The following is a 72089-nucleotide window of genomic DNA, read 5'->3' on the forward strand; positions in this document are numbered from 1 at the left end:
AAGATTCAACCCTAGATGTTACAATGGTGACGACGTGCAGCGGTGGAGATGACGGTGACGGTGGCGGAGATGATGGTGACGATGATCCCAATGAAGTCCAGCTCGATGACGGTGACGATGGCGACGATTTCCCCCTCCGGGAGGGAATTTCCCCGACGGATTTCAGCCTGCCGGAGAGCTCTTTTCTCTCTGGTGTTTTCCGCCCCGCAGAGGCGGCTGTGTCTCTTCGCGATTATTCCCCGTACCTTAGGTTTTCGGGTAGATGAAGTACGCGAAAGAGAGACGGCCGAGGGGGTTGTGGGCCCCCTCCCCACAAGGCGGCGCGGCCAGGGTGGAGCCCGCGCCGGCCTATGGGGGGCCATGGCGGCCCTCCTCGGTCCCTCCTTTTGGCTGGCTCCTTCTTCTGGAGAAACAAGACTTTCGGTGTATTTTCCATCAATTGTTGATCTTCAGAAATATCGTATTCTGACGGTGCTTTTTCTAGCAGAATCCTGACTCCGGTGAGTAATTCTCCAATAATCATGAAACATGCAAAATAGGTGAAATATCATAAGTATCATCTCTAAATATGAAATATATCAATGAATAACAGTAAATTATGATATAAAATAGTGATGCAAAATGGACGTATCATCCTCCTCCACCGATCCCGGAGCGCTGTGACCCTCTTGAGGTGCTCCTCGGTCTTGTATTCTTGTTCCGCGACCGCTTCCATCATATGGTCGGTTTCCATCTTGTCCTGAAGGACTGATGCTGCGACTTTCACTACGTTCTGAGCTTCAGCCAATAGTTCTTTCCTTTTAGTTTCAAAAGCTTCCAAATCTGCAGCCTCTTCCTCCGTTATTGGATTGGTGAGAATCTCCTTGTACATGATATTCTCTCCATCCTTTCCTGCTATCATGGCGAGCTCCTCTTTTGACATCCCTTTACCAAAGTCAAGGCCCCTTTGTTGCTGGGGCTCCGGCGTTGTACAAGTACGAACCCTCAGCGGTGCACCCGGATCGGTCGGGCCCAGAATCGTGGCGTTGGGCAAAGTCTTCTCTGAATCAGTGTCCTCCTCCAACCCAGTCACGGTCGCGAGGACCTGCTTGGGTAGGGCGGATTCGGCTTCAGCTTTCTCCTTGTCCTCCATCTCTTTCATCAGACGATTGTACTCTTCCAGATCCATGGAGAATGCTGTCACACCCCAACTTTCGCAACCTTGTTTAGTTGTCCAGAATACAAAAATTAGGGGGAACAAAAACTTTTTCTAAAGGCTTATTAGGTTAAATTGCCTTGATTTGTTTGCTATAATGAATTGCTTTGATCTGTTGGTAGATGTATTATCTTGTTCTGTTTGTTAAGTTTTGTCTTGAGCTACCTCAAAGAACAACACTCCTAGTGGAAAAACAAGCAACTCACCTAATAAAACACATGTGTGACTTAGGAAAAGTTTTTTCCCTTTTGACCACCTCAAACCTTTCTTCTGTTGGCAACATGAGTGTGCCTACTTAAAATTCTTCTTTGTGTTATAGTCTTGCTCAACCCATCCTTGTTTCAAAACTTGGGATCATCTACCCCTTACTACATCCTTCTCTTATACCCTAGTCAAAACCCCTAAGGCATCACAAAAATTGGCTAAGTCCTAAACCTATTTCCAGGTTCCATTTTGGAGCCCCTGGATTAAGCTATCTCTTACCATCTAAGGCATTGCACTTGATCCTAAACCTACCATATCTTGAGCACTTCCCAACCATGTCCGCCTTGAACCAAATCCCTCTATACTCTCTTATCCTTGTTGGTTTTGTGGCTAAGTCAGGAATCTGTTTTGGTAGGCTTAAAAGATTCAAACTTTGGCAGTTGATCTCTAAGCACTGCCAACTGTTATTAGTGACCTCAATTCATGGATCTCCTCTATGCAACATCCTCTACAACTTCCACGTCTTGCATGACACATCCTCCACTTGCAACTCTTATATTCACTTGATCTTGTAGCCTATCCAAAGTTTAACATTAAGATCACTTCCTTCACTTTTGCCTTATGCTTTTCTTCAATCCAAGTTAAATCTCCACAAAACCAGGTGTGTGGATGAATGCTACATAATGTAGTAGTCATATACCCTTGAGATCATATTCCCAAATTGATGCTTACTTCTTTTAATAAATTGTTCCAAAACCCTATTCCTTTTTCTTCTCTAATTTTAACCTCAACACTGTTTCTAGATTTATTAAAACTCTTCAAACGTTTTCTTCAAATAACAAGAGATATTGTGGATGGTGTATTGTATCATCTCATTTCCTTCAACCCAAAATACTTTTTTTATAAAAGTATTTATTATTTTATTTCTTTAAAATGCATGGTTATGGTACATGTGCCATCCTTGCACCTTTTGATAATATTTGGGAAAAATCTATTTGGCATGATTATGCAAGTAGACCTAATTTGTTTTAAATATCATTTTGTCTCTTTCGAAAAGATTTCAAAGACAATTCCAGTATAAACCCTATCCAAATATTTTGATCAACTCTCTTAGTGTTGAGGACGCCTCCCTCTAAGTTGGGAATCTGAATACCAACTTGTATTCCATCAAGCCCATCTCAATCCTCTATTCTTTACCATCATCACCTTGACCTCTTGAATTGATGATTTATGTCACCATATTCATCCTTGATGTTATGTGATTGGTTCACTCACTATCTCCCTCAACTTTTCCCAACCATCATCTAAACAACAATCAAGACCACCTTTTGGTCAACCATCTCTAACATCATCCTCACCTCCCTTACTTGGGCTATCATCTCTTGTGACCTTCAAATAACTCCACTTTGTGATCCAACTTAGGAAATGGCATACACATTCATCTCTCTCCCTCTCTCTTCATATCTACTTCACCAAAACAACACCACCCCATCCAACGTTTGATCAACTCCCTTATAGTGGTCAATCCCAATCCTTTCAACTTTGAATTCAATTGAAAACTTCTAATCATAAACTATACCTTTGGGTCTATCTTTTCATCTTATGTTTGTCACAACCAAAGTGCTAGCATTTATCCTCATAGTACATATCACTCTCACACTCTTTTTTATCTATATGTATCTCTCCTATTCTAATCCTCATCAAAGTCACCCATTGACATTACCTCCTCAACATCACGCCTTGGTCTATACACATGGGTGTTGTGCATCTCTCTCACTTTGTTCACTTGTGTTTGTCAAGAAGGGAGCCGGCCATGCCTAGCTCTTGGCATGCATGAACTGAATCTCTTCATCTCTCTCATTCCTCCTCACTTCCTTCTTCCACAAACCTTGCCTCCCACCTAACCCAATCAATAAAGGGGCAGCCACCCACCTTAGCCAATCAATGAGGAGGTAGTCACCCCCTCTTCCTCTATAAAAAGGGCCTTGGTCGGCCACTCCTCCCATTTTTCCTCTCATTTTCCACTCCCCACTCCTTCCTCCACTCCCTCCTATCCTTCTCCTACCACTCCACAACGAGATGCTGCTCCCCCAAGTCTCCATGGCCGGCCATAGCCATGGAAAACTCACCAAGCTGCAGCTCCCCTCCTCCCTCGAGCTCCTCCTCTCCCCGGGTCACCATGAGAGCATCCCTCTCTCTCCTTTCCCCAATCCTAGATGGTTTCCTCTCCTCTTCTCTTTTCCTCTCTTGCTAAATTGGATCTTGATGCAGGTGCATGTTGAACCAAGCTTGGAGAAAATTCATCTATCATCAGATCTGAAGTCTTTGACCAAAGTTCGTCCAAAACAATTCAGCAATTTCTTCAATCTTACTGTTTTAGATTCTTTACGAAGTTGTAAAAATCCACCAAAACTCTTGTATAGCTCCGAATTGAGTGATTCAAAGTTCCACGGGTAACCACGGAAAAGATCTACAACTTGGCACCGGTCTCATCCTCAAATGCTTTATAGATTTTCCTGAGTAAATAAAGTTCTGAAAACATGCAGAATCATTGTTTGTTAGATCTAAATCTTTCTACATAACATTTTTGGGAAAAATCAACTGGGGGTGAAAGCCCTCTGCCGTAGCTTCATTTTTCCGTTCGTGCCACTTCAAGTGCCCACCTAAAATTGAAATGGTACACAGATGAAATTTTGGTCAGATCTGACTTTTTCCAATTACACCAGGAGCTTGGGAATGAATTTATGTGTGAAACCAATTGCATTAGAACCATATTTTCAATACCTTTCATCTGCAACTGACCTCATATTTTTAGGATTTTTGTACAATTTTTGGCATACAGATCTTGCTTTATGTACAGTTCAGATTCAAGCAAATTTCTAAATTTGTAGGATTAACCTTTTTGAGTAAATCCAATTGGGTTAGTATTGTTTTAGCACTTGCCATGTAGGAAAAATATTGTTAGTCTCTGTTCATGCATATTTTCTACTGTTAGTAATATGTGTGTGTTACATGAGTTGTTGAATCAAAACTTTTTGTTTAATTAAAATCCTTGAGCACCTCTTTTTATTAGGAGTGGACAACCTTTGTTTTATTCTTGCAAAATAAAACCTCTGCAACTTAACCTTAGTTATATTGTTTTGCTTAATTTTTCCAAATGGTGTGGCATATTGTTTACCTCCTATTTTTGTATAGTGTTCTATTAGCCTAATAAAGTAGGAAAGTGTTTTCCCGCTTTTCCAAAAATGTTTGAAAATAAGACGTGAATGTTTTTGATGCCAAACCAATGCACTTGTATTCTTTGTGGTGTTATATACCAAGGTATATTTGACTTATGCCTTTGTGATAACCAAGAGAGGCAATTGCTAATTTGTGAGGCTCTCATGCCCTTATTAGGTGAATAAACTGGGTTTTCTAAATTAAAACTCTTAAAGTTGTTTTGTGGTATCTATAAGCCCTTAGTATGATAGCCCTTGGTTGAGTGGTTAGCTTCTGATTGTTGCATGTTTGTTTTGTTGGTGCAATGTGTTGATTGTGTTCCTTTTATATTTTCCGGCGATAGATGCGAACAATTCCGGAGAAGAAGAAAAAGTGGAATCGGACGAGGATTTTATTTATATTGTTGGAATTCTTATTGGATGGAGTTGAAGAAGTTCAGGGACAAATAAGCCAACCAAGGCAAGCCATATCTTGATCTCTGAATGTTGAATCACATATTGCGGTTACTTTGTTGTTATTCTAGTCTCTCGATCTATCTTGTGTTGTTTCTACTTATAATGATGTCTATGCATACTTACTCCCAAGTATGTTGAACCCCTTGTTGATGTTATGCATACTTACTCCCAAGTATGTTGAACACCTTGTTGATGTTATGCATACTTACTCCCAAGTATGTTGAACCCCTTGTTGATGTTATGCAGGCTTACCATAAGCATGTATGCCCCCTTGACCACCTATTTTCTACTCTTCTTAATGGTATGATGATTAGCACCATGCCCATGTTGTAGCGTTCTACTCATGTTGACACTATGCATGCTTACCCTAAGCATGTATGACCCTCTCCTTGACACCTCATTTAACCTCTCATTAGTGGTATGATGGCTAGCATCATGCCCTCTTGTTGATTAGTTCACTACAATAAATCCTTAGGTTGGGAACCCCACTAAAGTTTATGTTTTTGGAAAGGCTTTAAAAACCTTGGGAAGATGTGATCTTGCCCAAGTGTGGTTTTTAAGAGAAAGGTATTGTTGTTTAAAGGTAAAGTGACAATGTGGTTGTGGTGGAAGGGCAAAAGTGGTGGTAACTTGGGTTTTTGGAAAAACAACACGTGGTTCTATGTATTCGCCCTGAACAACCAAACAGCGCAACCACACTATCTAAAGTGGGCATGGGCTTAGTCTGTAGTTTGTTGAAATTGGCATGAGACACCTTCACAACTCTCTAGGAGGGTCACGATGACCTCTGACGCCGGGTTGCGCTCTAGAGGAGGCAATACACGGTAGTTGCCTATAGCCGGACAATTACTCTGCTGTGGCGCCGGAGATACGCTCAAAAGGAGGTATGATGTCGGGGTGCCGGGAAGGTTAGGCCCGCAGGGAAGGACTCATGCCAAGGGAGACAGGCGAAAGGCTATGACTGATTATCCGAGACTCACATACTTTCGTATGATGAACCGGGGATGATCCCGGCGGATTTATCATTTCTTGTGGGAAAAGTGCCCACACTCTGCAGAGTTAAAACTATTCGAATAGCCGCGTCCGCGGTCATGGACAGTTGGGATGGCCGTTGCTTAGCTGTGTTGAATTTTGTTTTTGAAATGCTTTACAAAGCAAAAGAGAAAGTTGTTTTCATAGTACGGAAGGGTACGGGAAAGGTTGACGACCATATGGAGATGGTCAGGAAGGAAATAAAAAGGGCTACTCCCATCCTAGTGTTTTATGTTGTAGAACTCTTTTGAAGTATCTTCTTCAACAAAGATATAGAGATGTCGTAGAACCCCTTGAAGTGTTCCCTTCACCCGAGAAGTAGGGATGCTATATCCACAAGAGAAATTGATTCTCTTCTACATGTTATATCCACAAGAGAAATTAGCTCTTCCCTCTTATCATCTTAGATTAGCACTTAACGTCTTGCACTCTTGCAAAGTACCTTCTTGATGGTTTGCGAGTACAATTCCAATGTACTCACGGCTTTGTCTCTGGCTATTTACTTGGCCAGAATTGAAGGAGTTCAACAAATGAAGAAGGATGGATGACGTCTATGCGAGCTAGGAACGTTCTTCCAGTCAGTTGCCTATAGGGTTATGGCAGATGAATTGGGCTCTGCGCTGTTGAAGTGATGATGCTACTCTGATGATTAAGTTTTGCCCTTCGAGGCTATTATGTAAGTCTTGGTCATGTGACCTATTTGTAATTTTCTTATTCCGTTTTGTAATGGATTGTGTAACTTTGATATCAGTTCAGTTATGTATTCACGGCGCACTGATCATGGGATCTTGAACTGTATACATAACAGGGTATTTCGGACAGTTAGTCCGGGGTCCCGACAGATGCATCACCGGATAATGGGCTAAGGTTTTCGAGTATCGAGTCTTCGTTGTCTCCGGCACCTTCTTGCTGGTCCAGAGCATTATTGTCTCTGACATCCTCAACCTGCATAGGTTCAGCCCCATCATGAGGGGGGTGGTTCCTGCGGTTACAGTGAGTTGTGGTTGTTCCTCTAGGGCTCCCAGGATCCGGCTTATAAAGACGCCTGGATCTAGGGTTTACACAAAGAGTCCTAGCTGGAATACAAGGTGCCTAACTACGGAATATACATTGTCGTGCATGTCAAGAATCCACCTAGATATAACTTGTCGGCATGGATCCAGATACTTCATGGGCCTCCATGGATCCGCCTACTTGCATAGGTCGGTTGGGATCTGGCTCATGTTCCTGGGCTGGACTTCATCCATCTTCTATCAACAACAACTGGGCTGCTCGGTGGGCCATAAGCCACCACCACCATCTGTGGGCCACCCGGGTTTGCCGGATCTAGACCATGTCGTTGGCATACCCATAAAGTATACCCACAACACAAGAGTTGGTGATATGGAGAATAGGCTTATGCCTCCACCATCCCTAGTGGATTAGGGAAACCCCTCCTCTTTTAGACACAAATCTATGAGTTGTATCAAGGCACTCTTTATGTGATTGATCTTTCACTTGCATAATTCTAGTAGTGCGGAGTCTGTTCCGATTCGGACCACTACTCCATTGCTATTCTTTAATGCTTGTGTGATCTTCCACTCGGGACTTCTACCTCATGTATTTACTCGAGTCATTCAATCGGGACGGTGGTTCGGCCTCTTGAGAGTAAACCGGATTGTATCGGGTTATTTGCGCGTGTATTCATCATGTTCAGTCTGTCGCATGACAGAGATTTCAACATCAACTTCTGCGTCATTTGTCCGCCCCAATTTGACTTGCCACATCTGGAGGAGCCTTTTTCTGAGGGAAGAAGTGCGGACTACTTTAGGCATGCCCAACGACAAGGCACCAAGTTCAAATGGCTATGTAGGCGTGTTCTTCAAGGCTTGCTGGCCCGTGATCAAGGGGGTATCATGGCAGTGTTTTAGATTTTCTAGGATGGGAGATCATATGGTTTTGATACACTGGTGGAAAAATGGCCTTCCATCCAGTCCCATTAGTCCCCAAATATTTCGAACCGTGACTAATGGGACCTTTAGTCGCGGTTCGGGAGGCGAACCGCGACCAAAGGCCTAGGCCCAGGGCGCTCGCTGGCCAGCTGGTGCACGTGAGGGGCTTTAGTCATGGTTGGCCAGGCCAACCGCGACTAAAGGCCTTCGGGCACCTTTAGTCCCAGTTTGCCAGGCCAACCGCGACTAAAGCCCCTCCCCTATATATACCCATCCAGCAGCCAGCACTTAGCCATTTGGAGCCATTCTCTTCACAAACTTCACAAGTGGGTGTTAAGTTTGCTTTTGGTTCCTCTTATGCACACAAGGTGTTTGATGAAATGCCCCAAGAGCATGAAACAAACATGATATGAAGTGTCGGAGCCACACTTGAGCTTCCTCATTTATTTTTTCCTCCTCGATCGCGGTTAGCAACTTGAACCTTTCATGTGTCATTGATAAAATATGCATGTGTGTAGTTCATTGTTTAATTTCTATTGTTTGTAGCTAGTTAGTTTAACAAATGCATGATGGTTAATTATATATTTTATATTATAATAATGCAGATGAATCGGCAATGGATGTACGGTAACCGACTCTCTGGCGAGTTCACTACGGGTTTGAAAGATTTCCTCGTAGTGGCTAATGCGAACAAGCAGGGGGGTTTTGTTATCTGTCCATGTGTTGCCTGTAAGAATCAGAAGGGTTACTCTTCCTCAAGAGATGTTCACATGCACCTGCTTCGGCAGGGTTTCATGCCAAGCTATAATTGTTGGACCAAGCATGGAGAAAGAGGGGTTATAATGGAAGAAGATGAAGAAGGGGATGATTTCATCGATGACAACTATCTTGATCATTTCGGTGATACTTTCATGGAGGATGCTGAAGGTGGGGAAGGTGAAGGGGAAGGTGAAGAAGAGGCACGTGATGAGCCCGTTGATGATCTTCGTCGGACCATTGCTGATGCACGGAGAAGCTGCGAAACTGAAAAGGAGAGGGAGAATTTGGATCGCATGTTAGAGGATCACAAAAATTCGCTGTACCCCGGATGCGATAATGGTCTGAAAAAGCTGGGCTGCACACTGGATTTGCTGAAATGGAAGGCACATGAAGGTGTAGCTGACTCAGGATTTGAAAACTTGCTGAAAATGATGAAGAATATGTTTCCAAAGAATTACGAGTTGCCCGCCAGTACGTACGAAGCAAAGAAGGTTGTCTGCCCTCTAGGTTTAGAGGTTCTGAAGATACATGCATGCATCAACGACTGCATCCTCTACCGCGGTGAATACGAGAATTTGAATGAATGCCCGGTATGCACTGCATTGCGTTATAAGATCAGAGGCGATGACCCTGGTGATGATGTTGAGGGCCAGAAACCCAGGAAGAGGGTTCCCGCCAAGGTAATGTGGTATGCTCCTATAATACCACGGTTGAAACGTCTGTTCAGGAACAAAGAGCATGCCAAGTTGTTGCGATGGCACAAAGAGGATCGTAAGTCGGATGGGCAGTTGAGACACCCGCAGATGGAACGCAATGGAGAAAGATCGACAGAGAGTTCAAAGATTTTGCAGCTAACGCAAGGAACATAAGATTTGGTCTAAGTACAGATGGCATGAATCCTTTTGGCGAGCAGAGCTCCAGCCATAGCACCTGGCCCGTGACTCTATGCATCTACAACCTTCCTCCTTGGTTGTGCATGAAGCAGAAGTTCATTATGATGCCAGTGCTCATCCAAGGTCCGAAGCAACCCGGCAACGACATAGATGTGTACCTAAGGCCATTAGTTGATGAACTTTTACAGTTGTGGGGCAGACCTGGTGTACGTGTGTGGGATGAGCACAAAGAAGAGGAATTTGACCTACGAGCGTTGCTTTTCGTAACCATCAACGATTGCCCTGCTCTTAGTAACCTTTCTGGACTGTCAAATAAGGGATACAATGCATGCACGGACTGCTTACATGAGACTGAAAGTGTATATTTGCCAAATTGTAAGAAGAACGTGTACCTTGGGCATCGTCGATTTCTTCTGAAAATTCATCCAGTAAAAAAGAAAGGCAAGCATTACAACGGCAAGGCAGATCACCGGCCGAAGCCTGCGGAACGTACTGGTGCTGAGGTATTTGATATGGTCAAGGATTTGAAAGTCATCTTTGGAAAGGGTCCTGGCGGACAATCAGTTCCGCAGGGAGCTGACGGGCGCGCACCCATGTGGAAGAAGAAATCTATATTCTGGGAGCTAGAATATTGGAAAGTCCTAGATGTCCGCTCTGCAATCGACGTGATGCATGTTACGAAGAATATTTGCTTGAACCTCCTAAGCTTCTTGGGCGTCTATGGGAAGACAAATGATACAAAGGAAGCACGGCAGGACCAGCAACGTTTGAAAGACCCTAATGACCGGCATCCGGAATGGTTTCAAGTTCGTGCCAGCTACGCTCTGACCAAAGAAGAGAAGGTCATCTTTTTTGAATGCCTGAGCAGTACGAAGGTCCCGTCTGGATTCTCGTCGAATATAAAGGGAATAATAAACATGGCGGACAAAAAGTTCCAAAACCTGAAGTCTCACGACTGCCACGTGATTATGACGCAATTGCTTCCGATTGCTTTGAGGGGGCTCCTACCGGAAAATGTTCGAGTAGCCATTGTGAAGCTATGTGCATTCCTCAATGCAATCTCTCAGAAGGTAATCAATCCAGAAGATCTACCACGGCTACAGAACGATGTGGTCCAATGTCTTGTCAGTTTCGAGTTGGTGTTCCTGCCATCCTTCTTCAATATTATGACGCACCTCCTGGTTCACCTAGTCGAAGATATTTCCATCCTCGGTCCGGTATTTCTACACAATATGTTCCCCTTTGAGAGGTTCATGGGAGTATTAAAGAAATATGTTCGTAACCGTGCTAGGCCAGAAGGAAGCATTGCCAAGGGCTATGGAAATGAGGAGGTAATTGAGTTCTGTGTTGACTTTGTTCCTGACCTTAAGCCGATTGGTCTTCCTCGATCGCGGCACGAGGGGAGACTAAGTGGAAAAGGCAAGATCGGCAGGAAATCAACGATATGTATGGATGGCCATTCTATGACTGAAGCACACCACACAGTTCTGACCAATTCCAGCTTGGTGGCTCCATACTTTGAGAAACACAAGAATATTTTACACGAGGACAACCCGGGGAAGCCTGAATCCAGGATTACGAAGGCCCACATGGAGACTTTCGGCAGTTGGTTGAGAAAACATTTAATGAATGACGATCATGTTGTAGATCAGCTGTACATGTTGGCCAAGACACCATCTTCGACTATAACGACTTTCCAAGGGTACGAGATAAATGGGAATACATTTTACACGATCGCCCAAGATAAAAAGAGCACCAACCAAAACAGTGGTGTCCGCTTTGATGCAGCAACCGAGAATGGGCAAAAGGTCACATATTATGGTTACATAGAGGAGATATGGGAACTTGACTATGGACCCTCCTTTAAGGTCCCTTTGTTCCGGTGCAAATGGTTCAAGCTAACAGGAGGTGGGGTAAAGGTGGACCAGCAATACGGAATGACAATGGTGGATTTCAACAATCTTGGTTACCTTGACGAACCATTCGTCCTAGCGAAAGATGTCGCTCAGGTTTTCTATGTGAAGGACATGAGTAGCAAACCGAGGAAACGGAAAGATAAGAAAACGATCAGTACATCATGCGACGATCCAAAGCGCCACATTGTTCTTTCAGGGAAAAGAAACATCGTGGGAGTGGAGGGCAAGACAGACATGTTAGAAGATTATAATATGTTTGGTGAAATTCCGCCCTTCAAAGTGAACACCGACCCAAGCATTAAGTTAAATGATGAGGATGCTCCATGGATACGGATCAATCATAAGCAAGCAGGGACACAAGGGAAGAAATGATGTGTAATAATTTATTGTACCAAACTTTGTTGAATGGATCATGTGAATTATATTATCTGTGATGTGTTTGGTGTCCATTTTCGAATGATTCGATTGATTCGAGATACCACTGATGATACATGAAATTTGGAGTGACTAAGTCATACTCCTGCCTAGGCGTATAATGGGAAAAGGACTAGAGGAGCCGTAATTGCATGGGATTTGGTGGATCGAGCATTGCCGAAATTGATTGGTCATGCCATAAATACCACTGATGATACATGAAATTTGGAGTGACTTAGTCATACTCCTGCCTAGGCGTATAATATGCATACTCGTAGTCTTCATAGTCATCGCCGTTGTACTGGTACTCGTCGCCTTCTAAGTTGCCGCCGTTGTCGTCGCTGCTGTCGTCGTCACTGTCGTGGGCAGCGCTCGTGGCTCGAACTGAGGGTAGCGCAGGCGGGGGATATCGCCGGCCGTGATGTAGTCCATGACGCTCTGTAGAGTCCGGCCGTAACACCATAGCCGACGGCCGGCCTCGTGGAAGTTCCCAGGAGGCAGACCGTCCTCCTCATACCTGGCGAGCGCCCTGTCACGCCGATTGATGAAGAAAGCGTCCCAAGTATGCTGGTTATCGGGATGTCAGCGGGGATTCATCCGCTGCACCGGCGTGAGATCGAGGTAGTAGTGGTTCGTGATGGCCGCCCGGCGCGCAGTACCCTGAGGGACGGGAGGGACCGGCACGCCTCCGGCGCTTAGGCTCCAGTCGGCGGGGACGCGGTAGCCCGGTGGGCAAGGGTAGTTCGAGGCGCAAAGCTCCTCCACCTGCTGGTAGGTTAGAGTGGGTGCGGTGGAAGCCATGAGAGAGTGATGAGAGATTGTAGAGATGTGATAATGCTGGCCAAGCCGGGCTACATATATGTAGTGAGAAATGGCGGGAAAATGGGAGCGGGAAGACAGGAGGCGGGAAAAAGTGGTGGGAAGACAGGGAAGAAATGGCGGGAAGAAGAGGAGGAATCCAGAGCTGGTCATCTAACCTTTAGTCCCGGCTGGTGGGTGCAACCGGGACTAAATGTGGTTTTTGTGTCATCTAACAAAACTGTCGGTGGGATATGGACGTTTGGGTAAGCTTTAGTCCCGGCTGGAGGGTGCAACCGTGACTAAAGCTGTCGGTAGGATAAGGACGCGTGGGTAGCGCACGACGCCCTGTCGGAGGAACAAGACAAAGCAGAAGCATCGATACGCGGGAAGATAGAGGCGTGAAGAAATGGCGGGAAGACATAGGCGGGAAAGAACTGGCGGGAAGACGGGCCGGGAAGAACTTGTGGGAAGACAGAGGCGGCCGGGAAGAACTTCTCTGAATTTTTTGATATATTGTTTGTATTTTTAAGATTTTGTTAGATGCTTCCGGGAAAAATAAGATGTTTGGCGTTGATTTCGTCCAATTCCGAGGATATTGCCCGAACAACCTTTCTGGAACCAAAAACAGCAGAAAACAGGAACTGGCACTGTGGCATCTTGTTAATAGGTTAGTTCCGGAAAACGCATAAAAATATTATAAAGTGCGAGCAAAACATGTAAGTATTGTCATAAAACAAGCATGGAACATCAGAAATTATGGATACGTTGGAGACGTATCACATATACACAATTAATTAGTTTTTACTACATGTTTTCAGGAGTGACACATAGGGCGGACGATAGAGCCGACCCGATTAGGGATAACTATAATCCGGAAGCCGAGGCACATCTTTTCGGCATCATAAACGGCAAAATTCTTTATGTGCCGCCCCAAGAAGATGAAGAAGACGCTATCTCTTCTTATCTGAACCTTGGCGGTGAAGATGAAGGTCGTCAGCGAGGTGATGACGAAGGAACGGGCACTGTTGATGGAGGTGAACCGTCGACAAACACCTCCGGCGATGTTGATAAGCAATCACCACCTCCGGCGAGGTATATATATACATTGAGCCTCAGCTGGTGATACAAATTTACCGATTTCAATAAATATGTGTATTAACTCGACTCTCTTTCTTATTTTAGCCCTCGGCCAGCGGATCATCGAAAAAATCGGTGAAGACAAAGCGTGGCAAAACCAAGACGCTGAAACAAGGAGTAATATATACCATTGATGTTATCAGTCCAAAAGGCAAGCCGCTGGAGCCCGAAGAGGCGTACACCAAGTTCATCAACCAATGCGGAGTCGTTGTTAGAGACAGCGTCCCGATCACCGTCCAGGAATGGCATGAGCCAGTGAAGGCACGTGTTGGTTCCAGTTTCATCAGCAAGAGAAAGAAAAAGGAATGCTGGAGAACGCTTATGGAGCATTTCGTTCTACCTCCGGAATACCGCAAAAAAGATGAATTCAGTAACGACGATCCGGAGGGACGTAAGAGGAGGAGGCTGGTCAAAGAGTTCGCTCTTCAGAAGATGGCCACAACATTCCGGACATACAAGAAAAATTTAGCGGCTCAATATGTCGAGAAGGGGAAGACTCCGGATTTCACCGGACAGTATGAGAAGCTGAAAGATGATTGGCCCGAATTTGTGAGGCAAAAGAACTCGGAGGAATTCAAGGCCATATCGGATAAAAATAAGGCAAATGCGGCTAAGAAGCAGTACAATCATATTATGGGGCCAGGAGGATACCGCCTTTCGAAGCCTAAGTGGCAGAAGATGGAGGATGACCTGAGGGCGTGAGGAATCCCTCTAGGTACTGAGGGATGGGACCCTAGGGCCAAAAGCTGGTGGTACGGGCATGGGGGAACGCTAGACCCGGTGACAGGGGAGTGTACCCACCGAGACACAAAGTTTAAACCCACCCAAGCCCTTATTGATGCAATGAGGGATGCTCAAGAGGGGAAGATCAAGACCAGCTGACAAAAGCCCTCGGGAATCCTGAACACGGAGGACGTGTACGAGGCAAAGGCGTCATTTCGTGGGAAGAAGGGTTTTCCCAGGAAAATGACCCCTACAGTTACAGAAGCCGTAAGAGAAAGGCGGATCGGCAAAAAGATTAGCTGGTGCGGTTGGCATAGGAATTCAATGAGATGAAGAAAACCATGGATGTACTAGTACAAGAAAGAGAGGCAGCTCGGACGCATGAAGATCATCCACCGGATGTCGGAAGCCAGCAGCGGAGAAGCAGCGTGGCTTCCACGGAGGCCCCACCGGCTAGTGCACATGCACCGACGATCGAAATTACTGCACCGGAGCCTCCTCGCTACCCCGCGGACGATGTAAAGGAGATGAAAGAATGTCATCTGTATTATCCAATGGGGAACATGTCCATGAAGGTAGTCATCGGCAGTGCTTTACCATGTGAACCTGGAGCACTCCACCACAACAAGCCCATTCAAGATGGCTATGCTCGTGTCACGGTGGAGGACATAGTACAAGGGTTTGAGGACCTGGAGATTGACATTGCTACACCTGAAGGGGAGAGAAGACTTGGAGATGTCAAGCGCCATTTCATTCTATGGCAAAAGAAGTTTATCAAGTTTCCAGGCAAGGCGCCAATGCCAACAAGTCCACCCCCCCTAAGGTGGTGGTGGTGGTGGCGGTGGTGGTGGTGGTGGTGGTGCTTCACCTACACCTCCTTCACGTCAGCCGACGCCGCCCCCCAATTCACCTCCGACGGGTAAGCAGCCGCCGCCCCCCAGTCCGCCCCGGGCGGGTAAGCAGACGCCGTCCCCCAATCCACCTCCGGCGAAGAAGCAGAAGTAGTCCTGGACTATTAACCCGGACCCTTATGTACCTAAGACCACAAAGGTACCGGAGCCATCACTGAAGCCTCTCCCCACGAGGCCTTGGGAACGTAGTGCCGAGGAAGTCGACGCGGCCGCGGCTGCTCACCATAAGAAATGGAGGGCGGAATGCCAGGCGAAAAGAGAGCCCGAGCCCAAGCCAGTATATTCTGACAAGGAAAAGAAGTGGGCTAAGTCATTTTTGAGCACACCGTCCCAAGCCGCGAAGAATCTGCCTGACGACTATGCACGTGAACTTCGTAGGCAGGCACTCATGTTGAAGGAGAAGAAAGAGCTGGCGGAGAAGCAGGAGAAGAAAGCCTTGAAGGAGGCCGAGAAAGAATTAGCAAGTAAAAAAGCGGGAAACGAGTTGCCCAGCTCGGGGAACAAAGTAAACAATCGATCGCCCCGCTCATAGTGAAAGCCGCCGGTCCGGATGCTGAACTAATGGACCCCACAATCATAGCAGCTGCGGCAGAAAAGGGAATGACCGTAACGGGTGCCAAAGAACAAGCGGCCCTGATCGGTATGACTCTTCGTGCAGTGTTAGGCCTTGATGAGGCGCCAGTGAGGGAGGTAGTAATTACATATGTGACGAATGGGCCTCTCGTCGAGCCTGCGCAAGAAGAGGATCTACCTCCACAAATGAAAAGTCTGCTGAAATGGTACAAGGGTTACATAAAAAATAAAAACGCCAAAGAATATATTTATACGGAAGTTAGACATGAGCATCACTTCAAACATTACTATGTAACAATTCATCTGAGTGAATTGTTCCAGCTTTTCAATCTGCGCGAGCTCGACAAATCTATCATCAGTTGCTACGTTCTGTAAGTGATTTATTTCTACCCCATCTCGTTCATATTACATGCACTATATATATGTCCTAACTATATTGTTGTGTACGCTATTATGCAGAATGAAGATTAAGGAATGCAGAGTAAGGAACATCCATGATGTTGGGTTCATTGACCCACACATCGTTAATGGATATGTGTTAGAAAAATTCCCCGCCGACGTGGAGGAAGACCTGTGGCAGTTTCTTACAAAGCAGGAACTCAAAAGTGATATTCTATTTCCTTACCATTTTGGGTGAGTGTTTCTGTCTTGAGCACATTCTCTTTTGTTTACTCCATGCAAGGTATGTGGCCGGCTAATCGATGAGTTATGCATGATTGTGCATGTATCGTGTCCGCAGGTTCCATCAATTTCACACCTCCACATGTCTCGTCCACGACTCTCTGACTCTGGATGCAAAGCTTTGGGGCGACATGAGAAGAATGTTGCAGAAGTAATTATTTTCATTCATTTGCGCTCTATATCGATCGGCCTATTTCGTTCATTTCCTAATATCAAGTAACTAATAACTCTCTTGTTCATTTAATTTTCTTTGCCTCGTAGGGTTTGGAGACGGTTCGCAGATGAAAGGGTCGGTGAATTCAAAAAAGAGCTAGAATTTAAAAGGTCAGTGGCTGCGACTGGGGATATTCAGCCACCGGGGACCAAACTATGTGGATACTATGTTTGTGAGATGATCCGGAGATACACCTTTGAGCGGGTTCCGTGTGATAACAATGTCAAGAGGAATAACCTCCGGAAGATGCTTAGTCCAGAAGCTCGCTTCCGGCCACTTCAAGAGGAACTAGTTGGATGGTTCACGAGGGAAGTCGTCGATCCTAAAGGAGAACACTATGTAGAGGACGTAGAACTTCATATGCATTAAATTATGTATGGAAACTTGTTCAAAATTGTATATGGTCATCCGATGGTATTGAATATATATTGTATATACCTCTTGAATTCTTTTTGATTCTAATTTCAAATTTGTTTGAAATTGTACATTCATATGCATGTATGTAGTACCGTAGAATATGTGAAACTCCTTCAAAATTAAAATAAAACACAAAAGAAATAAAATAATACAAATTAAAAAGAAACCAGGTTTAGGGGGGGGGGGGGCTAAAACCCTAAACCTGCGGCGGCCTTTAGTCGCGGTTGGCCAGAAGAACCGCGACTAAAGGTCCTCCGCCCCGGCCGTCGCCTGGCGCCCACGTGGACGGGCCTTTAGTCGCGGTTCGTAACCAACCGCGACTAAAGAGGGGGGGCTTTAGTCCCACATGTTTAATACCGGTTGCACAACCGGTATTAATGGACATTGCGAACCGTGACTATTGGCCCTTTTTCCACTAGTGATATGCTAAATAAGGCACTGATGACGTTGCTTTCCAAGAAGGCTAAGCCCCTGAAAATCAATGATTGCAGGCCCATTAGCCTTGTGCCTCGTGCACGGTATTGCCAAATTGGTGACAAAGGTTATGTTTATTTGTCTAGCTCCAGTTCTCCCAACTATTGTCTCCCCAAATCAATGTGTGCCTTCATCAAAGGACGGGTGATCTATGGTAACTTCATGCTTGTACAACAGTTGGCCAAATCATTCCATGCCTCCAACTCCAAGTCTTCGACATTGCTTTTGGCGTTGGACATCGTGATGGCTTTTGACAGTCTCATGGCAGTACATCATCGAGTTGCTTAACCACCTGGGCTTTGGTCGCCACTAGATCGATCTCATATCCTCTTGCTCTCCACTGCATCCACTTGCATCCTAATCAACAGTGTGCTAAGCGACGAGATCTTCCACCATCGAGGGAATCGACATGGTGACCCTCTGTCACCCATGTTGTTCATTCTTGTCATGCAGATCTTCAATCTCATCATCGACACGGCATCACAACTTGGCCTTCTTGGTAAGCTCCAGGGACGTTGGGGCGCACCTCGTACATCACTCTATGCTGGTGACGCTACCGTTCTCATCAAACCTTGCCAGGAGGAGTTTGGGGTGATGCACGAGCTGTTCGCATCCTCGGAGAAGCCACGATCCTTCACACCAACATCGCAAAAAACTCTACCATGTTGATCTACTGTGAACATCTTGAGGGCCATCATTATGCAACATCTGCAATGCCCAATCAAGGTTTTCCTTACCTTGGCATGCCACTGTCAATTTGCCGCCAGTTCAAGAGGAATGATTTCCACCCTTTGCTTGACAACCTCCACCACAAATTCTCAGGTTGGAATGTCGGGCTGGTTTCCAAAGGTGATCGACTCGTTATGGTTAAATCCATGCTCTCAGCGATGCTCATTCACACTATGCTTGCCACTATTATCCCAAGCTACATGCACAACACAATCATCAAGTGCCAGAGATCTTTTTGCGTTGGGCAAGGATGGCAGCAGCGGTGGCAACTGTGTCATTGCCTAGCAAGAGGTGTGCAGGGGTGCCGAGCTTGGAGGCCTCAACGGAAAGAACCTGCAGAAGTCGAGCTGGGCATTGTGTGCCCGCTGGGATTGGTGCAACGCGTCGACACGTCCAAGCCTTGGGAAAACGTGAACATCAAATCTAGCAAGCACACTCTTGCCTTGGTCCATGCAGCTACCAAAATCAGTCTAGGCAATGGTTCTAAGGTGTTCTTTTGGACTGACCCTTGGATCGGTGGACAGAGCGTGGCTGATCATGTCTCCACGGTCCAAGCTATCGTGCGACCTAACATTGCTTGCAGAAGGTTGCTCGATGATGCACTTGCAAGGAACACTTGGATCACCGACATCGTAGGTACACTAAATGTGCAAGGCATTGTTGAGTTTCTGCACCTTGTCGAGATCGTCAATGTACCAACTCTGCTACCTGACACCGAGGACAGTACCTCTTGGAAGTTCACTAATACTCTGCCAAATAGGAAACATATGATGCCATGTTCGAGAAACAACCAGCTCACCACATTGGAAATCTATCTAGGAAGGCTAGGCGCCGGTAAAGTGCAAGGTGTTGTATGGCTAGCGCTGTCACTCGCCACTTCTGGACGGCAGGGCGCAGGGTTCCGGCATGGCCTCCCCGACGACGACACTTGTGCTTTGTGCGATCAGGAATGCGAGTCCATTTCACACTTGATGACTTCAAATGTTAGGTCGACGGAGACTTCAAAGATGCATGTCCTTACAGGCTTACCTGGAGATGATTTCCGAGGTTGGTTTGAAAATGCGTACTCTAACACTAAACCTCATTTTCAAAAGAGGGCGAAGTCAAGCATCATACTCTCTTTGGCGACTTTGAAGATGCCCAATGATTACGTCGTCAATGACACCAACACCCAATCGTCTAGAACTGGTTCACTCTATTCTTGACGAGGCTAGATTGTGGCTGATTGATGGTGCCAAGGAACTAGGTCGCTTACCTCTCCCCGCTCAGCCTCCTGATGCTTAGAGGCCTGACGTCTTCTCGGTGTCTTCTTCTAATATATTATGATGTGTCCGAGAAAAATAAAGTATTACATTTACATTGACATACACAGAGTTGCCTTAAGGAAACCATAGAAAACAGCACACAAGTCCATGAAGTTGTTTTGCAGGCATAACCAAATAGTAGGAGTAAACAACGACACTCTCTTTTCTGGTGACTTTTTTCTCATGGTTTTTCTTTGCCTCCATAGGACAATCAATTTGAACGGATGATAATGGATGCGTCCTTATATAAGCCTTCAAAGTAATTACCTACAATAAGAAAAGGCAAATAAGCTAAGCAAATCATGTGGGTTTAAGATCTGTTAATCTAAGCAAAACCGTTAGTAATCAGCTTTAAAAAAAAACGAGACCAGCCAGAACTAGACCTGGTGGCTTATTTTTATAGAAGAAGCTCACTCCGGTGACATACCAGAAATTCGGACCCTGCTCAACAAGGATGCACCACTGTGACCCTACCACTAGACCTCTACCTAGTTCTCTTAGGAATCAGCTTTTATTACCTGATTTTCTGTTCATCTACTACAATCACGTAACAGTCTTATAACAATGGTCTAGAACTTCTCATCTAGTTCTGGTTTCTAGAATTCTGTTATGAGATAGATACTTACATAATGAACCTTGCAAGCTTGCCATGAAGGTTACATAAGCATATTCCTTTTGTCCTAGCATGGACAACGTATAGTAAAAGCCTGTGTTTCCTGACCTTTTTACATCGTTTGTATGGACAATTTATTAACTTATCCATCAGAAAAGCTGAGAATGACAGGCTAATGATTTCTTAATTCTAAAAAACCCCTTAAAACATCTAATGGGATGAATTCCTTAGAGCATCTCCACCGGCGCCCCCCATATAGTCGCCGGGCAGGGGCGCCAGCACTATCATATGGGGCGCCCCAGCACAACATCCTCCATTTGGGGAGCTGCTCCCACACCGGCGCGCCCCATACGACAGCCCCAATAGATGATTTGAATTGAAAACTCAAACAAAAACATAGAAATTTGAATAAGTTTACGAATTTAAAGTTTGAGCCAACACACGGCCACCAAATTCGAATAGGTTTTCGAATATGAAGTTTGGGCCAACATACGGCCACGAAATCGCCGTTTCCGGCTGCAAAAAGGAACTTCGGCTTCCAAGCCAACTGAGCAGATGAACGGGGTCAGGGGCGGCTCAACCTCGATGACTTCCTCATCGTCGGCGAGCCCCGGCGGCAGCTCCATCGCTGCAACAGGATCCACGGTCGCCGGGGGAGGCATGAACGTCGACGGTGCCGGCGGAGACATGAACGTGGAGGGTGCCGGCGGAGGCATGAACGTGGAGGGTGCCGGGGGAGACGCCAACGCAGCTCGCGCCGCCAGCACCTCTTGGCCGATGCGCCCGCGGTACATCTCGTGCCACGCCCGCGCCAACGGGTCCATCTTCTCCATGTCGGCCATCACGATCTTGGATTCTTGAGACATCTTGGCCAACGAAAGCTGCGTCGCTTCGTTGGTGGCCTTCTTGACAGAGGCGTGAGATTCCATCTTCGCCGCCTCCACCTTCTCCCTCTCCAACTCGATCTTCATATCTTGCTTGTCGAGGATTTCCTTCCACACGACAGCGGCCCTATCTGCCGCTTCTTTGTTCTCCACCGAGAATGAGGTGATCATCTTCTCGAGGGAGGCGCCCATGGTGGCCAATACCGGCGCCGCGCCGCATTCCTCTCGGCCTTGGCCTTCTTTTTGCCAATGGAGCGCCCGATGGAGGCGCCGGCAGGATCCACCGGCCCTTCTACCACGTCCTTGTGTAGAGTGTGGCAGAGGTCGTCCCAGTTATTGCAACCTTGTAGCTTGTTGAAGCAATGCATGAAGATGAAGTCCTTGTCCTCGTTTTTGAACTAGTACATCTCGAGGGTTTGGAGAATCTAACAATACATGATGCAAAATAAGATATGGAATAAGATGGATCATCAAGATATGGAACAATATGGATCATAATAAACAAGATATGGAACAAGATGGATCATTATGAACAAGATTGCGTAGATCATACCCAATCCACCATCGTCTTGCCACTCTCATGCCGCTTCTTAATCTTCTCATAGTAGCCATGGAACTTGCTACACGCCGCCTTGATCATGTTCCAATGGTGGGAGAGGGCGCCCTCGTTCCGGTTCATGTTGATTGTGGCGTAGTCACCATAGTTCTTCTCGTTAAAGCAATCGAGGATGCGCTTGTAGTACTTAGCTCCGGTTTGGTTGGCGTCGGTGATGGGCAAAAGCTCACTTGCTTTCACACCTCGATGAGACATTCATCGTCCAAAGACCTCCACCTCGGACCACGAGTGCCGCAGGAACGCCTGCGCGTCGTAGTCGTGGTCACGCTGGTATCGGCATCGATCAGCTCCTCCTAGACCTCCTCCTCACCTTCGTCCTCCTCGGCCTCTTCTTCATACTCGTCGACAGGGGGTTCGTAGGCTTGGCCGCGTATGAAGCCGTCGAGGATCACGTCCCTGGCGGCAATCTACACAACAAGTTACCTACTTTCAGCCGCCGCCGGTGTCTACGATGCACATTACACATAAAAAAGTAAGGCAACACACCTCGTCCTTGCCCATGGACACGCCAGACGCACTGCCGAACACCTAGTGGGTACTCCTGCCCTCGTCGGGGAAGAGGTTGCGGGGAAGGCCAGTGTCGTCTGTCACGTGGCCGTCGGTGCGGCGCAGGTCAGGCGATGAGTTCAGGTCGACGAGGAAGCAAAAGGTGCTGCTTCCCCTCGCCGCTGAATCCGGCAAAAACGGCGCGTTGGGGTCGAAGGTCATGTCGTTGTCCGCGTACTCGGGGGAGTAGCGGGCGCGGCCTTCCATCTGCGATAGCCGCATCTGCGAGAGTGACGGTCCATCCACGTTGTATCCCGCGTAGTACCCGACGACAACGGTGAGCTCGAGATGTTGCTGAGGCCACCGCCCAAGCTGAGGCACGCTTCCGCAGTGGACGCTGCTTTCGTTGCATCGATAGCGGTGATGCGACGCCTTATGCGGTCGGCCGTTATAAAGGAGCGGCGTTCCATCTCCTTGTCCCACTCCTCCTGCGACATATTTTCCGGCTTCTCCTTCGACGCGACGGTGCGCTACCTCGGCGGCACCTTCGTCGGCGCCTTCGCCGGAGCCTTTCTCTTCGGTGTCATGGCGGCGGCGAGGGTTTTTCGGGTTGGAGGCTGGATGGGAGATGGAGCGGCGGGCGGGAGAAATGAGCGGCGGAGGGGACCGGGTTTTGGTGGGGAAGATGTATAATTTGGGGATGTGTGGCTGACAGATGGCGTGGCCCAAAATTTTCCGCCTCGTGAGGCGTACGATCCGTGCCCTTGGCCAAGGGCCGGCACGGGGTTGCCGGCGCTTCTATTGGGCTCGATAAAGTGCCGGCGCCGTTTGGGACGCACCGGTGTGAGTCCATTTTCGCTCCCGGCCCCAAATCATCGGGGTTTTGGGGCCGCTATGTGGGGGGGGGGGGGGGGGAGTGGAGATGCTCGTAGGCTTATCTAACAACTGTGCACATTAGTGTTGCAAGTGAACTTTAAATGGCTGTGTGTTCAGAGTTCTTACATAGCCCACCACAATTAAAATGAAGAAAACAATCCGGTATGAGTACTAGCTACATATACCAGTATTGTATGTCTCACAGGAAGAAATGAAGTATTTTCATGCAAAAAAAAAAGAGAATAACATACTTTAGTGTCAATAATTCTCTCAACGGAAGAACACATCCATTGCCATCTAATGGGCATAGCAACTTATTTTCAGATATGTACAAGCACATTAGATTTGAACATTTCAGGAGTATAAGGTCTCTACCGATAAGATAAACAAAAGCACGTTGGTGAGAACATAAGGTATATAAGTTAAAGGACGCTACCCCCTCTCCAACAGGTTTGAACTCCAGGAGTGAAAATATTAGAGGAGGTAAGACAAAAATAATGCCAGACTCAGAGTTCATACCATGTGTCTCTTTTGCCACCTAATTGGGTGTCCTCTTCGTCTCTATGGCAGTGTAGACATCGAGATCATCCCCATGAAGTTGTCGGCGCTGCTGTTGAAGCCCTGGCACCCACAGAGAAGAGGTCTCCTTCATATCCTTGGTCAAGCACAGCTGCTGCAAGCTGCCCAATCCTTCAACGCACCTTAAATTTTGACAGTCCTTTGCAAGCAACTCCCTCACCATTGGAAGGTTTGATACCTTCTCTAGGCTTTCACATGACTCGATTACAAGTGTTTCAGAGAGGACCTGGAGGTTCTCCACAACCTTCAAGCTGCCAGTTCTGCTTAATTGGAGCTTCCTTAAGCTGGTGGTCTCCTGTCCAAACTGTTTTGGGAGGGCTCTCAGCTTGGGGCAGTTGATAAGGTACAACTCCTTCAAACGAGGCAGCAGTTGAAGATATAGAGATGAGGCTTCACATCTTTGCATCTCAGCAGCCTTAGCTGCTGCAGTTTCTTCTTCAACATCTACAAAGGACCACTCCTCCAAATTGGGCATATCCTCGATGATTAACCATTCAAGTTTGGGAAAAGCAATTGCCTTCGTGGGTCCCAGATTACCCCCCTTGCAGCCAACAAATTCAGGTCCAATCTTTGTAATTGCGGATGCTCCCACAATTCTCAGATATTTCAACATGGGTAGCTCCCCAATTGGTGGAAGACGCAAACATGACCTGCAATCTACTAGTTTCAGGTGTTTTACGGAAGACAAAATAGTAGCATCAAGCCAGGTGGGATATCTCCGACCAAAGAATCCCCCAATAAATAGATCTTCCACGTTATGTGGAGGGGATAGCTGGTCAAATGTCTTCTCAATATTTCTAACGTCTTCTTCCGAATATTTTGCATTTAATAGCTGAGTGCATCGCAGGCTCAAAACTTTGAGATACCTTTTCTGTTCCAGTATCGCATCCGTGCTACATGGAGCCGCTCTTTCCAATTTAGTGATATAAACCCGCCTTAGCTGCGAAAGATGAGCCAATTCTTCCAACTTCCATCCATTTTGTGTTTTAGAGTTTTCACTTCCACCACCAGCAGGAAGTCCTTCTAAATCATTGAGGAATTTCAGCTTGTATATCCCTTTTGGAACCAGATTTATTGGTGTATCACGAAGACCAAGGCGCCTTAAATTATGCAACTGGGTGACTGCCAAAGGAAGACTGTGGAGATAAGCACACCTTTGCAAGTTCAGTATTTGCAGGTTTTTTAGGGAGCCGATGGTCTCTGGAAGACACGATATGTCGGTACTATCAAGATCAAGTAAACGTAGATGTATCAAACTTCCAATGTAACTTGGGATACTCCGTACATGTGATCCTCCCAAATCAAAAACACGAAGATTTTGAAATTTCTTGATAAATGAATGATCAACCACCAAGGAGACGCCAGAAAGCATTTTAAAAGTCCAGATTTTAAGTTGCTCTTTATCCATGCTAGGTAGCAGCATATCCTTATCGGTTGTGACTGAAATACGTCGCAGTTTACGAATACTTACAGGCCTTAATGATTCAGGGTCTCCAACAAAACATTCTTCTTTTGATAAGTAACAAGCAAGCTCCCTCAAGAGATCATGCATTTTGCATTCACTATGGTCAAAATATGAACCATTAGGTTGTAGGAGATTACGATTGATTAACTCATAGTAGTACTCTTCTGCTGTGTCTTCCAATAATTGACCTTGTTTCTCCTCTACAAAGCCTTCAGCAACCCATAATCTGACAAGATCATCACGGTCAATGGCACGACCTTCAGGATACAAAGCACAATAAAGGAAACACTGCTTCAGGTGATGTGGTAACTCGGCGTAGCTTAGATATAAAACACATTCTATTTCAGTAGGCAGCTTGCTCTGGTTCCAAGCATTTTTGCTCAAAATCTTTTTCCACTCATTCTCTGTTTGATCTCTGCTTGCCAAAACACTAGCAGTCACCTTGATCGCAAGTGGGAGGCAGCCACATTTACGAACAATCTCAATCCCTATGTTTCTCAGACTTTGCAGTTCATTCTCTTCGCGGATGTTCATGCTCTTCCAAAGTAGCTCCCATCCCACCTCTACTGGCATCAGATCAACTCGATGGGTATGTTCTGCACCGATTTTCATAGCAATTGTATCATCTCGTGTTGTAAGCAAAATTATTCCAGCAGCTGCTGCATGTAACGGAGTTCTTAGTAGATCGGTCCATACATTGAACTGCCACAGATCATCTAGAACAAGGAAGAAACTTTTGCCCTTAATTATTTCTGCAAGTTTGCTCTGGAGCTCTGCTATGGTTTCACCTTGCCCTTGCTGAAGTCCCATATTTCTAAGAACCTCTTTTAGAAGAGTAACATCATTGTAATCCCGTGAAACACAAATCCATGCGTGTTTCTCAAAGTTTCCTTTTATTCTGTGATCATTGTATACTTTCTGAACTAGTGTTGTCTTACCAACCCCTCCGGTTCCAACAATAGCTAGCTTGTAAGCTTTATCTTCCTTATATGAGAGTATCAAGTCCACTAGTTTCCTGGTAGAATGCATGATCTCCTTCCCCACAAGGTTGGGTTCAACAAGCTGGGAACTTTTTCTTGGCTTAAACATTGAACCTTGAAGAGAAGGTGCTGCCTCCGATCGTGTTAGGAACTTCTTTCCCAGCTTTGAGATCTTCTCTATCCTTGTATTGAGGTTTTTAATTTCAATGGCAATCTCATGACGCCTCTGCATACTAGGAAAGCAAGATAAAATTGAAATACCACTACACCCAGTTGAGTTTCTTGATGATAAAGGGTGATCTTCCAGTAGCTTGCTTCCTTCAAGTCTAGCCGAGTCAATGATATCATCAGCATCATACACTGCATCCTGCAGCTCACAAAGCCAGTTGTTAACTGCTAACTCTTCCATCCTCCTTTGCTCGGCATCTTGAAGAAAACACTGTATTTGGCTCACTGTTCCTTGAAGTTCTCTGAGTTCTTCTTTTACCCCTAGAATCAGAATTGCCTTCTCTGTAATGATATCTTGCAATTTCTTCACACATGATCCAACCAGAGAACTTATTATGGTTGCCATCAGACAAACATGAAAGGAGATACACCAAAAATGCCAAGCATATGAGAATGGCGACCTTGCTGGCAGGCAATTGCCTGTAACTAGGGAAAAGAGAAATAAAAGGTGAACACACTCGTTGAAAGATATCAGCTTTAGCAGGGAACAAGAACTACCACGTAAGTGACTAGACTAGAGTTAACAAAAGTAGAGAAAGTACCTGAATATCCGTAAATTTATAATTCATTCATCAGAGTGCTGCAGACGGGGAAGCAAACAGTTTCAGCAAATCATATGGCTTGGTGCCTCTCAACAGGATCTGTTCAGTAAGTAGTCCAACAGAACCAGGTACCCTCCATAGAGCATAAGAATTTCGCTACATCTGGAACATCAGCAAATGCATGTCAGACATGTTTCTTCTTTGCAAGGTGAAATCGGACATGAATTAGAAGAATTCAGATAAGACAGATGAAGAAATCTGAAGTCCTCCTTTATAGTGGACACAATCAAGGCTACCACTTACCAAACAGAATTGATACAGAAACAGGCAGAATGTGGAAAACTAAAGAGCAGTACCTACTGAAGCACCATGTTCTGACTGGTTATGCTGGAAGACTGCTTACTGGCACCAATGGTCAACTCATGAGGAGTATTATTCAGCAACAGCATGCAGGTGTAATACAGCTACTAGTCGGCACCTCAAGATTCCATCAGCATATGTGAGACCTGGTGCATGTGCTTGTCTTTTTTCCTAGCTCATCATCTACCCAAGTTGCATCATTTAAAAATACATATGACTACTTCAGCTGAAAATTTAAATGAGCTCATAAGGGAAACAAGCCAACAACTCGATGATATTTTAATGTGCTCATGAGGGTAGGAAGCCAACCAACTCTCTGTTGTGGACTTGTGGCATACTATTCAAGGTAGATAGTCAAGCATCAATAATTAGGCACGACAAAAAAAAAACAATTATGTTTGAAAATGTCTTGATTACCTTTACCTGTATTTACATGCACATTTTCGTACCCTCTATCTTCTAGTGATCAGTCAACGTTGCAATGAAACCAAGAAGCATTTCAGGTAGTGACCAGAACTGCCGGTGTATATGGCACCAAGGTGGTGGAAGTTGGTGCCAGCATGGGTGGCGCTGAACCCAGTGTCCGTCTATGTCGTGCGCATGGCAGAGCTTTGTGCCGATAACCTGTTGAGATTATGGTCAATCACACGCAAAAGGTAGACCCGAAAGACACAAGATGTAGGATAGAGGGGATAGATGTGTGCACAATAGCACTGTACATTTTCTGTATATAGCCTACCAGAGAACTGTTTAAGCAAGATAAAGTCGACAGAATGGTAAATTATTTCTCAATGTATGCTTACAAGTTTCGATTAGCTTCACAGCCTTGGCAGAAAAGAACTTGTAAATGCGATAGTTCTGAAAGTAAACAACACAAACTAGGTGCCCAAGCACCCATGTTATATTTGTCATTTGACCAACTCAAGATTTTCTCTAGCATTCAGAGTAATGTACAGAGGTTACATGGGGCAGCTTGCGCCAGGCTAGACTATTTGAGCTAGATACATATAAGCAGCGGACACAGATGCACTCATTGTTGGCTGTTGTGGCAGTTGTGGCTTGCCAATCACAACAGCAGAAGACTTCCTAGTAGGAGGGTGACCCTGCTGCTGAATAAAGAACTTCCTTTGATACTCAGCCAACAACTCTGGGTGTAGGGCAAAACAACTATCAACTGTGTGCCCAGACTTTTTGCAGAGAGAACATATTTTTCCTTCCGATGGGCAGCAAGAACACAGATGTTGGAGCGGAGCGGTGGATGAGGTAAGGGAGTGAAGACGTGTATCCGGAGCAATCAAAATAGCAAGTGCCTCATCCAAAGAAGAAGATGCGGGACAGCCAAGAAGCTGGGTCCAATTGTTCTCAAACTCCTGAGCCTTCTCACAAACTGAAACATTAAGGGCTGAGTTTCATGATTTTCATTTGCCACACAAGACTCACACCTAGAGCGACTCTTTGGAGTCATTGGCATAAGCTGACTAGTGACGCCAGTGAAGGTTCCATAATACTCCTCTATAGACATGTCATGCTGCTGCAGATTTTGCAAATTTTGCAACAAAGAATATCGAAGTGCCCCACTTGGCTGCAGATACTTCCATAATTCGCGGCACATCCGCCGCGACGGAACAACATAAAAAATTAAGGCACCCATGACCTTAGAATCTGATTTTCTCCCAGTCTTTCTCATGGCCTCATCCTCATCATCAAAACCAGCAGCTCTCACAACAGTTCTAACTGAGAATGACCACTCTCTGCAATTCGGGCCATCAAACTTGATGTCAATAGAAAAGAAAGGCCCCTCCTTGGCCATTGCAGCAAGCAAGAAAACAATTCCTTGCAGCAGCTATGGAACAGAACAGGCAGAACAAGCCACTTGCAGCAGCTTCAACACATACAGAGCTGAGCAAACGGGCAGAACAGAGCTGCTTACAGCAGCTAGAGCATACTCACATCAGAGAAAAACGAGCAGAGCAACTAGAGCAGAACAGATACTCACATCAGAAAAAAAAACGAGCAGAGCAACGGCTTCTTGCAGCTGGCCAACGACCAGGTGCAGCAGCTAACGAGTTCCGACAGCAACAGGATGTAGAGGCGCAGTAGGGCTCCAATCCGATCTGGGCTGGTGTGACCAGTGCAACAGAAGACGGTGGCGGCTGCGCCAAGTCCAACGTGGACTCAGCGGGCAGGGCGACAGCCAACAGGACAGGGCACAAGTATGACTTGGACTCGTGCGGAGATGTGAGCGGCCGCGACGACTTGCCAACGGTGGTGGCGAAGAGGTAGGTCACCACCAGACGAAGCTCTTGTACCATGTCATTTGACCAACTGAAGATTTTCTCAATTGCATTCAAAGTAATGTACAGAGGTTCCATGGGGCAACTTGGGCCAGGCGACACTTTGGGCTAAATACATATACATAGAAGTTAGCCCAAACTGTTACAGACAGAATCATGAAAGTTAGTCAGAACTTCTTCCTTCTTAAGCTCTGAGGGCTTCATAGCTTCTTTTTCTCGTTTTTCAAGTGTTCAACTTGAATCAAGATGAAAGTCCTTCTAAACAAGGTGCTTTTGTAATGTTCAGTCTGAAACAAAAGCATTGATCCATCGTCTCCAAGAATATACGTCTTCACTTCTTCTACAGATCCATCCATGAGGAAAGAATCCAACACTTAATGTTAGGTTTTTTCTGATATCCCTACTATCAAACTGTGCAAGGATACAAAGTAGCTCATTTGTTTATATAACTAGCAATGATCGGCGCGGCGGCACGCCGCACCATGGAAAAGTAGGTGAAATAACATGGATAAACCTTTTAGACTTGATAGGGACATCTCAAACAAAGTGAAGCTAAACCGTCATAATTCCTAAGTACAATGCCAATGTGGGTTGGACAACCATAAAGGTTCTAAGAATAGTGCAGTATCAGCAGCCTACTTGCCTAGGAAAGAACTGCACATGTGGTCTGTAGTTCCCCAGGCATTTACAATGGAGAGGCTGCATCAAGATATCTTTTTTTTTTTTGCACAAAGGGAAGCGCCGTAGGCGCCAATTTATTTCAGCTCATAGACATTGTATCAAGATATCTTCTTCAGCCCTACACGCACAACAAAAATCCTTCAAACAGAGAACCATAACAAACTGCAAGTTGTGTGGTGGGTGGTGTGGTGTCAGTGTTCCCATGTCTTGGAGTTGCCAATGATGGGCACACACGAGAGAATGATGAGCTCCTTGCTTGGCACACTGATGATGAGTGGTTATACTTCTTAGATGCACAGCTTGCTGTTTATTGATGCGCAAAATTCCTTCTCTTCCAACAAGGCCTATAGACAATAATCTGGTCATTAGTTGTAGTACATAAACGAATGGTCATGTCCCTGGATATATCAAGGTTGTTTGCAATGGACTGAATGTATTAGCTGCTAAGCTGTAAAACTGAGAGAGGGATTCAGGCGTTCAGCCACACATGTGTCGTAAAGACACGCGCAAAGTCGTGAATTTTGCCGAGCATTGCTCGTGCTTGGCGTGTGCATAAATATCAGGCCTACTGTGAGAATTTAGATGCATCTCAGATTAAAAAAATAGTTGAATTGCATGAACTGAATAGATGGAAGAGCATATCAGTTCTCACACTTGACAATTCCAGGGAAAGAACATCAAAGTAGTAAGGAAGCAATTGATCCAGGCATAAGTCGAACATTAAAAGAGTAAATGATCAATTCACGTGGGCATATGATGGTAGAAATATTTCCATAGCAACCAAAACATTTGGCAAATAACATAATATTACACCAGGAAGAAACCAAACGAAATAAGCAAAGAAAGCTAGAGCATTTTTACCTGTACCTGGAGCAAGAACCAAAACCCATGTTTTGTATGGAGAATACCAGCGGTCGACTATAGAAGAACACGCCGGGCTGGAGGCAGGAGTTGATCATCCTTCCCTGCAACAACTAAATGGTGCCGTCTGCTTGAAACATAAGATTAATCTAGGACGAAAAGGTGGAAACTGTAAATATTAGTAGTCATATTACAATATGGAATGTTTTAAACCATTTACTTCTTGAAATAGTGGTAGAACCAACAGCTCTACCGGGCCTAGGGCGTAGTTTGTAGGGGAAGGAGGGAGTGGTGTGCGAACGAGGCGGCGGACGCCGGCGGCAGGGCGCCGTCGTGCACGGCTGAGAAGAGGAGGGCGGCGGCTAGGTTTAGGAGACCGACTCCTCAGGGAGTCGGCAATAATGAATATGATTATTGCTTGCCTGTTTGCATCGTTACATCCAGTATATAAAGAGTTAAACCCTAAACTGATAATGGGCTAAGCCCCTAGTTGGGTCCATGGTTGGGCCCTCTCCTAACATAACCAATACCGGTCATAACATCTCTCCCCGCATGTGCAAACAGCTCGTCCTCGAGCTGGTAGTCGGGGTAGTGTTGGCTGAACTCCTCGCGCTTCTCCCAAGTAGCCTCCTCCTCCGGAAGGCCTTCCCACTGCACCAGCAAGTACCAAATGCCGCGACGGAGCTGAGCACGTAACACCTTCGCCGGGCTCGGAAAAAGACGACCATCGGCGATCGGCGGTAACGCTGCTGGCGCTGCCGGTGGCTCCCCACGGTAGGGCTTCAGACCCACGTGAAAGACATCATGGATGCGGGAGCCCTCTGGCAGCTCAAGGCGATATGCAAGTGTGCCCACGCGCTCCAAGATGACGAAGGGGCCAGCGTAGCGAGGTCCAAGCTTGCGCCTTGCACGCGGATCGAGGGACTGGGTGGATCGATGAAGAAGTCGCAATCACACCCAGTCTCCCACCGCATAGGCCACCTCGCGATGATGACCGTCGTAGTAGTGCTTGGCGAGCTGCTGGGCCTGAACGAGACGTTGCCGCACCTCAGCAAGCATCTCGTCGCGGTCGTGGAGAAGCTCCCCCCAGCCTCCATCCGAGCGGTTGCTGGATCAACCGGCAAGATGGGCGGTGGCGGACGACCGTAGACACCTCAAATGGTGTGGCAGGCGGAATGGTAGGAGGTGTTGTAGCAATATTCCACCCAAGCGAGCCAATCCACCCATGCCCGAGGACGATCACCTGTAACACAGCGTAAGTACATGGCGATCACCTTGTTAACCACCTCGGACTGACCGTCCGTCTGAGGATGGAATGCCGTACTGAACCTGAGCTTGACGCCCGCCATCCTGAAAAGGTCACGCCAGACGTGCCCCGTGAACACAGGATCCCGCTCACTGACGATCGACGCGGGGAAACCGTGTAGGCGGATGATGCCGTCGAAGAAGGCACGAGCAACGGACGCGGCGGTGTACGGGTGTCCAAGCGCGATGAAGTGGGCGTACATGGAGAAGCGGTTGACCACCGTGAGGATGACAGACTTGCCGCCCACCTTGAGGAGGCCCTCGATGAAGTCCATGGAGATGTCGGCCCAAACCTGGGAGGGCACCTCCAGTGGCTGCAGCATCCCTGCTGGTCGCAGCGTCCCCGTCTTGTTGTGCTAGCATATCTCGCAAGAACGCACCCAATCCTGGACCAATGCACGATCCCCAGGAATGTGAAAGTCGGCGCGGAGACGGTGAAGGGTCTTCTGGACACCCTCATTGCCGGACGAGTGGGCCAGCAGGAGCACCTGGTGTCGAAGATCGTCGTGGTCGGGCACAAAGATCCGGCGCCCGTGCAAGAGTAGCCCTTCCGCCCAGCGCCATGGCGCCTCCAACTCGCCCGCCTCCAGCTGCTGCCGTAGAAGCTGGGCGCCAGGCGTCGTCGCAGTAGCCTGGCGGATGGTGTCGAAGAGGGCGGAGGAGGGGCCCGAACGGATGCACAACGCCAGCCCCTCGGGTGCGTCGTCCTCGTCAACAGCGTCGCGGCAAGAGAGAGCGTCAGCGACGGTGTTGAGGCACCCCGGCCCATACTCGACGGTGAAATCAAAGCCGAACAGCTTGCTGATCCACTAATGCTGCGGAACGGTCGAAAGCCTCTAATTCGTGCGAATCTGGAACGAGCGCCCCCAAAGGTAGGGACGCCAATGGCGCGCGGCCTGCACCAAGCCAATGAGCTCCTGCTTGTACGCCGCAAGCTTGAGGTGGTGTGCGGCGAAAGGCCTGCTAAAGTAGGCAAGCGGGCCATCGCCCTGGTGAAGCACTGCACCGAACCCCACTCCGGAGGCGTCACAGTCGACGATGAACGGCCGTGCGAAGTCTGGCATCTGGAGAACATGGCCCGTCGTGAGGGCCCCCTTCAGGGCCTCAAACGCGACGGTGGCCTCATCATCCAAGGCGAAGGCGTCGCGGCGCAGAAGTCGCGTGAGAGGTGTCGCGATGATGCCGAAGTCCCGGATGAATTTCCGGTAGTACCAGGCGAGACCCAGGAAGCTGCGGAGAGCACGCGGCGAACGAGGAGGCGGCCACGCAGCGACGGCCGCCACCTTGTCGGCGTCCATGGCCAACCCCTCAGCGGAGATGACGTGGCCAAGGTAGGCGACCGATGTCGTCCCGAACGAGCACTTCGAGCGCTTAAGGTGAAGATGATGCGCGCGAAGCTCTTCGACGATGGCGACGTGCTGTAGGTGCTCCGCCCACGAGGCGCTGTAGATCAAAATATCGTCAAAAAAACGAGCACAAACCGACGTAAATAGGGGCGGAGTACATCGTTCATCAGGGCCTGGAATGTTGCTGGCACGTTGGTGAGGCCGAAGGGCATCACCACGAACTCGAAGTGGCCATGATGGGTCTGGAACGCCGTCTTGGCGATGTCGTCCGGGTGCATGCGCACCTGGTGATAGCCCGACCGTAAGTCGAGCTTGGTGAAGAAGCGCGCCCCATGGAGTTCGTCGACCACCAGAATGGGGAACTTATCCTTCAGCGTAAGCGCGTTGAGGGCGCGGTAGTCGATGCAGAAGCGCCATGTGCCATCTGCCTTGCGGACGAGCAGCACTAGCGCCGAGAACGGCGACGTAGAGATCCGGATGACGCCCGCGGCGAGCATGAGTGCGCACTGTCGCTCGAGCTCGTCCTTCTGCAGCTGAGGGTAGCGGTAAGGCCGCACGGCCACCGGCGCCGTGTCCGGGGCGAGGTGGATCCAGTGATCGTACACCTGGGTCGGCGGAAGGCCTTGCGGCTCGTCGAACAGGTCGCCGTGCTGCTGCAGGAGGTGGGCCAACAGAGGGTGGTCGGAGTCGATGTCGGCCGTGGTGAGCTGAAGCTGTGGTGCCGGGGCGGCGCCCCCAATGCCCGTCCAACAAACGCGGCGGCCCTGGCGCCAGAAGGTCATCGTCAAGGTTGTGAAGTCCCACAATATGGGCCTGAGGGGCCGCAAGAAGTTCACGCCGAGGATGAAGTCGAAACAGCCCAAGTCGATGCCGGCGCACGCGATGGTGAAGTGTTCCTCGCCGATGGAGAGCGGCACGTGCTGCGCCACGCCGTGACAGCGAAGGCGGTCGCCGTTGGCCACGGTGACGCGGAGGTGATCGCCGCCCTTCGGCTGGAGGCCCAAGCGACGCATGGTGGCTTCCGGCAGAAAGTTATGTGTGGAGCCGGTGTCGAGGAGGGCCACCAGCTGCTCGCCGTGTATCGTCACCGACAGGAGCATCGTCTGCTCGTTGCGGATGCCCGCCAACGCATGTAGCGAGACCATGCACGCCGTGGCCAGCGCGGCGTCGAGGGCGGTCTCCGGCGTTGTGTCGACGCCTGTGTCCACGTCGCCATCGTTGACCGTCTCCAAGTAGAAGAAGCGCGGGCAGACATGGCCTGGCGCGTAGGGCTCGTCGCAGTTGAAGCACAGGCCAAGGCGACGGCGCTCCAACTGCTCCGCCGGGGTGAGGCACCGGAAGGTCCGCTGCGGCGCTGCTGGAGCGGGCGGTGCTTGCCGCGTGGTCGGTGCTGCGGCCAGCGGGGGGCGGGCGGGTGGTCGGGCCCCGCGACTCGGGGGAGGCGGCTGCAGGGCCTGGGCTCGGCGCTCGTACGCCCGAGCGTAGTGCATCGCCGTCTGCAGGTCGTGGGGGTCCTGAAGTTCCACGTCCACCCGTATGTGATCCGGGAGTCCGCCGACGAAGAGCTCCGCGCGTTGTTGCTCAGTGACGCCCGGGGCGTGGCAGGCGAGGGCCTGAAAGCGATCGGCGAAGTCCTACACCGTGGACGTGAAGGGGAGGCACCCCAGCTCCGCGAGGCGGCTCCCTCGGATTGGCGGTCCAAAGCGAAGGAGGCATAGCTCCCGAAAGCGGTCCCAAGGAGGCATGCCGCCCTCGTCCTGCTCGAGGGAATAGTACCACGTCTGGGCGGCGCCCCGGAGGTGATAGGAGGCAAGCCAGGTGCGATCCGACGCGAGGGTGCGCTACCCGCGGAAGAACTGCTCACACTGGCTAAGCCAGTTTAGGGGGTCCTCTGCCCCATCGTACGTGGCGGAGTCGACCTTGGTGTAGCGGGGTGGTGGCTGTGTAACCCCACCGGGGTCGGGCGCGTCGGGGCGCGCCTCATGGGGGCGTGCATACCCCCTGGGGCCAGCGCTCAGGAGGGAGGGTAGCGGCGGCTCAGCGGCGGTGGTGCAGACCGGCTGAGTCGACGACGCGGCGAGCCACGCCGGCAGCGGAGACGGTGACGGGGGGAAGCGAATCTGGTGGATGGGGACGCCACGGCACTTGGGCTGGCGGGGGCGGACGGTGGCCACTGCGGCCAGGGCTGGGCCGGCACCGGCGGAGGCTGCATCGGAACGCCCGTGAAGGGCGGAACCCATGGTGCGGGCACCGGCACGGAGAAGACAGCCGGCGGCAAGGGCGTCAGGCCCCTGGGAACCGATCAAGAAGAGGCGGATGCCTTGAACCGCGGTGACGAGGTCGTTGACGACCCCGCTCATTTGCTCGGGCGTGTAGATGACGGGCGCCGGCGCGGCGGAGCCCGCCGTCGTGGTGGCCGCTAGAGAACCCGCCGTGGTGGCGGCGGCCGGAGGAACGGGCGGAGGCGCGGATGACGTGGTGGTGGGCGGCGGAGACGACATGAGCTGATACCAAATTGGTAGAACCAACAGCTCTACCGGACCTAGGGCGTAGTTTGTAGGGGAAGGAGGGAGTGGTGTGCGAACAAGGCGGCGGACGCCGGCGGCAGGGCGCCGTCGTGCACGGCTGAGAAGAGGAGGGCGGCGGCTAGGTTTAGGAGACCGACTCCTCAGGGAGTCAGCAATAATGAATATGATTATTGTTTGCCTGTTTGCATCGTTACATCCAGTATATAAAGAGCTAAACCCTAAACTGATAATGGGCTAAGCCCCTAGTTGGGTCCATGGTTGGGCCCTCTCCTAACATAACCAATACCAGTCATAACAAATAGATTGGATAATATACTGTGGCATGCCTCGAAAAGCACACATCTGAGACACTACAGGATAAAGGACCCACAATGAAAAAGTAGAATTTTCTGCAAGAGGGAAATAGTAGGCTGCACATTCATCTTCTAAAGATAGTAGAGAAATAAACCTTGAAGATTTCGGGCTCATATTTAGCACCTTCTAAACATTCATCAACCATGCTCCTTATTGTTAAGTAGTAAGAAAAATTGATTTATATGTGATGAAAACTGAAACGGATTATGCATTACAGCCGTCAAGATAACTGGCATATTAAATTCAGATTCACAAATAATTTGGACAGATATTTGATACAAAATACGCAGAAAGATGAAATGTCTCAATGTAAAAGCAATTTATATATGTTCACCATGCCTGGTGCTTGGATAGATTTGATTTCTAAATTCAGTGTAGTAAGAAAGAAGATAATATTTGGTCAATGAGAGAAGCTAGGGCAGTTTAAAAGTTTGAGGCCCATCAAATGCATCCCCATGTCGACAGTTCGAAAAATACTACAATTCAGAAAAGACATGTACACTGCCTACTTGAAAAGTTGAAATCATGCGATACTAAAATAAATATAATATTGGTTTGTGAAGACTGGAGAAAACATTATACATATCAAAGCAGTAGACACAAAATGCCTAGGAAAATGCAACTCACCGATCTTATATGCTTTTCCCATAGAAATCACCATATGGTTTAGGTGTCCTCAGTATGGAAAAGTTATTCACTAAAACGGAGCACATGTATTGGATAGCTAAATGTTAATAGCTGCAGAAGTATTCCATTGTGTAATGGAAGTTCTTCCATATCAAAACTCGAAACTGAATTCCTTCTTAGCAAAGATGAATCTCCAATACAGTGATGTTTGACAACTAATAGTGCAGAGACATGGGTAAAAGCATAGACCACATCTGATTAGTCAAGGCGCCAAACATATTTTCAATCCATGATTTTCTTTTTTCAATCAGACGTGATAGTATTGCTGGTTTTCACAGCCCAGCCTGCTGAACCAAATCACCAAATCAAGTAGGCTTTGATTTTGTCTTTCCCCGCAATACAATATTTTCTCTGGTTACAACATCAAAAGAGTTTATACTGACACTTACAAAAGGTTCACTAATGCCGCGCATATATAGCTCAATAGTTGAGAAAGGAAACATAATTGTGACATGAGTCCCATGCAATTCAAGAAAAAAATCACAAGATACTTGAAAGCTCAGGAACAATTATAGTATCTTGGGATGAAGCTCTATTGGGAGCTACAGAAAATTCCCGGTCATAATATGATGAAATTAAATAGTAGTATGACCAGGGAAATTACAAATGTAAACTTTCATACTAATAAGCTAACAGAATCTGGTTAGAGAAATAAAAATGTGAAATTGCTTAGTTAGCCAGCTACAGGTCAGTTACTGGACAACTGGTACGTATATAGAGTCTTCTATCTTGCACCGAACATGGTTCAGTTTAATATTTTCTTTGGCGGAGACTTTACACAATGAAGCATATAAGTAAAAAAAAATCAATTTGAATAGTAATAGTTCTAAAAGTATGCTCCTAGATAGCAGAAGTAGAAACCAATTATGTTTCTGTTTCAGAGGTATGCACATGTATAACTATCTATAATCTATCTTTACATCTAGCTATGACAAATCAACTTTAATCAGACATAAGAAGTCACTCTCTCAAAAACCGAACATTTGGAGAGTACAATAAGAACAATAATTTGATCCACTTGAAATTCTATCATTAGGCACTGCAACCGTTTACAACGATTTCTTCAAAAGATAAATTTTACATCCTGTTTAGGTCTTTAGGAAAATCTGTTTTTGCTGTTCAGTTCCTTCAGCTGAGAGTGAAGTTCCGCAAGTTCAGTAGGAGAAAACTGACCATATGTTCGGGTATGGCGTGGCAAGGCAAGTTCATCAGGAGAAAACTCACCAGACATGTGCCTATGGCGTAGCGAGGAGAGGAGTGACATAGGCAACCGGGAGCACATTCAGCATCCGTAAATCAAACGATCAAGGAACAGCCTAATATGAACAACCATAGTACATTGGAGGCAAAACAGCTGCAAGGTAACAATACAGACTATGTATGAAGAACAATACCTTGTAATCAAGAAAACGGCAGGGATGGCTAGTGTGAAGGGCAGCAAGCAGCCGGGTCGACCAGGCATCAAAGGGACCAATCATCAACCAACTCGTTTCCCCATCACACGGCCTTGTACGCATAGGTACACAGATAAGTCATAGATGTAGGTACACATATGGATAGGAGGGAGGGGATAACGAACCACAGTCTAGCCTTACGTTGCTCGCCGGCGTGCAGCCCCTCGCCGCTGTCTGCTGCTCGTCCATCTGGGTGGCGGCGGGGCGGCTTCCAGGCAATGCCGCTCTCCCACATCCCAAGCAGGCTGCCGCAAGGCTGGTCATGGACATGCCGCACCAGCCGACGGGGATGTCGGCGGGGCCATCTTCCGGGGAACGAACTGCCTGAAGGAAGCCATATCGCCTCAACGGCGCGCGCGATGCTAGAGCAGTCACGATGCACGGATTGGCTTTGCTGGCCACCTAGGTAGAAGTGGCCTACCCACAAGAGGTCGCAGGCATCAGCACTTGCAGGAAGGGGAAGAGAATAAGGGATTGGGTGGCGGCGGTTGAGAATCTGAGAGGAAGATGAGAGAAAGGAGATAAGGCTAATTTCTATATGTTTCCCTGTGCCCGCATCGACGGTTTGCGGCCGGCATGGGCACCCCCACCCGGACAGCTCACCTTGCTCGTCCGGTTCTCCATCAGTCAAGCTCGCCGCCGCCTCCAGCGACAACCACGCCGACTCCCACGGTCAGCGCCCGAGTTCTCCCAGTGCCGCTCCAATCTCGCTGCCGACCCCGTGCTCGCGTAGTCGCGTTCGCCGCCTCGCTCTCCCTTGGCCCAAGAGAGATTAGTGGGCGGAGGGGCCGCAGGCAGGAGGGCCCACGCGGGGCGCGTGTTGCGCTGCTGAACCGTTCCTTGCACCGCTTTGACCAACTGCCGGATCCACCCACGATCAAATCACGCCGAAGCAGTGGAGTCGGGATTTTTATGACTACGTCCAAGCAGAAGTTCACACCATGTACAAACCACACGGGTCAAACTAAACAGAAACTGCAAGACGTTCCCAGAAATACACACGAAACATCTATATAGCACAATAAAACACGTGTCAGCATGGCAAACAGGCAAAAAGTAAATCAGGAGAACTGAGAAAAAACGAAGTTGTTAAGGTTTAATATAGTAGTTATTATAAGGATACAAAGTAGCTCATAGGAGCATATTTTAAACTTAAAAGTGATCTTCAAATTGAAATGATTATGATTTCATAACTATCCATATAAATAGTGTCTAGTATAAGCTGCAACATTACCAGACAAATTTTGTGACCAGATATCTGTAACCATGTTCATTACTGGCAATTCTAAGCCGTTCAGAGCAGTGATGCTCAATAATTATAAGACTAAAATATGATGTGAATATGTGATGCTCAGACAGTTGATCAACCTTACCTTCCTGGAGACACTCAGGAAACTGAAAATGCATTTGAGCTGAATAAATAGTAAGTTGGGGCAGGCCATATTAGGTTCCTATAGTCTTACTGTTGACAAGGTGCTAGCCAGGCAAGCCACATCTCTTGTACTGGCTCCTCCACTATGTCCAATCTCTGGCAAGTGTTGAACACACGGAAATGTGAGAAAACAATGCATTTCAACCATACCTAGAAAAGAAACATTGGTTGAATTCTCATCTTACAACTAAAAACAATTCCTCTGCAGTCAAGATCGATCTTCAAGGGCTTCTGGCTCAAAACCCCATCATCAATATTTGGCAGACAATTTGAAGGGAAATGTAATTTCAAAGAAGGGAGTTAGTAGAGGATTGTATAAAGCTGCAGCATACCAGACATAAGTTGGACAGGCCAGAGTATTTTCGCAAAAACGCAAAAGCCTTGCGTTTCGATGCATTGATAGAAAAGGAAGGTTATATGTACAAGTTCATAGAAGGACAAACACCACGCCATACAACTCGACCCAAAAAGACCTAATCTAGGGGAGTAGTTGGCGAAGGCCACAGGCCCCCGCATCCGCCCACTGTCTTGCCTCGGCACAGGCCAGATTGGCCTCCTATGGTCTTATCATGGAGGTGCAGCCGCAACTCTTGAACTGGCTCCTCCTTTGTGTCCAATCTCTGAAAAGTGTTGAACACACATGAAAATGTGAGAAAGACAAGCATTTCAACTGCATCTGGAAAAACATTGGTTGACTTCTCACCTTGCAACTTGGAGAATTCCTCTGAAGCCACGATCAATCTTCAATGGCTTCTGTACCAAAAGCCGATCACCATGTTTGGTAACTAACTGAAAGGAAAATGTAAATTTATAGGAGTTAGTAGAGTAGATTAAATAATTATATGGGCTTTGCGATTTTAGAGACCTAAATCAGCATGATTTTGACTTTATGAAAGCACACCTACGAAAAAGACAGAATATAATCAATATACCGCATCTTCAAACAAATGGTACTACGACAGGGTTGGAGTAAACAGGGTGTCTCAAAGCATTAGCACACAGAAGAGCACCGCGTGATCCTGCAAAGAAGACAAACATACCAACCAATTACATAATTAAGGTACCATTTTTGGACAATTATTTTGATCCGGAGGAAGTACATAAATTGAAGAATTGGAGTAAAAAGCAGCACTAACCTTCTTGGGGTCTCAGCTTCTCCCTTTTTAATAGTAAAAACTGAGAATCATACACATCACCCAACCATAACGCACAAACTTGCCATAACAGATATAATTGAGTAATTAAAGAGAACACCATAAATGAGAGCCAAACATGAAGATAAACGGTGATTAGCAGAAGCATCAAATATGCATTTCCACAAAATGACTGCTACAAAGTAACAAAAGAAGCTGCGAGACAGGATGGAGTAGACAGAGTGTCTTAAAGAATGCATACAGCACATGATCCTGCAAAGAAGACAATCAGAATAATCAATTAAGATAAACGACTTAAAGATTTGGAGCAGAGCAATGTAACTTTGATCCCAAGAAATGAGAATCATTCACAAAATCCAGACAGGACACATGAACTTGGAAGAACAGCAAAATTTACATAATCTAAAATTGTATAATGAGTGCCAAATGTAAAGATAAATAGTGATTAAGCACGCACACAAAGTATCATTTTCAGCGGAAAGACTGCCACAAAGCAACAAAAGCAGTTATTCAGGTATATTTTGTTCAACTATTAACTGGTGCGCACCTGGCTTCAGCAAAAAAAGACCAAACTTCTTATTTGCAGGTGAACATAAGTGGCAGGCTGGCAGTAAATAGTAACCATGTAATTTCAGCATTCAAATAATTGCCTAATGGAGAACTTGCTACAGTGTACTTCAAATGTTCGGGAGGCATGGTCAAAGCCTGAATTTCACCCCATAAAAGCTGCCAAGAAGTGAACAAAACACATATCCATTTATTAATTAATTAACGATTTCATATTCATGTTACCAGATGCTCTATAGGAACTAAACTTCAGCTAAAAGCATACATTGAAAATAGACCGGCAAGTTTGGCAAGAACATAACTTTTGACAAATGAAGTTCAATACAACTATCCTTCTAGCTTGGCTATAGTTCAAGTAAGCAAAGTCCCTTCAAGATATATATAATATATATGTAAAATGCAATGTCCAATATTTTATCAAAAAAAATTAGATTTTTGTCCAATTTTTTAGCAATTAAGGCTCTAAAGAAACTCCCTTTCAAATCCCAGTTCCTATGTGGCAGATATACTACTAACCAACAACCCTAATCGTGCAGAGGTACTAAGTAGATGCTCTATAAAATCTGCTGAGACGTGAAGAAAACTCATATCCGTTTATTAGTTAGTTAACGATTTCATATTCGTGTTACTAGATGCTCTATAGGAATTAAACTTCAGCTAAAAGCATACGTTGAAAATAGACCAGCAGTTGGCAAGAACATAACTTTTGACAAGTGAAGTTCAATCCAACAATCCTTCTAGCTTGGCTATAGTTCAAGTTAGCAAAGTCCTTTCAAGATATATGGAAAGTGCAATGTCCAATTTTTTATCAACTTGTTTTTGAGTCTTTTGTCCAATTTTTTCTATCAATATCCATTTTTTAATCAATTAAGGCTCTAAAAAAAACTCCCTTTCAAATCCCAATTCCTATGAGGCAGATATACTACTAACCAACAACCCTAAACGTCCAGAGGTACTAAGTAGAGAGCCAAATTAATCGTCCACAGGTACTAAGTATAGAGACTACTCGTTGACATGTACTAAGGAGAGAACCAAATCGTGCACAGGTAGGGAGTCTAATCATCCAGAACATGTACTAAATTGGGAGCCTAATCGTGCACAGATACTACGGTCAAACACACAATTGCAGTCGACCGGCGATTACAGGACGGTCAAGAAATAGGTTTCGGCACAAACCGTGTATTTTCAGCATTCAAACAATTGACTAATGGATAACTGCTACAATGTAATTAAATTGTTCAGGAGACATGATCAAAGCCTGAATTTAAGCCCATAAAAGCTGCTGAGAAGTGAAGAAAACTCATATCTGTTTATTAATTAGTTAATGATTTCATATTCATGTTACTAGATGCTCTATAGGAACTAAACTTCAGCTAAAAGCATACGTTGAAAATAGACCACCAGTTTGGCAAGAACATAACTTTTGACAAGGTTCAATCCAACAATCCTTCTAGCTTGTGTGGCTATAGTTCAAGTTAGCAAAGTACTTTCAAGATATATGGAAAATGCAATGTCCAAGTTTTTATCAAAAAAAAAATTGAGTTTTTTGTCCTTTTTTTTGTTAATGTCCAACTTTTTATCATTTTTTTTGAGTTTTTGGTCCAATTTTTTTATCAATATCCAAATTTTAAACAATTAAGGCTCTAAAAAAACTCCCTTTCAAATCCCAATTCCTATGTGGCAGATATAGGACTAACCAGCAACCCTAATCGTCCACAGGTACTAAGTAGAGAAACTACTCGTCGACATGTACTACTAAGCAGAGAACCAAATCGTGCACAGGTAGGGAGTCTAATCATCCAGAACATGTACTAAATTGGGAGCCTAATCGTCCACAGATACTACGGTCAAAGACACAATTGCAGTCGACCATCCATTACAGGACGGTCAAGAAATAGGTTTCGGCACAAACCGTGGCGATACCCTGGGCTTCGCTTTTGCTGTGGATCATGGTCGAGGACGCCACTTCACGGGAGCAGATCTGCTCCTCGGCGACAGCCACGGAGGTGGTGGCGCGAGCGAAAGAGGGCGAAACCGAACCGCGGCGGCGGCGCAGGGGGAGGCTGCGGTCCGGGATCGCGGAAGACCATCCACGGGCGTCAGCCTCCTCGCGAAGGTCCTCGTCCCGGGCCCTCTTGGCGACGGCGTCCCGCCGCCTCGCGACCTCGACAAGGTCGTCGTCGTCGACGAGATACCAGGTGGTGTTAGCGCGCGGGGCCATGGGCTCGATTGAGGCCATGGCAGCGGATGGAAAGCTAGGGTTGCGCGCGAGATCGCGGAAACTAGGGGTGCGCGCGAGATCGGGGAATCTAGGGTTGCAGGGTCGAGATCGCGGAATCGAGAATTCGGGATTGCTCGCGAGATCGGAAAGAGCGGCAAGATGGGTGCGTTGCTGGCTTTAACGACAGAGATCAGGTCGGGTTTTGGATACCGACAGTGATTAGGTCGGTTCGGGCCGCTCTTTGAACTTACTTTCTCTTTTCGAAAAAAAAAACTTACTTTCTCCTTCCATGCCTATAGTTTTTATTTAAAGTTTGAGTTACTATTTACAAACAATGTCAACTTCTAAAACTTTAAATGCATATGATGTAAAAATATATTTGCTCTAAAAATATTAATTTGAAATTATAAATGTTGACACTTCTTTCTATATAGTTGGTCAAACTTTTAAGAAATTCAACTTTATCTAAATATTATAGGCATCCTATTTCGCGTAGGTCTCGAATCTGCTTAATAACTGTGGGTGCCAACAAACATCTCGAGCAACACGCCCGCTTGGATAGGATGACCGGGCACGCACGCATCCTCATACCGTGGCCGCTTATAGCATCGACGCGACGGTAAAAAGCTAACCGGTGGTAGCAGCCATGTCGATCAAAGTTGTCACTGACCGCTGCAACACCGCCTCAGCTCATGTACCAGTATTAATACCGAAGGCGCTAGATCATACAGGGGCATTGATGGCTACGGTGTCTTATATGGGTCCTATATGCCCGCCTCTCCCCCACTACCTCGTCTTACACCCTTGCCAGAACTAGCACACTACCGCAATCACCGCCGTCAATGAACATAGCGTCCTGACTGAAGAAGAGACAGGCTCATCCTCGGGCCACCATCACCACTCGTCACCTCCACGCGCTCGCCGCACCCGAAATCTATCGCCGCCTCCACGCTTGATAGATTCCACTATCGGACCGCAAACCGCCAGCGTCCACTGATGGGCCAGCGCTGGAAGCGAAGATGCGATGTCGCATAGCTCGGCCCCTGCAGTCTGCAATCGTTGCAGTACGGCCGCCGGTACCTCCGGCTATCAGCCTTCCTCGCCTGGGAGCACAACATGCGGTGGGCATCCTGGGAGGTGCGAGAATTCCATCCCGATGAGGAGTACGACGACCTCGCCGTGGTCACTGACGACGAGGATGACGAGGACGAGGTTGTCACGGTAGAAGCGGCGGTTAAACAGGAGGTGCCGGTGTTAGAGGGCTACAATGAGAAGGCAACCTACACCCTCACCATTGAGGAGTCCAAGGTGGCCAAGGAGTCCAAGTGGGTTTGGGAGGGGTTAGACGACATCGTCCGACTCACAATGATGGTGGCGGAGCACAACGCGACGCTGCCACCGCCTTCACCACTGCCATCACGGGCCGCGTGGGAAGGGCAAATGGTGGCCACCTCCATTTCTGGGCATCGTTGACGAGTTGCAGTAAGTGGCCGTGGAATCGTGCTAGTAGTAGTATATGATTTCATTAATTTCTATTAAAAAATTATCAAGTAAATTTTGCGTCGAGCCGTTGGGCTACCCCACACGCAAATGATCAATATTGTCATGGCAGCCAATTTCACGAGCCGATGCGAACGAACCAAAACGATCGCAAATTGTATCTGAAAATGGGCCGGGCCAGTTCCCTGATAGGCATTTTCCATTCTAGACTGATGTATCTAGCAGTCTAAGAATTACAACAAACTAGTCGCCACGGGCGCTAATCATGATCTTGACCCTATCACCAACCATCTTCTCCGACAAAGAAAGTTGGAACTTCTTGACACTGCACACTTCGTATGGGGGATTTGAGCATTCTACGATAAGACAAAGGACCCTCTTTCTAAAAAGTTTCGATTCAGTACATGTTCAAGGTTCGGGCTACATGCATCAATTGATGCAAATGTTGGGACAACTCATTTTAAACAAAATATTCAAGGTCAATATGGAATTTTTTTTTATAGAGTTTCCCTTTATTCATGTCAACAAACAATTTAAAATATCTCGATCTGTTCAGAACTAGGTCCGAATCAAATAGCAATGATTCGAAAACTCATTATATACGGATTTTTCAATCATTGTGCTCTAATAGGAATTGGAAAAACCAACTATATATATGGAAAAATAGTGGAAACAAAAAAAAAACAGCTCTAACATGAATCGTAGGTGGAGGGCAAAGGGAGAGAAAAAATAGCCCTCATGCCATCCCCTCTCGGGCGACCCGGGGGAAGAAAGCCTATCACCGTCCGGTCCCCCTACCCCACGCGCTTCCCTCTCCGGCTATACGCAAGCAGCGGAGCGAGGAAGATGGGTGGCTCCCCTGGTTGCTAGGCGTTGGCGGACGAGCCGGTCGTAAGGGCAGCACCGTGGCCGGCGTGGAAGTTGTTCGCGCATGTCCTCGTTCGTCCCTCGGCTGGGCATTGGGGAATTGTGGAGGCGGTGTGCGGCTTGGGGGGTTGCAGTTATGGATTGAATAAACTCCGTTGGTAGGGCGGCGGCCCTGCTAGCGGGATGGTGGAAGACGGCAACGAGGCCGATGAGTGTGATTGCTGGCACCAGCACTCGTTGCTTCTCCTTCCTCATCTAGTGACCCTAGATCACATCGCCCTCTCCAAGATCAACTGTCCAAGTTGTCGCTGAGCCTCGTGGTTCTCGACGTGGCTACATCACCTCTGTCAAGCCTTGTGGCGTTGTCGCAAGGTCTCAGTCTGCTCGTTTTGCCCAAGGACGCCACCTCCTGCCCCCTGATCCGTCATGACGTGCACCTCGAATGTGGATGCATTGTCAACACCCTAGAAGGCTACGTGGACGGGTGGTTGGTGTTCATCAACCACATGTTGTCGCCAACTTGGAAAAATCGGAACTGACACCTCACGGCCTCGATTCCAAGATGTTGACGTGGGGAGTTAAGGTGGTCATTGAAGCCTGATGACCCACAAGTATAGGGGTGTATCGTAGTATCTTCGATAAGTAAGAATGTCGATCCCAACGAGGAGCAGAAGGTGTTGACAAGCAGTTTCGATGAAGGATTCACTATAAATGCTCACAGACAAGTATTCAGGGGGTTTTGATGTAGCAGATGAATAAAGTACGAGTAAGTAAAGTGCGAGAGTAATAATTACAGCGAGTGGCCCAATCCTTTTTAGCACAAAGGACAAGCCGGTTTGTTTACTTATAATGACCAAACGTTCTTGAGGACACACGGGATTTTAGTCTAGTGCTTTCGCTACATACGGCCAATTAATCTTCATTGTTTTGATAAGTGTTGTGTGGGTGAACCTATGCTAATGTACCGCCCTTCCTAGGACTAATACATACTTGTGATTATACCCCTTGCAAGCATCCGCAACTAGAAGAAAGTAATTAAGATAAATCTAACCACAGCCTTAAACTCTGAGATCCTGCTATCCCTCCTGCATCGATATACCAACGGGGATTTAGGTTTCTGTCACTCCGGCAACCCCGCAATTGGCAAACGAGTACAAGATGCATTCCCCTAGGCCCATAAAGGTGAAGTGTCGTGTAGTCGACGTTCACACGACACCACTAGAAGAATAACACCACAACTTAAATATCATAACATTGAATATTACTCAACCATACTTCACTACTAACATTTAGACTTCACCCATGTCCTCGAGAACTAAACGAACTACTCACGAGACATCATATGGAACATGATCAGAGGTGATATGATGGTGAATAACAATCTGAACATAAACCTCGGTCCAACGGTTTCACTCAATAGCATCAATAACAAGTAGAAATCAACACCGGGAGAGTTTCCCCTATCAAACAATCAAGATCAAACCCAAATTGTTACAGCGGTGACGATGTGCAGCGGTGGAGACGGCGGTGATGATGATGAAGATGATGATGATGGTGATGGAGATGATGTCCAGCTCGATGGCGGTGACGATGGCGTCGATTTCCCCCTCCGGGAGGGAATTTTCCCGGCGGATCTCAGCCTGCCGGAGAGCTCTTTTCTCTCTGGTGTTCTCCGCCCCGCAGAGCGGCTGTGACTCTTCGCGACTTATTCCCTGGAGCTTAGGTTTTCGGGACGAAGAAATACGCGAAGGAGAGGAGGCCAGAGGGGGCTGTGGGCCCCCTCCCCACATGGCGGCGCGGCCAGGGCAGGGCCCGCGCCGGCCTGTGAGGGGGGCCCATGGTGGCCCTCCTCGGCTCCTCCTTCTGGCTCTCGTCATCTTCTGGAAAAATAGGATTTTTCATATAACTTTCGTCAATTGTTGATCTTCCGAAATATTGCATTCTGACGGCGCTTTTTCCAGCAGAATCCTGACTCCGGTGCGCGATCCTCCAATAATCATGAATCATGCAAAATAGATGAAATAACATAAGTATCATCTCCAAATATGAAATATATCAATGAATAACAGCAAATTATGATATAAAATAGTGATGCAAATTGGACGTATCAACTCCCCCCAATCTTAGACTTCGCTTGTCCCCAAGCAAAACTGAACTCGGTAAACAGGACCACATGTTTATGGAGTGAAGAGTCGATAAATAAAAAAAAAATACGGACAAGAAGCATCATATTCATTCACACAAGACATTCTAGTAAACAACTTCCTCATATAATTCAACTTGAGACAAGTATAAGGTAATCACAAATAAAGGTGCATAAGAAATCATAGTTGGTGATGGCAAACTTCGTTCTTGGTCAAAGAACAATTAACATGTTATACTTATCTGTCGAGCAGCGCTCTTATGTTAAAGTTTATATGGCACAACTTGCATACTCAATCATAATAATCTCCTCATGATCATTGATAACTTTCAAAGCTATATTCATTCGGATAAAACTTATACTAAACAAGGAAGAGTAAAAGACATGATGAAATAAATCACAATATAATAGTTTGATCACAACAACTCAAATGCTTGCTTAAGATGGAGGGAAATAGGTTTACTGACTCAACATAAAGTAAAAGACAGGCCCTTCGCAGAGGGAAGCAGGGATTAAATCATGTGCTAGAGCTTTTTTAGTTTTGAAATCATATAAAGAGAATGAAAATAACATTTTGAGAGGTGTTTGTTGTTGTCAACGACTGGTAGCGGGTACTCTAACCCCCTTGCCAGACAAACCTTCAAAGAGCGGCTCCCATTTTATTTTTATTTTTGTGTGGCACTCCTTCCAACCTTTCTTTCACAAACCATGGCTAACCGAATCCTCGGGTGCCTGCCAACAATCTCATACCATGAAGGAGTGCCTTTTTATTTTAGTTTTATTATGATGACACTCCTCCCCACCTTTGCTTTCTCAAGCCATGGCTAACCGAATCCTCGGGTGCCATCCATCAATCACATACCATGGAGGAGTGTCTATTTAGGTTAATTAATTTGGGACTGGGAACCCCATTGCCAGCTCTTTTTGCAAAATTATTGGATAAGCGGATGAAGCCACTAGTCCATTGGTGAAAGTTGCCCAACAAGATTGAAAGATAAAACACCACATACTTCCTCATGAGCTATAAAATATTGACACAAATAAGAGATAGTAAATTTTGAATTATTTAAAGGTAGCACACGAAGTATTTACTTGGAATGGCAGGAAATACCATGTAGTAGGTAGTTATGGTGAACACATATGGCATAGGTTTGGGTTGAGGTTTGGATGTACGAGAAGTATTCCCTCTCAGTACAGGTCTTTGGCTAGCAAGGTTAATTAGCAAGCATAAGAGTCGAGAGAAACAAACAAATATACATGTGATAGAAACAATCATGCATCTTCCTTGTAAGCACAAACAAATTTAACTTCAGAATAATAAGCTATGAGTTAACAAGAAAGGAAGACAATGAAACAACTACATGTATTTCTCTCTTCTACTTAAACCTCAAAGTGTTGTTACTATTGACCAATGCTAAGTTTGCCAAAACCAAATATATTTAATCAATGCTCCCAAAGTGATACCAATACTAATAACAAGATTAATCATATAATAAGGATTGCAAACTAAAATAAGATGTGCAATATGTAAATGATAAGACTTCTCATTAATATTCCATAACGATAACTCACACCAAGGGATACATAGACAACCAACTAAAGGAGAGATACTTCCACACTGCAACCCATCTTATATGATAACTTCCCTACTCATGATATGACACTACTAGACAGTAAAAAGTAAAAGGTAGTGATGATGTGATACCGCGGCACTTGATACGTCTCCGACGTATCGATAATTTCTTATGTTCCATGCCACATTATTGATGTTATCTACATGTTTTATGCACACTTTATGTCATATTCGTGCATTTTCTGGAACTAACCTATTAACAAGATGCCGAAGTGCCAGTTGCTGTTTTCTGCTGTTTTTGGTTTCAGAAATCCTAGTAATGAAATATTCTCGGAATTGGACGAAATCAACGCCCAGGGGCCTATTTTGCCACGAAGCTTCCAGAAGTCCGAAGAGGAGACGAAGTGGGGCCACGAGGTGCCCAAACCATAGGGCGGTGATGACGCGTAAAGCACACGCTCGTTGGGAACCCCAAGTGGAAGGTGTGATGCGTACAGCAGCAAGTTTCCCTCAGTAAGAAACCAAGGTTTATCGAACCAGTAGGAGTCAAGAAGCACGTTGAAGGTTGATGGCGGCGGGATGTAGTGCGGCGCAACACCAGGGATTCCGGCGCCAACGTGGAACCTGCACAACACAACCAAAGTACTTTGCCCCAACGAAACAGTGAGGTTGTCAATCTCACCGGCTTGCTGTAACAAAGGATTAACCGTATTGTGTGGAAGATGATTGTTTGCGTAAAAACAAGAGAACAAGTATTGCAGTAGATTGTATTACAGTAAAGAGAATTGGACCGGGGTCCACAGTTCACTAGAGGTGTCTCTCCCATAAGACGAACAGCATGTTGGGTGAACAAATTACAGTTGGGCAATTGACAAATAAAGAGAGCATGACCATGCACATACATATCATGATGAGTATAGTGAGATTTAATTGGGCATTACGACAAAGTACATAGACCGCCATCCAACTGCATCTATGCCTAAAAAGTCCACCTTCAGGTTATCATCCGAACCCCCTCCAGTATTAAGTTGCAAAGCAACAGACAATTGCATTAAGTATGGTGCGTAATGTAATCAACAACTACATCCTTAGACATAGCATCAATGTTTTATCCCTAGTGGCAACAGCACAACACAACCTTAGAACTTTCTGTCACTGTCCCAGGTGTCAATGCAGGCATGAACCCACTATCGAGCATAAGTACTCCCTCTTGGAGTTACAAGCATCTACTTGGCCAAAGCATCTACTAGTAACGGAAAGCATGCAAGATCATAAACAACACGTAGATATAACTTTGATAATCAACATAACAAGTATTCTCTATTCATCGGATCCCAATAAACGCAACATATAGAATTACAAATAGATGATCTTGATCATGTTAGGCAGCTCACAAGATCCGACAATGATAGCACAATGGGGAGAAGACAACCATCTAGCTACTGCTATGGACCCATAGTCCAGGGGTAGACTACTCACTCATCACACCGGAGGCGACCATGGTGGCGTAGAGTCCTCCGGGAGATGATTCCCCTCTCCGGCAGGGTGCCGGAGCCGATCTCCTGGATCCGCCGAGATGGTATCGGCGTTGGCGGCGTCTCTGGAAGGTTTTCCGTATCGTGGCTCTCGGTACTGGGGGTTTCGTCACGTAGGCTTTAAGTAGGCGGAAGGGTAGGTCAAGAGGCGGCGCGAGGGGCCCAGACCATAGGGCCGCGCGGGCAGGGCAGGGGCCGCGCCGCCCTATGCTCTGGCTGCCTCGTGGCCCCTCTTCGTTTCGTCTTCGGACTTCTGGAAGCTTCGTGGAAAAATAGGCCCCTGGGCTTTGATTTCGTCCAATTCCGAGAATATTTCCTTACTAGGATTTCTGAAACCAAAAACAGCAGAACAAAGAATCGGCACTTCGGCATCTTGTTAATAGGTTAGTTCCAGAAAATGCACGAATATGACATAAAGTGTGCATAAAACATGTAGATAACATCAATAATGTGGCATGGAACATAAGAAATTATCGATACGTCGGAGACGTATCAGCATCCCTGCTTAGTTACGCTCGTCCCGAGCAGGTAAAACGATAACACAGATAATTTCTGGAGTGACATGCCATCATAATCTTGATCATACTATTTGTAAAGCATATGTGGTGAATGCAGCGATCAAAACAATGTATATGACATGAGTAAACAAGTGAATCATATAGCAAAGACTTTTCATGAATAGCACTTCAAGACAAGCATCAATTAAGTCTTGCATAAGAGTTAACTCATAAAGCAATAATTCAAAGTAAAGGCATTGAAGCAATGATGTCTACGTTCCCCCTCCTTTCCTGTAGACAGTGTTGGGCCTCCAAGAGCAGAGGTTTGTAGAACAGCAGCAAGTTTTCCCTTAAGTGGATCACCCAAGGTTTATCGAACTCAGGGAGGAAGAGGTCAAAGATATCCCTCTCATGCAACCCTGCAACCACAAAGCAAGAAGTCTCTTGTGTCCCCAACACACCAAATAGGTGCACTAGTTCGGCGAAGAGATAGTGAAATACAGGTGGTATGAATATATATGAGCAGTAGCAACGGTGCCAGAAAATAGCTTGCTGGCGTGTAGTTGATGGTGGTAGTATTGCAGCAGTAGTAACGCAGTAAAACAGTAAACAAGCAGTAGTAACGCAGCAGTATTTAGGAACAAGGCCTAGGGATTAGACTTTCACTAGTGGACACTCTCAACATTGATCACATAACATAATAGATAAATGCATACTCTACACTTTTGTTGGATGATGAACGCATTGCGTAGGATTACACGAACCCTCAATGCCGGAGTTAACAAGCTCCACAATTATGCTCATATTTTAGTAACCTTTAGTGTAAGATAGATCAAAAGACTAAACCAAGTACTAGCATAGCATGCACACTGTCACCTTCATGCATATGTAGGAGGAATAGATCACATCAATATTATCATAGCAATAGTTAACTTCTCAATCTACAAGAGATCATGATCATAGCATAAACCAAGTACTAACACGGTGCACACACTGTCACCTTTACACACGTGCAGGAGGAATAAAACTACTTTAATAACTTTGCTAGAGTAGCACATAGATAGTAGTGATACAAAACTCATATGAATCTCAATCATGTAAAGCAGCTCATGAGATCATTGTATTGAGGTACATGGAAGAGAGATGAACCACATAGCTACCGGTACAGCCCCGAGCCTCGATGGAGAACTACTCCCTCCTCATGGGAGCAGCAGCGGTGATGAAGATGGCGGTGGAGATGGCAGCGGTGTCGATGGAGAAGCCTTCCGGGGGCACTTCCCCGCTCCGGCAGGGTGCCGGAACAGAGATCCTGTCCCCGCATCTTGGCTTCGCGATGGCGGCGGCTCGGAAGGTTTCTGTGGGTTTCACAATCGGTGTAGGGTTTTCTGATCCAGGGGCTTTTTATAGGCGGAGAGGCGGCGCAGAAGGTCGAAGGGGGCCCACACCCTAGGGGGCGCGCCCCTAGGCCGCGCCGGGTGTGGTGTGGTGGCCCCGCCACCCTTCTCTGCGGTTCTCGTGTGTTCTGGATGCTTCCGGGTAAAATAGGAACCCGGGCGTTGATTTCGTCCGATTCCGAGAATATTTCGTTACTAGGATTTCGAAACCAAAAACAGCAGAAAACAGAACTGGCACTTCGGCATCTTGTTAATAGGTTAGTTCCAGAAAATGCACGAATATGACATAAAGTGTGCATAAAACATGTAGATAACATCAATAATGTGGCATGGAACACAAGAAATTATCGATACGTTGGAGACGTATCAGCATCCCCAAGCTTAGTTCTGCTCGTCCCGAGCAGGTAAAACGATAACAAAGATAATTTCTGGAGTGACATGCCATCATAACCTTGATCATACTATTTGTAAAGCATATGTAGTGAATGCAGCGATCAAAACAATGTATATGACATGAGTAAACAAGTGAATCATATAGCAAAGACTTTTCATGAATAGCACTTCAAGACAAGCATCAATAAGTCTTGCATAAGAGTTAACTCATAAAGCAATAATTCAAAGTAAAGGTATTGAAGCAACACAAAAGAAGATTAAGTTTCAGCGGTTGCTTTCAACTTGTAACATGTATATCTCATGGATATTGTCAACATAGAGTAATATAATAAGTGCAATAAGCAAGTATGTAGGAATCAATGCATAGTTCACACAAGTGTTTGCTTCTTGAGGTGGAGAGAAATAGGTGAACTGACTCAACATTGAAAGTAAAAGAATGGTCCTCATAGAGGAAAAGCATTGATTGCTATATTTGTGCTAGAGCTTCTATTTTGAAAACATAAAGAGAGCATGAAAATAAAGTTTTGAGAGGTGTATGTTGTTGTCAACGAATGGTAGCGGGTACTCTAACCCCCTTGCCAGACAAACCTTCAGAGAGCAGCTCCCATTTTATTTTATTTTGGGTGGCACTCCTTCCAACCTTTCTTTCACAAACCATGGCTAACCGAATCCTCGGGTGCCTGCCAACAATCTCATACCATGAAGGAGTGCCTTTTTATTTTAGTTTTATTATGATGATGACACTCCTCCCCACCTTTGCTTTCTCAAGCCATGGCTAACCGAATCCTTCGGGTGCCGTCCAACAATCACATACCATGGAGGAGTGTCTATTTTTGTTAATTAATTTGGGACTGGGAATCCCATTGCCAGCTCTTTTTGCAAAATTATTGGATAAGCGGATGAAGCCACTAGTCCATTGGTGAAAGTTGCCCAACAAGATTGAAAGATAAACACCACATACTTCCTCATGAGCTATAAAACATTGACACAAATCAGAGGTGATAAATTTTGAATTGTTTAAAGGTAGCACTCAAGCAATTTACTTTGGAATGGCAGGAAATACCATGTAGTAGGTAGGTATGGTGGACACAAATGGCATAGTGTTGTTTGGCTCAAGGATTTGGATGCATGAGAAGTATTCCCTCTCGATACAAGGTTTAGGCTAGCAAGGTTGTTTGAAGCAAACACAAGCATGAACTAGTACAGCAAAACTCACATAAAAGACATATTACAAGCATTATAAAACTATACATCGTCTTCCTTGTTGTTCAAACATCTTACTAGAAAATATCTAGACTCTAGAGAAACCACTCATGCAAACCAAATTTTAACAAGCTCTATGTATTTCTTCACTAATAGGTGCAAAGTATATGATGCAAGAGCTTAAACAAGAGCACAACAATTGCCAAGTATCACATTACCCAAGACATTATAGCAATTACTACATGTATCATTTTCCAATTCCAACCATATAACAATTTAACGAAGGAGAAACTTCGCCATGAATATTATAAGCTAAGAACACATGTGTTCATACGAACCAGTGGAGCGTGTCTCTCTCCCACACAAGCATGATGTAATCCAATTTATTCAAACACAAACAAAAATAAGAAACATACAGACGCTCCAAGTAAAGCACATAAGATGTGATGGAATAAAAATATAGTTTCAGGGGAGGAACCTGATAATGTTGTCGATGAAGAAGGGGATGCCTTGGGCATCCCCAAGCTTAGACGCTTGAGTCTTCTTGATATATGCAGGGGTGAACCACCGGGTGCATCCCCAAGCTTAGAGCTTTCACTCTTCTTGATCATAGTATATCATCCTCCTCTCTTGATCCTTGAAAACTTCCTCCACACCAAACTCGAAACAACTCATTAGAGGGTTAGTGCACAATAAAAATTAACATATTCAGAGGTGACACAATCATTCTTAACACTTCTGGACATTGCATTATGCTACTGGACATTAATGGATCAAAGAAATTAATCCAACATAGCAAAAGAGGCAATGCGAAATAAAAGGCAGAATCTGTCAAAACAGAACAGTTCGTATTGACGAATTTTAAAATGGCACCAAACTTGCTCAGATGAAAATGCCCAAATTGAATGAAAGTTGCGTACATATCTGAGGATCATGCACGTAAATTGGCTTAATTTTCTGAGTTACCTACAGGGAGGTGGACCCAGATTCGTGACAGCAAAGAAATCTGGAACTGCGCAGTAATCCAAATCTAGTACTTACTTTTCTATCAACGGCTTAACTTGGCACAACAAAACACAAAACTAAGATAAGGAGAGGTTGCTACAGTAGTAAACAACTTCCAAGACACAAAATAAAAACAAAGTACTGTAGCAAAATAACACATGGGTTATCTCCCAAGAAGTTCTTTCTTTATAGCCATTAAGATGGGCTCAGCAGTTTTGATGATGCACTCGAAAGAAATAGTATTTGAAGCAAAAGAGAGCATCAAGAGGCAAATACAAAACACATTTAAGTCTAACATGCTTCCTATGCATAGGAATCTTGTAAATAAACAAGTTCATGAAGAGCAAAGTAACAAGCATAGGAAGATAAAACAAGTGTAGCTTGAAAAATTTCAGCACATAGAGAGGTATTTTAGTAACATGAAAATTTCTACAACCATATTTTCCTCTCTCATAATAATTTTCAGTAGCAACATGAGCAAACTCAACAATATAACTATCACATAAAGCATTCTTATCATGAGTCTCATGCATAAAATTATTACTCTCCACATAAGCATAATCAATTTTATTAGTTGTAGTGGGAGCAAATTCAACAAAGTAGCTATCATTATTATTCTCATCAAGTGTAGGAGGCATAGTATAATCACAACAAAATTTACTCTCCATAGTAGGCGGCACTAAAAGACCAGTATCATTATCATCATAAATAGGAGGCAAAGTATCATCAAAGAAAATTTTCTCCTCAATGCTTGGGGGACTAAAAATATCCTGAAAACCAGCTTCCCCAAGCTTAGAACTTTCTATATTATTGTCAACAATGGTGTTCAAAGCGTTCATACTAATATTACTACCAGCATGCAAAGAAGATTTCATAGGTTTTTTAATTTTCGCATCAAACAATCCATGTTTTAAATCAGGAAATAGAACAAGAAGCTCATTGTTGTCCATTATGCCAAACTAGTGTAAACAAGAAACAAAAAGATGCAATTGCAGGATCTAAAGGAAATAGCTTCGAGCACAAACACAATGGCGCCAGAAAAGTACTTTACCTGGAACCGGAGTATGAGTGCCTTTTACCTTTCCTCCCTGCAAGAACGGCGCCAGAGAAAAGTGCTTGATGTCTACGTTCCCCCTCCTTTCCTGTAGACAGTGTTGGGCCTCCAAGAGCAGAGGTTTGTAGAACAGCAGCAAGTTTTCCCTTAAGTGGATCACCCAAGGTTTATCGAACTCAGGGAGGAAGAGGTCAAAGATATCCCTCTCATGCAACCCTGCAACCACAAAGCAAGAAGTCTCTTGTGTCCCCAACACACCAAATAGGTGCACTAGTTCGGCGAAGAGATAGTGAAATACAGGTGGTATGAATATATATGAGCAAGAGCAACGGTGCCAGAAAATAGCTTGCTGGCGTGTAGTTGATGGTGGTAGTATTGCAGCAGTAGTAACGCAGTAAAACAAGAAACAAGCGTAGAGTAACGCAGCAGTATTTAGGAACAAGGCCTAGGGATTAGACTTTCACTAGTGGACACTCTCAACATTGATCACATAACAGAATAGATAAATGCATACTCTACACTTTTGTTGGATGATGAACGCATTGCGTAGGATTACACGAACCCTCAATGCCGGAGTTAACAAGCTCCACAATTATGCTCATATTTTAGTAACCTTTAGTGTAAGATAGATCAAAAGACTAAACCAAGTACTAGCATAGCATGCACACTGTCACCTTCATGCATATGTAGGAGGAATAGATCACATCAATATTATCATAGCAATAGTTAACTTCTCAATCTACAAGAGATCATGATCATAGCATAAACCAAGTACTAACACGGTGCACACACTGTCACCTTTACACACGTGCAGGAGGAATAAAACTACTTTAATAACTTTGCTAGAGTAGCACATAGATAGTAGTGATACAAAACTCATATGAATCTCAATCATGTAAAGCAGCTCATGAGATCATTGTATTGAGGTACATGGAAGAGAGATGAACCACATAGCTACCGGTACAGCCCCGAGCCTCGATGGAGAACTACTCCCTCCTCATGGGAGCAGCAGCGGTGATGAAGATGGCGGTGGAGATGGCAGCGGTGTCGATGGAGAAGCCTTCCGGGGGCACTTCCCCGCTCCGGCAGGGTGCCGGAACAGAGATCCTGTCCCCCAGATCTTGGCTTCGCGATGGCGGCGGCTCTGGAAGGTTTCTGTGGGTTTCGTCAATCGGTGTAGGGTTTTCTGATCCAGGGGCTTTTTATAGGCGGAGAGGCGGCGCAGGAAGGTCGAAGGGGGGCCCACACCCTAGGGGGGCGCGCCCCCCCTAGGCCGCGCCGGGGTGTGGTGTGGTGGCCCTGCCACCCTTCTCTGGCGGTTCTCGTGTGTTCTGGATGCTTCCGGGTAAAATAGGAACCTGGGCGTTGATTTCGTCCGATTCCGAGAATATTTCGTTACTAGGATTTCTGAAACCAAAAACAGCAGAAAACAGGAACTGGCACTTCGGCATCTTGTTAATAGGTTAGTTCCAGAAAATGCACGAATATGACATAAAGTGTGCATAAAACATGTAGATAACATCAATAATGTGGCATGGAACACAAGAAATTATCGATACGTTGGAGACGTATCAAGCAACACAAAAGAAGATTAAGTTTCAGCGGTTGCTTTCAACTTGTAACATGTATATCTCATGGATATTGTCAACATAGAGTAATATAATAAGTGCAATAAGCAAATATGTAGGAATCAATGCACAGTTCACACAAGTGTTTGCTTCTTGAGGTGGAGAGAAATAGGTGAACTGACTCAACATTGAAAGTAAAAGAATGGTCCTCCATAGAGGAAAAACATCGATTGCTATATCTTAATAAGAGATAAAGTGCATAATTACATATTGAATACCACAATAGTTTTTAAGCTATTTGTCCCATGAGCTATATATTGCAAAGGTGAATGATGGAATTTTAAAGGTAGCACTCAAGCAATTTACTTTGGAATGGCGGAAAATACCATGTAGTAGGTAGGTATGGTGGACACAAATGGCATAGTGGTTGGCTCAAGTATTTTGGATGCATGAGAAGTATTCCCTCTCGATACAAGGTTTAGGCTAGCAAGGCTTATTTGAAACAAACACAAGGATGAACCGGTGCAGCAAAACTCACATAAAAGACATATTGAAAACATTATAAGACTCTACACCGTCTTCCTTGTTGTTCAAACTCAATACTAGAAATTATCTAGACCTTAGAGAAACCAAATATGCAAACCAAATTTTAGCATGCTCTATGTATTTCTTCATTAATGGGTGCAAAGCATACGATGCAAGAGCTTAATCATGAGCACAACAATTGCCAAGTATCACATTACCCAAGACATTTATAGCAATTACTACATGTATCATTTTCCAATTCCAACCATATAACAATTTAACGAAGGAGAAACTTCGCCATGAATACTATGAGTAGAAACCAAGGACATACTTGTCCATATGCTACAGCGGAGCGTGTCTCTCTCCCATAAAGTGAATGCTAGGATCCATTTTATTCAAACAAAACAAAAACAAAAACAAACTGACGCTCCAAGAAAAAGCACATAAGATGTGATGGAATAAAAATATAGTTTCAGGGGAGGAACCTGATAATGTTGTCGATGAAGAAGGGGATGCCTTGGGCATCCCCAAGCTTAGACGCTTGAGTCTTCTTAATATATGCAGGGGTGAACCACCGGGGCATCCCCAAGCTTAGAGCTTTCACTCTCCTTGATCATGTTGCATTATACTCCTCTCTTGATCCTTGAAAACTTCCTCCACACCAAACTCGAAACAACTCATTAGAGGGTTAGTGCACAATAAAAATTAACATATTCAGAGGTGACACAATCATTCTTAACACTTCTGGACATTGCATAATGCTACTGGACATTAGTGGATCAAAGAAATTCATCCAACATAGCAAAAGAGGCAATGCGAAATAAAAGGCAGAATCTGTCAAAACAGAACAGTTCGTATTGACGAATTTTAAAATGGCACCAGAATTGCTCAAATGAAAATGCTCAAATTGAATGAAAGTAGCGTACATATCTGAGGATCATGCACGTAAATTGGCTTAATTTTCTGAGCTACCTACAGGGAGGTGGACCCAGATTCGTGACAGCAAAGAAATCTGGAACTGCGCAGTAATCCAAATCTAGTACTTACTTTTCTATCAACGGCTTAACTTGGCACAACAAAACACAAAACTAAGATAAGGAGAGGTTGCTACAGTAGTAAACAACTTCCAAGACACAAAATAAAAACAAAGTACTGTAGGTAAAAACATGGGTTGTCTCCCATAAGCGATTTTCTTTAACGCCTTTCAGCTAGGCGCAGAAAGTGTGTATCAAGTATTATCAAGAGACGAAGTGTCAACATCATAATTTGTTCTCATAATAGAATCAAAAGGTACCTTCATTCTCTTTCTAGGGAAGTGTTCCATACCTTTCTTGAGAGGAAATTGATATTTTATATTACCTTCCTTCATATCAATGATAGCACCAATAGTTCGAAGAAAAGGTCTTCCCAATATAATGGGACAAGATGCATTGCATTCAATATCCAAGACAACAAAATCAACGGGGACAAGGTTATTGTTAATGGTAATGCGAACATTATCAACTTTCCCCAAAGGTTTCTTTGTAGAATGATCAGCAAGATTAACATCCAAATAACAATTTTTCAAATGGTGGCAAGTCAAGCATATTATAAATTTTCTTAGGCATAACAGAAATACTTGCACCAAGATCACATAAAGCATTACAATCAAAATCTTTAACCTTCATCTTAATGATGGGCTCCCAACCATCCTCTAGCTTTTTAGGAATAGAGGCTTTGCGCTCTAGTTTCTCTTCTCTAGCTTTTATGAGAGCATTTGTAATATGATGCGTGAAAGCCAAATTTATAGCACTAGCATTAGGACTTTTAGCAAGTTTTTGCAAGAACTTTATAACTTCAGAGATGTGGCAATCATCAAAATTCAAACCATTATAATCTAAAGCAATGGGATCATCATCCCCAATGTTGGAAAAAATTTCAGCGACTTTATCACAAAGTTTCAATGATTTTAGCAGCTTTCGTGCAGTTTCTCGCGCTTTGCATTAGAAGTGGAAACATTGCTAACACCAATTCTTTTATTAGTATTAGTAGGAGGTGCAGCAACATGTGTAGCATTAACATTACTAGTGGTGGTAATAGTCCAAACTTTAGCTACATTCTTCTCTTTAGCTAGTTTTTCATTTTCTTCTCTATCCCACCTAGCACGCAGTTCAGCCATTAATCTTATATTCTCATTAATTCTAACTTGAATGGCATTTGCTGTAGTAACAATTTTATTATGATGATTCTCATTAGGCAAAACTTTTGATTTCAAAAGATCAACATCAGCAGCAAGACTATCGACTTTAGAAGCAAGTATATCAATTTTCCCAAGCTTTTCTTCAACAGATTTGTTAAAAGCAGTTTGTGTACTAATAAATTCTTTAAGCATGGCTTGAAGTCCAGGGGGTGAACTCCTATTATTGTTGTAAGAATTCCCATAAGAATTACCATAGCCGTTGCCATTATTATAAGGATATGGCCTATAGTTGTTACTAGAATTGTTCCGGTAAGCATTGTTGTTGAAATTATTATTTTTAATGAAGTTTACATCAACATGTTCTTCTTGTGCAACCAACGAAGCTAATGGAACATTATTAGGATCAATATTAGTCCTATTATTCACAAGCATAGACATAATAGCATCAATCTTATCACTCAAGGAAGAGGTTTCTTCGACAGAATTTACCTTCTTACCTTGTGGAGCTCTTTCCGTGTGCCATTCAGAGTAGTTGATCATCATATTATCAAGAAGCTTTGTTGCTTCACCAAGAGTGATGGACATAAAGGTACCTCCAGCAGCTGAATCCAATAAATTCCATGAAGAAAAATTTAGTCCTGCATAGAAGGTTTGGATGATCATCCAAGTAGTCACCCATGGGTTGGGCAATTTTTAACCAAAGATTTCATTCTTTCCCAAGCTTGAGCAACATGTTCAGTATCTAATTGTTTAAAATTCATTATGCTACTCCTCAAAGATATAATTTTAGCAGGGGGATAATATCTACCAATAAAAGCATCCTTGCATTTAGTCCATGAATCAATACTATTCTTAGGCAGAGATAGCAACCAATCTTTAGCTCTTCCTCTTAATGAGAAAGGGAACAATTTTAATTTTATAATGTCACCATCTACATCTTTATATTTTTGCATTTCACATAGTTCAACAAAATTATTGAGATGGGCAGCAGCCTCATCGTAACTAACACCAGAAAATTGCTCTCGCATAACAAGATTCAAGAAAGCAGTGTTTAATTTCAAAGAATTCTACTGTAGTAGCAGGTGGAGCAATAGGTGTGCATAAGAAATCATTATTATTTGTGGTTGTGAAGTCACACAACTTAGTATTTTCAGCGTTGGCCATTTTAGCAACAGTAAATAAAGCAAACTAGATAAAGTAAATGCAAGTAAACTAATTTTTTTGTGTTTTTGATATAGCAAACAAGATAACAAGTAAAGTAAAACTAGCAACTAATTTTTTTGTATTTTGATTTAGTGCAGCAAACAAAGTAGTAAATAAAACTAAGCAAGACAAAAACAAAGTAAAGAGATTGAGAAGTGGAGACTCCCCTTGCAGCGTGTCTTGATCTCCCCGGCAACGGCGCCAGAAATTTAGCTTGATGACGCGTAAAGCACACGCTCGTTGGGAACCCCAAGTGGAAGGTGTGATGCGTACAGCAGCAAGTTTCCCTCAGTAAGAAACCAAGGTTTATCGAACCAGTAGGAGTCAAGAAGCACGTTGAAGGTTGATGGCGGCGGGATGTAGTGCGGCGCAACACCAGGGATTCCGGCGCCAACGTGGAACCTGCACAACACAACCAAAGTACTTTGCCCCAACGAAACAGTGAGGTTGTCAATCTCACCGGCTTGCTGTAACAAAGGATTAACCGTATTGTGTGGAAGATGATTGTTTGCAGAAAATAGTAGAACAAGTATTGCAGTAGATTGTATTACAGTAAAGAGAATTGGACCGGGGTCCAAAGTTCACTAGAGGTGTCTCTCCCATAAGACGAACAGCATGTTGGGTGAACAAATTACAGTTGGGCAATTGACAAATAAAGAGAGCATGACCATGCACATACATATCATGATGAGTATAGTGAGATTTAATTGGGCATTACGACAAAGTACATAGACCGCCATCCAACTGCATCTATGCCTAAAAAGTCCACCTTCGGGTTATCATCCGAACCCCTCCGGTATTAAGTTGCAAAGCAACAGACAATTGCATTAAGTATGGTGCGTAATGTAATCAACAACTACATCCTTAGACATAGCATCAATGTTTTATCCCTAGTGGCAACAGCACAACACAACCTTAGAACTTTCTGTCACATCGTCCCGGTGTCAATGCAGGCATGAACCCACTATCGAGCATAAGTACTCCCTCTTGGAGTTACAAGCATCTACTTGGCCAGAGCATCTACTAGTAACGGAAAGCATGCAAGATCATAAACAACACGTAGATATAACTTTGATAATCAACATAACAAGTATTCTCTATTCATCGGATCCCAACAAACGCAACATATAGAATTACAAATAGATGATCTTGATCATGTTAGGCAGCTCACAAGATCCGACAATGATAGCACAATGGGGAGAAGACAACCATCTAGCTACTGCTATGGACCCATAGTCCAGGGGTAGACTACTCACTCATCACACCGGAGGCGACCATGGCGGCGTAGAGTCCTCCGGGAGATGATTCCCCTCTCCGGCAGGGTGCCGGAGGCGATCTCCTGGATCCCCCGAGATGGGATCGGCGTTGGCGGCGTCTCTGGAAGGTTTTCCGTATCGTGGCTCTCGGTACTGGGGGTTTCGTCACGGAGGCTTTAAGTAGGCGGAAGGGTAGGTCAAGAGGCGGCGCGAGGGGCCCAAACCATAGGGCCGCGCGGCCAGGGCAGGGGCCGCGCCGCCCTATGCTCTGGCTGCCTCGTGGCCCCTCTTCGTTTCGTCTTCGGACTTCTGGAAGCTTCGTGGAAAAATAGGCCCCTGGGCTTTGATTTCGTCCAATTCCGAGAATATTTCCTTACTAGGATTTCTGAAACCAAAAACAGCAGACAAACAAAGAATCGGCACTTCAGCATCTTGTTAATAGGTTAGTTCCAGAAAATGCACGAATATGACATAAAGTGTGCATAAAACATGTAGATAACATCAATAATGTGGCATGGAACATAAGAAATTATCGATACGTCGGAGACGTATCAGGCGGCGCGGCCCCCCCTTGGCCGCGCGGCCCTGTGGTGTGGGGCCCCCGTGCCGCCTCTTGACCTGCCCTTCCGCCTACAAATAGCCTCCGTTGCGAAACCCCCAGTACCGAGAGCCACGATACGGAAAACCTTCCAGAGACGCCGCCGCCGCCGATCCCATCTCGGGGGATCCAGGAGATCGCCTCCGGCACCCTGCCGGAGAGGGGATTCATCTCCCGGAGGACTCTACGCCGCCATGGTCGCCTCCGGAGTGATGTGTGAGTAGTCTACCCCTGGACTATGGGTCCATAGCAGTAGCTAGATGGTTGTCTTCTCCCCATTGTGCTATCATTGTCGGATCTTGTGAGCTGCCTAACATGATCAAGATCATCTATCTGTAATTCTATATGTTGCGTTTGTTGGGATCCGATGAATAGAGAATACTTGTTATGTTGATTATCAAAGTTATATCTATGTGTTGTTTATGATCTTGCATGCTCTCCGTTATTAGTAGATGCTCTGGCCAAGTTGATGCTAGTAACTCCAAGAGGGAGTATTTATGCTCGATAGTGGGTTCATGTCTCCGTGAATCTGGAGGGGTGACAAGAACCTCTAAGGTTATGGATGTGCTGTTGCCACTAGGGATAAAACATTGGTGCTATGTTCAAGGATGTAGTCACTAATTACATTACGCGCAATACTTAATGCAATTGTCTGTTGTTAGCAACTTAATACTGGAGGGGGTTCGGATGATAACCTGAAGGTGGACTTTTTAGGCATAGATGCAGTTGGATGGCGGTCTATGTACTTTGTCGTAATGCCCAATTAAATCTCACTATACTCATCATGATATGTATGTGCATGGTCATGCCCTCTTTATTTGTCAATTGCCCAACTGTAATTTGTTCACCCAACATGCTGTTTATCTTATGGGAGAGACACCTCTAGTGAACTGTGGACCCCGGTCCAATTCTCTTTACTGAAATACAATCTACTGCAATCTTGTTCTCTTGTTTTACGCAAACAATCATCTTCCACACAATACGGTTAATCCTTTGTTACAGCAAGCCGGTGAGATTGACAACCTCACTGTTTCGTTGGGGCAAAGTACTTTGGTTGTGTTGTGCAGGTTCCACGTTGGCGCCGGAATCCCTGGTGTTGCGCCGCACTACATCCCGCTGCCATCAACCTTCAACGTGCTTCTTGGCTCCTACTGGTTCGATAACCTTGGTTTCATACTGAGGGAAACTTGCCGCTGTACGCATCACACCTTCCTCTTGGGGTTCCCAACGGACGCGTGTTGAACGCGTATCAAGCAGCTTTTTCTGGCGCCGTTGCCGGGGAGATCAAGACACGCTGCAAGGGGAGTCTCCACTTCTCAATCTCTTTACTTTGTTTTTGTCTTGCTTAGTTTTATTTACTACTTTGTTTGCTGCACTAAATCAAAATACAAAAAAATTAGTTGCTAGTTTTACTTTATTTGCTATATCAAAAACACAAAAAAATTAGTTACTTGCATTTACTTTATCTAGTTTGCTTTATTCACTACTACTAAGATGAGTAACCCTGAAGTTGAAGTTCGTACGTTTAAGCAACAAGGGGGAGAATGTTTAAGAGATGCGTGTTGAACGCGTATCAGCACTCCCCCAAGCTTGGAACAAACCAAGGGGATGCCAATACCGATGATGAATTACTCCTTCGGTGATGGTGGTGATGAATTCCTCCCGCGCTTCTTACAGATCTCCTTCAGCTTCAGTTTCTCAGTTTGGCAATTCTGCACTAAGACTCGAAGAGATTCATTGTTATCTGAAGTTGGCGGTGGCGACCTTGTGATGGGAATCGAGTAATATTCCAGCATTCTACGGAGTCGGTAATTCTCCTCCTGGAGTATCTCCACTTCTCTTCTTAGAGCCCGGTATTGATCACAAAACTCATCGGTAGTCAGTAGAGCTTCTTCCAACACAGGGAAAAAGTCGAGGCTAAGAGCAGGTGGTAAGGGTCCCTGCAAGTTATGAGAAAAAGAATGTCGAGTGTCAACAGATCCCACCAAGATTTGCTTACTCCCAACGGCTTGTTGCTCTTGTTTTGACGACACCCTTTTCACTTCTTCCTCCGAAAGCCCCTTGCCCTTGTTGTTGGAGGCCATGACGCTCCTAGATTGGGAACAAATCCTGGCAGAAACAGCTCGAAACAAAACACGTCGAGAAAACGATATACGGACCTCCATGGGTCCGGGGGATTATATAGCAGGAATATGTATGTCATAAGGAAAGTACCAGGTCGAACCAGAGTCGGAAAGGGGCGACGAGGCGGCCAGCTCATAGGGCGGCGCGGCCTGGCTGGGGCCCGCGCCGGCCTATGAGGGCACGCCCTCGTGCGTCTCCTCCACTCCGTTTCGATCTCGTAATTTTTCATATTTTCCAAAAACAGCAAAAACATTGTTCGGAAAGTAAATCACGAACTTTATATTACCAGTACTGTTACCTATTCAAAGTCGAGTTCTGGCGGACTGTCAATTTGACTTTTGATGAAAGCCTCCGGTGTTTCCACTCGAATGACATCAACATCTACATTATAAGAATCACCTGAGATATAATGCTTGAGTCTTTGTCCATTCACCACTTGTGTGGCATTGCCTTGGAGAGAGCTAATTTTAATTGCTCCTGAACGATACACCTCCTCAACAACATATGGTCCTTCCCATTTCGAGAGTAATTTCCCTGCAAAGAATCTGAGACGAGACCGATACAGTAGGACTTTATCCCCAATATTAAATTCTCTTTTGATAATTCTTCTAACATGCCATTTTTTTAACTTTCTCTTTAAAGAGTTTAGCATTTTCATAAGCTTCGCTTCTCCATTCATCTAGAGAACTCAATTGCAGCAACCTCTTCTTACCGGCTAGTTTAGGATCTTTATTTAGTTCTCTAACAGCCCAATAAGCTTTGTGCTCTAGTTCTAAAGGTAAATGACAAGCTTTTCCATAAACCATTTTATAAGGTGACATTCCCATGGGATTTTTATAAACAGTTCTATAAGCCCATAGTGCTTCCTTCAATTTACTAGCCCAATTCTTTCTAGTTTTATTAACAGTCTTTTGCAAGATAGCTTTAATTTCTCTATTTGATAGTTCTACTTGCCCACTAATTTGAGGATGAAAAGCGGAAGCAATCCTATGATTAATACCATATTTAGAAAGAGTTTTTCTAAAACCACCATGAATAAAATGAGAACCTCCATTAGTCATAATATATCTAGGAACTCCAAATCTAGGAAAAATAATATCTAAAAGCATTCTTAAAGAGGTCTCACCATCAGCACTTTTTGTAGGTATGGCTTCCACCCATTTAGTAACATAATCAACAGCAACAAGTATGTGAGTGTTACCTTCTGAAGAGGGAAAAGGTCCCATGAAGTCAAATCCCCAACAATCAAACGGTTCAATAACAAGAGTATAATTCATAGGCATTTCATTGCATCTGGAGATATTACCAACCCTTTGACATTCATCACAAGATAAAATAAACTTCCTTGCATCTTTGAAGAGAGTTGGCCAATAAAAACCTGATTGTAGAACCTTTTGCGCGGTTCTATCTCCGGCGTGATGTCCTCCATAAGCACTACCATGACATTTACTCAATATCTCTTGCTGTTCATATTCGGGAACACACCTTCGCAGAATACCATCCACTCCTTCTTTATATAAGTGTGGGTCATCCCAGAAATAATGCCTCAAGTCATAAAAAAATTTCCTCCTTTGCTGAGCTGAAAAGGTTGGAGGCAAGTACTTGGAAACAATAAAGTTAGCATAATCAGCATACCAAGGACTGTCTCGCGAGCTCACCTTTATTACAGCCAATTGTTCGTTCGGAAAACTATCATTAACAGGAACATGATCATAAGCAATATTTTCCAATCTAGACAAATTATCAGCAACAGGATTATCAGCACCTTTCCTGTCTACAATATGTAAATCAAATTCTTGCAACAGAAGTACCCATCTAATAAGCCTTGGCTTAGCATCTTTCTTTTGCATAAGGTATCTGATTGCAGCATGATCAGTATGTATAGTAACTTTTGAGTCAACAATATAGGATCTAAACTTATCACAAGCAAAGACTACAGCTAACAATTCTTTTTCAGTAGTAGCATAATTTCTTTGAGCAGCATCAAGAGTTTTACTAGCATAATGAATAACATTCAATTTTTTATTTACTCGCTGTCCAAGAACAAATACGCCTACAAAGAAAATCACTAGCATCACACATAATTTCAAAAGGTAAGTTCCAATCAGGCGGTTCAACTATAGGAGCAGTTGTCAAGGCTTTCTTTAGAGTTTCAAAAGCTTCCTTACAATCATCATCAAAAACAAAAGGTACATCTTTTTGAAGAAGATTGGTAAGAGGCTTTGAAATCTTTGAGAAATCTTTAATAAACCTCCTATAAAACCCAGCATGACCAAGAACACTACGAATACCTTTAACATCCCTAGGGTAGGGCATCTTCTCAATTGCTTCAACTTTAGCTCTATCAACTTCAATACCTCTCTCGGAAATTTTATGTCCCAATACAATTCCTTCATTAACCATAAAGTGGCATTTCTCCCAATTAAGAACAAGGTTAGTTTCTTCACATCTCTGCAAAACTTTATCAAGGTTCCGCAAGCAATTATCAAAAGAATTCCCATAGACAGAAAAATCATCCATGAATACCTCTACAATACTCTCGCAAAAGCCATGAAAAATAGCAGACATGCATCTTTGAAAAGTAGCAGGGGCATTACATAAACCAAAAGGCATACGTCTATAAGCATAAGTTCCATATGGACAAGTGAAAGTGGTTTTCTCTTGATCCTTAGTTTTAACAGCAATTTGTGAAAACCCAGAATAACCATCAAGAAAGCAAAAATGAGTATTTTTGGATAACCTTTCTAACATTTGATCAATAAAAGGCAAAGTGTAATGAACTTTCTTAGTAACTTTATTAACTTTTCGATAATCAATGCACATTCTATACCCTACAACGACTCTTTGAGGTATGAGCTCATCATTATCATTAGGCACAACAGTCATTCCTCCTTTCTTGGGAACACAATGCACAGGACTAACCAATCTACTATCAGCAATAGGATATATAATACCAGCTTCAAGAAGTCTTAATACCTCATTTCTTACCACATCCTTCATCTTAGGAATTAGACGACGCTGAGGTTCAACAACAGGCTTCGCATCATCTTCCATATTAATGGCATGTTGGCAAATAGAGGGAGAAATCCCCTTCAAGTCATCAAGAGTGTAGCCAATAGCACCTCGGTGTTTCTTCAATATTTCCAATAACCTTTCTTCTTCAAACTCTGTAAGCTTAGAACTAATAATAACAGGATATATTTTCTTATCATCAATATGAGCATATTTAAGATTATCAGGCAATGGTTTTAAATCAAAGACAGGATCTTCCTTTGGTGGCGGTGTTGTACCCAGATCTTCTACCGGTAAATCATGCTTAAGAATAGGTTGACGAAGGAAAATTTCATCAAGCTCATCTCTTTCTTCCCTAAAAACTTCGCTCTCACTATTCTCCAAATGTTGCTGCAAAGGATTATTAGGAGCAAGAGCAATAGATGCACACTGTTCAACTCTAAAATCATTATTAGGCAAATCAGCTTTATAAGGAGTTTTGGTAAATTTAGAGAAGTTAAACTCATAAGATTCACCAACAAATTTAGTCAAAATTTTCTCTTTCTTGCAATCTATAATAGCTCCACAAGTATTTAGAAAAGGTCTACCAAAAATGATAGGACAATATTTACTAGCAGCAGAACCAAGTACCAAAAAGTCAGCAGGATATTTAATCTTACCGCATAGAACTTCCACATCTCGAACAATACCAATTGGAGAAATAGTTTCTCTATTAGCTAGCCGAATAACCACATCAATATCTTCAAGTTCACAAGAACCAATTTCGTGCATAATCTCCGTGTAAAGCTCATAAGGAATAGCACTAATACTTGCACCAATATCACATAAACCATAATAACAATGATCTCCAATTCTAACAGATAACATAGGAACACTAGCTTTCCTAGACTTATTAGGATGTGAAACAATATTAGAAGCATCTTCACAGAAAATAATATGACCATCCTCCACATTTTTAGTCACAAGATCTTTAACTATTGCAACAGCAGGTTCAACTTTTATTTGTTCTTCAGGTTCTATAGGTTTCTTTTCACTTTTATGAACCGCACTATTTATAACAGAGTACTCTTTCATTTTAGCAGGGAAAGGAGTTTTTTCAATATAAGCTTCAGGAATAACATGATCAACAGTTTCAACTACAACACATTTATTAATAGATGAATCAATTTTATCTTTATACGGTTCATGATACTTATCAAAGTTCTTCTTAGGCAATTCATATTGAGAGGCAAAAGCTTTATAAAGATTTGCAACAACTTGAGAATCAAGACCATAGGTAGCACTCATATTACGAAATTTATCAGTATCCATAAAAGCTTCAATGCATTTGTAATCATAATTTATACCCGATTCTCTATCTTCGTCGTTCTCCCATCCTTCAGTATTCTCCTGGATCCGATTAAGAAGGTCCCTTTTAAACTCTTCTTTGTTGCGTGTAAATGATCCAGAACAAGAAGTATCCAGCAAGGTCTTGTCTTGAAAAGAAAGTCTTGCATAGAAATTATCAATAATAACATTACCAGGAAGCTCATGAATGGGGCATTTGAGCATTAAAGACTTCAATCTCCCCCACGCTTGGGCAATACTCTCTCCATCATGAGGCCAAAAATTATATATGCGGTTCCGATCCTTGTGAATTTCACTTGGAGGATAGAACTTAGAATAAAACCGGGGCACAATATCATTCCATTCAAGAGAATCCCCATTATCCAGTAATTTATACCAATGCGCCGCTTTACCAGACAGTGATATAGAGAATAGTTTCTTCCTCACTTCATCCATAGCAATACCTGCACACTTGAATAAACCGCATAATTCATGTAAGAACAGTAAATGATCTCCAGGGTGGACAGTTCCATCCCCTGTATAACGGTTATCCACTACACGTTCAATAATTTTCATAGGTATTTTGTATGGTATTTCTTCCTCACCTGGCGCCTCATCCACTACCTTTGCAGTAGTAGT

General features: G+C 45.0%; 3 protein-coding genes and 1 long non-coding RNA gene across 5 annotated transcripts; all 4 read right to left on the reverse strand.

Moving 5' to 3' along the window:
- Positions 1-23827: 23827 nt before the first annotated feature.
- On the reverse strand, positions 23828-27102 carry LOC127307397 (putative disease resistance protein RGA4). Its single transcript, XM_071821956.1, has 2 exons — positions 25508-27102; positions 23828-25462 (listed from the first exon to the last, which is right to left on the reverse strand). Exons 1-2 carry the CDS (start codon positions 27053-27055, stop codon positions 23996-23998), a joined length of 3015 nt encoding a protein of 1004 aa, XP_071678057.1. The 5' UTR covers positions 27056-27102; the 3' UTR covers positions 23828-23995.
- Positions 27103-30436: 3334 nt separating this feature from the next.
- LOC127307398 (uncharacterized) lies at positions 30437-32705 on the reverse strand. Its single transcript, XR_007855512.2, has 2 exons — positions 31448-32705; positions 30437-30930 (listed from the first exon to the last, which is right to left on the reverse strand). It is a non-coding gene; the product is annotated as an uncharacterized lncRNA (long non-coding RNA).
- A 1490-nt stretch (positions 32706-34195) lies between these two features.
- Positions 34196-40407, reverse strand: LOC139832250 (uncharacterized). Its single transcript, XM_071821957.1, has 2 exons — positions 39263-40407; positions 34196-39173 (listed from the first exon to the last, which is right to left on the reverse strand). The coding sequence occupies exon 2, from the start codon at positions 35586-35588 to the stop codon at positions 34203-34205; it is 1386 nt and encodes a 461-aa protein (XP_071678058.1). The 5' UTR covers positions 35589-39173; positions 39263-40407; the 3' UTR covers positions 34196-34202.
- A 505-nt stretch (positions 40408-40912) lies between these two features.
- LOC127307399 (uncharacterized) lies at positions 40913-44713 on the reverse strand. Of its 2 annotated transcripts, none has more exons than XM_071821961.1 (5): positions 44187-44713; positions 41690-41959; positions 41486-41572; positions 41257-41342; positions 40913-41173 (listed from the first exon to the last, which is right to left on the reverse strand). In XM_071821961.1, exons 1-2 carry the CDS (start codon positions 44511-44513, stop codon positions 41855-41857), a joined length of 432 nt encoding a protein of 143 aa, XP_071678062.1. In that variant the 5' UTR covers positions 44514-44713; the 3' UTR covers positions 40913-41173; positions 41257-41342; positions 41486-41572; positions 41690-41854. The 2 variants fall into 2 exon arrangements, with proteins under 2 accessions (XP_071678062.1, XP_071678063.1); XM_071821962.1 differs by having other exon boundaries at positions 41455-41572.
- Positions 44714-72089: the final 27376 nt, after the last annotated feature.

Source organism: Lolium perenne, chromosome 6, assembly GCF_019359855.2.
Source record: "Lolium perenne isolate Kyuss_39 chromosome 6, Kyuss_2.0, whole genome shotgun sequence".
In the NCBI taxonomy this organism is placed as follows: Eukaryota; Viridiplantae; Streptophyta; class Magnoliopsida; order Poales; family Poaceae; genus Lolium; species Lolium perenne.

Excerpts from the sequence above, each read along its gene's own strand:
- LOC127307397 (XM_071821956.1), bottom strand. The coding sequence starts at position 27,055 with ATGGCAACCATAATAAGTTCTCTGGTTGGATCATGTGTGAAGAAATTG. Across the intron at positions 25,463-25,507 it reads ACCCTGAATCATTAAGGCCT|GATATGCTGCTACCTAGCAT; the intron begins GTAAGTATTCGT and ends ACAACCGATAAG.
- LOC139832250 (XM_071821957.1), bottom strand. The coding sequence starts at position 35,588 with ATGCACTACGCTCGGGCGTACGAGCGCCGAGCCCAGGCCCTGCAGCCG.
- LOC127307399 (XM_071821961.1), bottom strand. The coding sequence starts at position 44,513 with ATGGCCTCAATCGAGCCCATGGCCCCGCGCGCTAACACCACCTGGTAT. Across the intron at positions 41,960-44,186 it reads AAGCCCAGGGTATCGCCACG|GATCATGTGCTGTATGCATT; the intron begins GTTTGTGCCGAA and ends TCTTCTTTGCAG.